The sequence below is a fragment of the Giraffa tippelskirchi genome, chromosome X (genome assembly GCF_054371585.1).
Source record: "Giraffa tippelskirchi isolate mGirTip1 chromosome X, T2T-mGirTip1v1.2.pri, whole genome shotgun sequence".
NCBI lineage: Eukaryota > Metazoa > Chordata > Mammalia > Artiodactyla > Giraffidae > Giraffa > Giraffa tippelskirchi.
This window is the reverse complement of record NC_137289.1, coordinates 43,207,705-43,279,793: the sequence shown is the minus strand read 5'-3', so window position 1 is coordinate 43,279,793 and position 72,089 is coordinate 43,207,705. Positions and strand designations below refer to the sequence as shown.

Here is a 72,089-nt window from a genome sequence, read left to right as displayed (position 1 = left end):
GCTGACCACACACCTCACCCCACAGTGGAGATGGATCTTACTCCATACCACACCCTACGGTGGCGTTTTGGCTGACCACACATCTCACCAGATGGTGGAGCAGGGGCTGACGGCACAGCTCACCCCATGGTGGAGCTGGTGCTCACCACACAACTCACCCCATGTGGAGTTGAGACTGACCCCACACCTCACCACACATACAGTTGGTGCTGACCCCACACCTCACCCCTCGTGGGGTTGTGTGAACCGACACCTCACCCCACGTGGAGCTGGAGCTGACCTCAATCTCACCCCATGGTGGAGTTAGGGGCTGACCCCAGACTTCACCCCACAGAACAGTTGGGCTGACGCCACACCTCACCCCATGGTGGAGCTGGGGCTGAACCCATACCTCACCCCACGTGGAGTTGGGGCTGATCCCACAGCTCACACCACAATGGAAATGGGCCTGACCCCACCCCTCATCCCACACGTGTTAGGGCTGACGACATACCTCACCCTACTGTGGAGCAAGCACTGACCCACAACTCACCCCAGGTGGAGTTGGATCTGACCCCACATCTCACCTCAAGGTGGACCTGGGGCTGATCCCACATCTCGCCCCACTGTGGAGCTGGGGCTGAACCCACTTCTCACCCCAAGTGGAGCTGGGGGTGAAGCCACTCCAAACCCCATGGTGCAGCTGGGGCTGACCTCAAACAACACCCCATGTGTAGTTGGGGGCTGACCCCTCACCTCACCCCATGGAGGAGTTGGGGGCTGACCCACACCTAAACCCTTGGTGGAGCTGGCAGTGACCCACACCTCACCTCCCTGGATTTCGGGGCTGAGGCCACACCTCACCCTCTGTGTTGAGCTGACCCCACACCTCCACTCAGTTCCACCTAGAGATGATCCTCTACATCCCTCAGGTAGAAAAATGGATGAACTTCACAATTACGTCTCAGAGAGCCTGAGTCTGAGCCTACATCTCACCTCAAGTGTAACAGTGCTTGTTCCCACACTTGAGCTCCTTGGCAGCTAGGAGTCATCCTACAACGCATCAGTGTTGGGTGGAGCTGAAGAAGATCCCAGGGTGGATCACACACATCACTTCGGTTTACACTGGAGTTTTTACCTGTCACCTCAGGTTAACATGCAGTTGATCTCCCACCTCACCTTGTGCAGAACTGCAATTGATCCCACCCCAGTCACCGCAGGACGTCTGTCTCAGCAGCTGACTGACAGGACATCCAAATGGGCTCATCCCTTATCATTGTTGTTCAGTCACTGAGTCATGTCTGACTCTCTGCGACCCCATGGACTGCAGCACACCAGCCTTCCCTGTCCCTTCACTATCTCTCGGAGTTTGCTAAAAACTCACGTCCATTCAGTCGGTGAGGCCATCCAACCATCTCTTCCTCTACCCCTTATCATTTGCTGGTTTAAGTGACAAATGAGGGGAGACTGACATTTTGTTACCGTGCCTGCCTCCCGAGACAGGCCTGGAGGTACCTGAGCAACACAGCTTTTATTTAAGGTGAGTCTGAAGGCAAAGCATGGGGGACGAGGGGCGAGGGCGGGGGTCCAGTGCTGGCGTGCAGGCTCCGCCTCTGCTCCCCATGCCTCCGTCTATGATTCTGTTCAGCCAGAAGGAGCCCCGCGAGCTATGTGAAGAGAAACAGCTGCTCCTCCTTGTCCTTGTCCATCAGCTCGTGCTTGGACTGCTCCTCGGTCTTCAGGGCAGGTGGCTGAGACTGGCACACTAGCCTCTTGCCCCGCTGAGGGGAGAGGACGCCGTGAGCCTGCACCCTGGCCTCAAGGTGGGTACTGAACCCTAACCCTAACCGCAAACCCTAACCCAACCCCTAACCCCTAACCCTAACCCTTTCTAGGACCTTGACACCACCTCTGACGGCTTCGTGGCGTCTTTCCTCTCTAGGACCGGACGCCACCTCTCACTGATCCCAGACGTCTTTCCTCTCTAGGACGGGACGCCACCTCTCACTGATCCCAGACGTCTTTCCTATCTAGGATGTGACAGCACCCGTCAAGACTCCAGTCTTTCCTCTCCAGGCCGGGTCGCCGCCTCTTATGGCTCCGTAGCGTATTTCCTCCCTAGGACCGGACACCGCCTCTCAGAGCTCCATGAAATCTTTCCTCTCTAGGACATGATGCCGCCTCTCAGTGGTCCCTCACGTCTTCCTCTCTAGGACCTGACGCCGCCTCTCACTGATCCCTGAGGTATTCCTCTCTAGGACCTGAGGCCACCTCTCACTGATCCCTGACAACGTTCCTCTCTAGAACGTGACACGGCCTCTCACATCTCCGTGCTATCTTTCCTCTCTAGGACATGACGCCGCCTCTCACTGATCCAGGAGGTCGTCCTCTCTAGGACCGGACGCCGCCTATCACTGATCCCAGACGTCTTTCCTCTCTAGGACCGAACGCTGCATCTCACTGATCCCTGACGTATTCCTCTCTAGGACATGACGCCCCCTCTCACTGATCCCTGAGGTCGTCCTCTCTAGGACGGGACGCCGCCTCTCACTGATCCCAGACGTCTTTCCTCTCTAGGAGTGGACGCCGCCTCTCACTGATCCCTGACGTCGTCCTCTCTAGGATGTGACACCGCCTCTCACTGCTCCAGTCTTTCCTCTCCAGGACGGGACGCCGCCTCTTATGGCTCCGTAGCGTGTTTCCTCCCTAGGACCGGATGCCGCCTCTCACTGATTCCTGACGTCTTTCCTCTCTAGGAAGTGATGCCGCCTCTCAGTGATCCCTGACGTCGTTCCTCTCTAAAACGTGACGCCGCTTCTCACATATCCGTGATAGCTTTTCTTTCTAGGACCGGGCGCCGCCTCTCAATGATCCTTGAGGTCGGTCCTCTCTAAAACGTAACGCCGCATCTCACAGCTCCGTGATATCTTTCCTTTCTAGGCCCTGACGCCGCCTCTCACTGATCCCTGAGGTCGTCCTCTCTAGGACCGGACGCCACCTCTCACTGATCCCAGACGTCTGTCCTCTCTAGGACTGGACGTCGTCCTCTCTAGGACGTGACGCCACCTCTCACTGATCCCAGACGTCTTTCCTATCTAGGATGTGACAGCACCTCTCACGACTCCAGTCTTTCCTCTCCAGGCCAGGTCGCCGCCTCTTATGGCTCCATAGCGTATTTCCTCCCTAGGACTGGACACCGCTTGTCACTGATCCCTGACGTCTTTCCTCTCCAGTATTGGACACCGCCTCTGACGGCTCTGTGACGTCTTTCCGTGACGTCTCTCCTGTCTAGGACCTGGGGCCGCCTCTCATTGGTCCTTGAGGTCTTCCTCTCTAGGACTTGAGGCCGCCTCTCACTCATCCCTGACGTCGTTCCTCTCTAGAACGTGACACCGCCTCTCACATCTCCGTGCTATTTTTCCTCTCTAGGACATGACGCCGCCTCTCACTGATCCCTGAGGTCGTCCTCTCTAGAACGTGACGCCGCCTCTCACTGATCCCTGATGTCATTCCTCTCTAAAACGTGATGCCGCATCTCACATATCCGTGACATCTTTCCTCTCTAGGACGTGACGCCACCTCTCACTGATCCCAGACGTCTTTCCTCTCTAGGACTGGACGCCGCCTCTCACTGATCCCAGACGTCTTTCCTCTCTAGGACTTGTCGCTGCCTCTTACTGATCTGAGGTCGTCCTCTCTAGGACCGGACACGGCCTCTCATGGCTCCTTGACGACTTTCCGTGATATCTTTTGTCTCTAGGACCTGTTGCAGCCTGTCAGTCATCCCTAACGTCTTCCTCTCTAGGCGGTGACGCTGCCTCTCACTTATCCCTCCGGTCTTCCTCTCTAGGAAGTGACGTTGCCTCTCTGATCCCAGACGTCTTTCCTCTCTAGGACTGGACGCCACCTCTCACTCATCCGTGACGTCATCCTCTCTAGGACTGGACGCCGCCTCTCACTGATCCCAGACGTCTTTCCTCTCTAGGACTGGATGCCGCCTCTCACTGATCCCAGACGTCTTTCCTCTCTAGGACTGGACGCCGCCTCTCACTGATCCCTGACGTCGTCCTCTCTAGGAACGGACGCCTCCGCTCACTGATCCCTGACGTCGTCCTCTCTAGGATGTGAAACCGCCTCTAACGGCTCCGTTGTGCTTTTCCTCTCTAGTACCCGTGCCCACCTTTCAGTGATCCCAGACCTCGATCCTCTCTAAGACGTGACACCGCCTCTCACATATCCGTGATATCTTTCCTCTCTAGGACCGGACACCGCCTCTCACAGCTCCGTGATATCTTTCCTCTCTAGGACATGACGCCGCTTCTCACTGATCCCTGAGGTCGTCCTCTCTAGGACGGGAACGCTGCCTCTCACTGATCCGTGACGTCATCCTCTCTAGGAGCGGACGCCGCCTCTCACTGATCCCAGACGTCTTTCCTCTCTAGGACCTGTCGCCGCCTCTCACTGATCCGTGACGTCATCCTCTCTAGGAGCGGACGCCGCCTCTCACTGATCCCAGACGTCTTTGCTCTCTAGGACCTGTCGCCGCCTCTCACTGATCCGTGACGTCCTTCCTCTCTAGGACCTGTCGCTCCCTCTTACTGATCTGAGGTCGTCCTCTCTAGGACCTGACACCGCCTCTCATGGCTCCTTGACGAATTTCCGTGATATCTTTTGTCTGTAGGACCTGTTGCAGCCTGTCAGTCATCCCTAACGTCTTCCTCTCTAGGCGGTGACCCTGCCTCTCACTTATCCCTCCGGTCTTCCTCTCTAGGAAGTGACGTTGCCTCTCACTGATCCCTGACGTCGTCCTCTCTAGGACTGGACGCCGCCTCTCACTGATCCCAGACGTCTTTCCTCTCTAGGACTGGACGCCGCCTCTCACTGATCCCAGACGTCTTTCCTCTCTAGGACTGGACGCCGCCTCTCACTGATCCCAGACGTCTTTCCTCTCTAGGACTGGACGCCGCCTCTCACTGATCCCAGACGTCTTTCCTCTCTAGGACTGGACGCCGCCTCTCACTGATCCCAGACGTCGTTCCTCTCTAGGACTGGACGCCGCCTCTCACTGATCCGTGACGTCATCCTCTCTAGGAGCCGACGCCGCCTCTTACTGATCCCAGACGTCTTTCCTCTCTAGGACCTGTCGCCGCCTCTCACTGATCCGTGACGTCTTTCCTCTCTAGGACCTGTCGCTGCCTCTTACTGATCTGAGGTCGTCCTCTCTAGGACCGGACACGGCCTCTCATGGCTCCTTGACGACTTTCCGTGATATCTTTTGTCTCTAGGACCTGTTGCAGCCTGTCAGTCATCCCTACCGTCTTCCTCTCTAGGCGGTGATGCTGCCTCTCACTTATCCCTCCGGTCTTCCTCTCTAGGAAGTGACGTTGCCTCTCACTGATCCCTGACGTCGTCCTCTCTAGGACTGGACGCCGCCTCTCACTGATCCCAGACGTCTTTCCTCTCTAGGACTGGACGCCGCCTCTCACTGATCCGTGACGTCATCCTCTCTAGGAGCCGACGCCGCCTCTTACTGATCCCAGACGTCTTTCCTCTCTAGGACCTGTCGCCGCCTCTCACTGATCCGTGACGTCTTTCCTCTCTAGGACCTGTCGCTGCCTCTTACTGATCTGAGGTCGTCCTCTCTAGGACCGGACACGGCCTCTCATGGCTCCTTGACGACTTTCCGTGATATCTTTTGTCTCTAGGACCTGTTGCAGCCTGTCAGTCATCCCTACCGTCTTCCTCTCTAGGCGGTGACGCTGCCTCTCACTTATCCCTCCGGTCTTCCTCTCTAGGAAGTGACGTTGCCTCTCACTGATCCCTGACGTTGTCCTCTCTAGGACAGGACGCCGCCTCTCACTGATCCCTGACGTTGTCCTCTCTAGGACAGGACGCCGCCTCTAACTGATCACAGACGTCTTTCCTCTCTAGGACTGGACGCCGCCTCTCACTGATCCCTGAGGTCGTCCTCTCTAGGAACGGACTCCTCCTCTCACTGATCCCTGACGTCGTCCTCTCTAGGATGTGACACCGCCTCTCACGGCTCCGTGATGCTTTTCCTCTCTAGTACCCGTGCCCACCTTTCAATGATCCCTGACGTCGATCCTCTCTAAAACGTGACACCGCCTCTCACATATCCGTGATATCTTTCCTCTCTAGGACCGGACGCCGCCTCTCACAGCTCCGTGATATCTTTCCTCTCTAGGACCTGACGCCGCCTCTCACTGATACCTGAGGTTGTCCTCTCTAGGACCTGACGCCGCCTCTCACTGGTCTCTGACGTCTTCCTCTCTAGGACGTGGGGCCGCCTCTCACTGATCGCTGTCGTATTGCTCTCTAGGACCTGAGGCCGCCTCTTACTCATCCCTGACGTATTCCTCTCTAGGACATGACGCCGCTTCTCACTAATCCCTGAGGTCGTCCTCTCTAGGAAGGGACGCTGCCTCTCACTGATCCCAGACGTCTTTCCTCTCTAGGACTGGACACCACCTGTCACTGCTCTAGTTTTTCCTCTCCAGGACGGGACGCCGCCTCTTATGGCTCCGTAGCGTATTTCCTCCCTAGGACCGGACACCGCCTCTCACTGATTCCTGACGTCTTTCCTCTCTAGGAAGTCATGCCGCTTCTCACTGATCCCTGACGTCTTTCCTCTCCAGTATTGGACACCGCCGCTGACGGCTCTGTGACGTCTTTCCGTGACGTCTCTCCTGTCTAGGACCTGTCGCCGCCTCTCACTGGTCCTTGAGGTCTTCCTCTCTAGGACTTGAGGCCGCCTCTCACTGATCCCTGACATCGTTCCTCTCTAGAACGTGACACCGCCTCTCACATCTCCGTGCTATCTTTCCTCTCTAGGACTTGACGCCGCCTCTCACTGATCCAGGAGGTCGTCCTCTCTAGGACTGGACGCCGCCTATCACTGATCCCAGACGTCTTTCCTCTCTAGGAGCGAACGCCGCCTCTCACTGATCCCTGACGTATTCCTCTCTAAGACATGACGCCCCCTCTCACTGATCCCTGAGGTCGTCCTCTCTAGGCGGGACGCCGCCTCTCACTGATCCCAGACGTCTTTCCTCTTTAGGACTGGACGCCGCCTCTCACTGATCCCAGACGTCTTTCCTCTCTAGGACTGGACGCCGCCTCTCACTGATCCCTGACGTCGTCCTCTCTAGGACGTGACGCCACCTCTCACTGATCCCAGATGTCTTTCCTCTCTAGGATGTGACACCGCCTGTCACTGCTCTAGTCTTTCCTCTTCAGGACGGGACGCCGCCTGTTATGGCTCCGTAGCGTGTTTCCTCTCTAGGACCGGACGCCGCCTTTCACTGATCCCTGATGTCCAAAGAGTGGGACACGACTGAATGACTGAACTGAACTGAAAATCTAACAGCACTCGTATATTCGTATGTGAAATAATAGAGTATTGCATATGTAGACCAAGGAAACCTGCATCCAAATGTCTTTGCGTGAAGTATAAAATATACCAAATTTCAGGTAAGATAATCTGTACCTCGATTTTCATTTTTGAAATGTACAAAGTTTCTATTTCATGAGTGAAAATTTGCATCGTGCTTTCATATTTGAGCTATGGACAACATACTTCATGTCAGAAGATGTTAATAGAGATTTTCATATAGAAAATATATAAAATTCCGTATTTCAAGCAGGAAAATGTATGCTCAAATTTTCCTATGTAAGATATACACAATTCCATATTCATGTAGGAAAAAGTGTGCACAGACATCCAGATGCGTAACATTCCATAAGCCATGTATCACGACCAAAAATATACAACTAGATTTTCAAAAGGGAAATGCAGATTTCGTATTTCATGTAGAAAACTCTGCACCCATATTTTCATCTGTGAAACATAGAAAAGTACATATTTCATGCAGGAAAATCATCCTTCAGGTGTACATATGTATGAAGCGGGGCATCCAAAGCCAGTGATCTGGAAGAACCCAGAGGAATAATGTGGGGAGGGATGTGGGGTGGGCTTAAGGATGTGTTGGACACATGTGTACCTATGGCTCACTAAGGTTGATGTATGGCAAAAACCGTCACAATGTTGTATAGTAATCATCCTCCAGTTAAAATAAAGAAATCAACTTAACTTACTAACAAAATCAGAAAGAAAAGCACAAGGAACTCTAGTCAGTGCTCTGGAGACACAAATGGGAAGACAATCCAACACGAAGGGATCTATGTTAGCATATAATTGATTCACACTGATGTGCAGGAGAAACTAATACACCAATGTAAAGTAACTATACTCAAATAAAAATTGATTTAAAAATATTACAATGCAACTAGACCTCCAGCGGTGAATAAATAAATGGTTCCCCCATTTGCAATGTATATGTCTTTAGGGGCATTCCGCTAAGTAAAATATTTCAGTTAGAGGAAGACAAAAACTTGATCATCACATGATATTGTTAGTTAAAATACCTGAGTTATAGAAACAGAGAGTTGAATGTGGTTATCAAGGGCTAGTGGAAATGGACCATGATGGCCCAAGATACCAACTTTAGTCATACGTTGAATAATCTCACCAAAGAAGATGCTGTAAGAGGGCAGGAGGAATATGGAGCTGCACACTTAGCTCATGTCCATTAGTGAAGTTCGAAATCCAGCTCCACCAGAGTCAGCCTCTCAGAAGAGTTTATATTGCAGGCTTTGCCCAGGGCCCTCCAGGTCCTCTGGCCTCGTGCTGGGTAGCAAGCCAGGGCACCTGGGGACAGGCTAAAGGCTGTGTCTTGCAGTGGCCCAGAGCCGCTTGCTAGAGCCACTCACTGGCCTGGCTCCAGGTTCAGAGCAATAGCCAAGCGCTCCCATCCCCACCTCCATGACTGAACGGTTGTGGCTTCTGCATGAGTCAGTCTACCGAACCCAGCCCCTGCCCGCTGAGGAGACTGAGGGTCAGCTGCATGCTGGACACCTGGCTCCCTCATTGAAGATGGCTGGGCAAAGTATGGGGACCTTGGTAAGAGGAGGGCACAGAGAACTGAGAGCTGCCTCTTCAGCTGGGACTGGCTTCCTGTGGGAGGATCAAGACTGGGTGCTGGATGAATGCTCCCAGTCAGGATAACCAGCATGCCCAGGGCCCCCCCCCCACTCCTAAACAGGACCTTGGAGTGTGAAAGTCACGCTTGGAAGCTTTTCTTTCAGCATAGGGAATCATATTTGTTTCGATAGAGGCTTACATGAACACTGTTACCTCACCGTGACCTTATTTCACTAGCAGAGGATCTGACAGGGATACGTTTGCAACGGTTAATCACACCCCTCCCTCACCTCTCCCAGAAGTGTATTTGGCTGAAAACCCTTGGGGAGTTCAGGATTTTTAAAGCCATATGCCATCCTTTCATGGCCCTGCAATAAAACTCTCTCTGCTTTAAGCTCCAATGTTCTGATATTGCTTGGCCTAACTATACTGGGTACGTTGGTATTCATTAACAGTAGCACCTAAAGTCCTATTTCTGAAGAGGGTAACTATCTGAGAGAATACCTCACTCCCAAACCACATTCAGTCATTAAATTATGTGCAATTGATCATTCTTCCAAACACTGATGGCTACAACAAATTACCAGGTGAATTTAGGACAAAAGAACGGTGACAAATGTTGTCATCAGGTCTTCTTTGAGGAATACATGTTACTTTGTAACCTTTGTAATGACTGTGCTTTAATAGGATCATTTCAGTCACTCAGTCGTGTCTAATTTTTTGCGACCCATGCACGCCAGGCTTTCCTGTCCTTCTCCATCTCCTGGAGCCTGTTGAAAGATATGCCCATTGAGTCAGTAATGCCAATCCAACTTTAAATCAGTATTGAAAGTAAGCAAAACGTACATTTGACTCATGATAACATATTAAATAGAAAAATATTCATCAGGCACAGTACCAGACATATGAAAACATGTGTCTTTAGATTTCTCTTCTCTTGAAAATCAAAAGCATATGAAAAGGTTGATTAAAATATCTTCCCCCCAAAGAGAACTAGCACATTCTATTTGCTGACACGAAACCAAGGCTGTGGATAACTGAACTATAACAAAGCTCTAAGTTGAGCTAGTTAAAACTGAACATTAGATTTTCTGTAAATCTATGTTCTATTGAGGTGCTTTCTAATTTATCTTCTCTGTATAGACTACATGCAAGAACATTTGGACTTTCATAAATACAAAATACACTGAGAGAAAATTAATTCGGCTATTCAATAGCAAACAGTTTAGTTACTGTTCTTTTTGAAGTCTATTTTCTTCAATAACTATACCAACATATTTTATGGCTGTTCTCTCTTTCAAAGATTATATCAATGGGTTCGTTTGAATCTCGATGGAGAAGAGGCACAGACTGTTAAAAACTGGAATAATGAGCAATAGTTTTTCAAACACTATGAAGAACACACATAATACAGTGAAGACTCATATAAAATACACATATGCTTGTAGTGAAACTTCATGATAAATGTAAAACTGCAACTGCAACTGGTACGCATACCGATTTGGTTAACATCTCGAAAGGATAGAAGAGAATCAAAACAAACCAAAGAAAAAGGGGAGAAGTTCATCCTGAACCTCAAGTTTTGTGTGGAAACGCTGAAGAATAGTGGACAAAGCAATACTCAGGAAAAGAAAATGTGCTCAGTGTTGTTCGATTAAAAATATTTTTTTCTAATATGCATGATTTCAACTTACGGGTCCTTCATGAAAAAGTTATTAGAGGACTAATGAAGGAAAGTAATCACTGATGGCATAAACAGAAGCAGAAGTTTTGCTGAGCAGAAGATCTATTTAAACCTCAGAAAACCAGTGAAGTTGGTCAGTCGTGTCTGACTCTTTGTGATCCCATGGACTGTAACCTACCAGGCTCCTCCATCCATGGAATTTTCCAGGCAAGACTACTGGAGTGGGCTGCCATTCCCTTCTCCAGGGGATCTTCCCAACCCAGGGATCGAACCCAGATCTCTCGCATTACAGGCAGATGCTTTACCGTCTGAGCTACCAGGGAGGCCCCAAATGTAGGCGATGTCAGGAGTGAGATTAAACCTCAGGTTAAAGAAAAAACACCCGAAGAATTTATGGTAATAAAACACAATGGAAATATGGAAATAAGATAACTTTTTAGAGTAGACTGGTGAAACTAGAACACTGAGATACAACTACAGACTTATTGGAATGGTCAAATACAAAAATCTGACAAACCATTTGCCGGCAAAGATGAGGGACAACAGGAACTCTCATTCGTTGTTAGTGGGAATGCCATTTGGAAGCAATTTCTTACAGAGCTAAACATTGTCAGACCGCATGATCTAACCATTGTGCTCCTAGATAGTTCAGCAAACGATTTGATAGCCACTGCCCACACAAAAACATGCACATGAATTTTATAACAGCTTAATTCATGCTATCTCTCTCCCTGTCTCTCTCTCTCACACACACACACACAAACACAAATTGGAAGCAACCAAAGTGTGCTTTAATAGACGACTTGATAAACTACTGTAGTACATCAACATAAGAAAATATTATTGAAGAATAAAACAAAGTGAGCTATCAAATCACAAAAAGAAATGGATGAAACCTGAATGAATGTTATAAAGTAAAATAAGCTAGCCTGGAAAAGATCACACACTGCATGCTGCCTATTATATGACATTCTGGAAAAGGTAAAACTATAGAGTGAATGAAAAATATCAGAGACTTTTTTGTTTTGCTTCAGAATAGTTTTATTAGTTTGGATAATGTATGTCAACGTTTAACAATGCCTCTCCTACTTTGACTCACAAATCCAGTCAGTTGGATTCTTCGTTGCCCCAGAGCTCATAGGTCTGCAGGAACCTCGACATTGTGGGGGCGGTGGTTACCACCAGTTGACGTGGCGAATTTCAGATTCCACACACTGGACACAAATTTCACGAGGTCCATCTCGAGCAGGGTTAAGGTATGGAAAAGGTAGTCTTCTTCAGAGGAAGACTTTTCCTTTTTCCTTCTGAGAGAGCCAAATGAACGGTCCTAATGGGCTGCAGGAGGAGGCTGCACTTTACTCTCGCCACTCTCTCCTGCCAACTTCACTGTCACGTACATCAGCACAATGAAGAAAAGCCAAAGCAACGTGATCTCAAGCAAGTCTCGGACATGCTCTTGTAGATTCTGCCGAATTAAAAAGTGCCCTCCACAGAGCAGCTTCCCCTGGGGTTCTTCAGCTTTCTCTCTCAGAGAAGTAAACTTTAAGGCGTAGACACAGGTAACACCCATGGAAAAGCACAGGAACGATTTGAGAGACCACATGGTGAGCCGAGAGGAAATGGCTCCTGGTGCGCTGGTCTGCCCTGGCACCTGGAGACTGAGGTCCAGCCAGGGCTGGGCCCTTGGTGACGTTTTAGAGGCCCTGCCCCATCCAGAACCCATGAGGCCATTGTGATGACTTCAGGGCAGAGGATAAGGAGGCTTGCAGAGGTCAACTGGTAGTAGGGCTTAAAGGAAGATGGTGAAATTTCCAGCGGGTAGTTGCAAAAGGGTTGGGGGGTGACAGAATGCCATCCCCTTGCCAGTGTATTCTTTCTGAACCTGGTGCTCTACTGGGAGGGTGGGTCTATCTTTCATTTTTATTTTTCCATTTGTTAAATCCAGACACTGGGTGAGCAGAGCAGACCCATGGGCACGTGGCCCTGTGGAACAGAGGGCCAAGTGGGAAAGAAAAGATAGTAAAGGAGAGACCGCAAACTAGGAGCCGCTGAGGTGTTTTGTGTGGCCTTCACTGTTCTAAGTCGTGAGTGACTCCTTGGGACCCCATGGACTGTAGCCCAGCGGGCTCCTCTGTCCCTGGGATTTCCCAGGCAAGAATACTGGAGTGGGATGCCATTTTCTTCTCCTGGCAGAGAGGATGTTTTAGGGCAGTGAAACTATTCTGTATGATGTTATGGTGAATAGATGACACTGCATATTTCCCAAAACCCTCAGAATCTTACAGCACATAGAGTGAATCAATGTATGCATATTAAACAAATTTTGACCTCAAGAATGGAATACAGAATCTGTCTAAACTATCGAATTATATTGCAAATATTTAAAACAACCTCAATCAGATTCCCTGACTTAAGTAACTTTGGAAATGAACAGAGTTTGAAAGACTGAAAGCAAAAGATAAAAGCACTGTAGTCTAGTTGATCGTGTTCTTTCTAGTAGTGATACAGGTTAACAATCTTGATATGGTTGCACATGCGTACATGAATTAAACTGTTAAATAGATGGCACATGAGTATACATACATACATTTCTTTGTTCTGTGAGCTGAAAGAGTCTAAGAGAAATGATACTCCCCATACCTGAAAGAAACAACGATGTAGAAATAAGCACACATTTTGGTTCCCAATACTTTCCCCAAGGAACGGAACCAGGCTTCTAGGAGAAATTGCTGATTATAGGGCTCAGAGAAGAAATATAGAAGAGGAGTCTGGGGGATCTTATGGTATCAAAACGGAAGTGAAAAAAAAAAAAAAGCCCCACAGTAATGGGGTTATGTCAAAGTAGACAGGAATGAGCTTCCAATGGCCAAAACTAGAACAGGATGAGCAACGGAATAAATTAAGTAAGTCATCCTTTGGGATTATACCCCAAAGTATAAAGCAACTATTCATAAAGCAATTTGGTGAGGTCTATCAAGACAGGCATCCATGATAGGGGACGTGGTACTATAGTGGGCCAGATGAGATGGTAGGGATGAAGAGGATATCCATGAAGACAAAGTAGCCTAGTATGGGGAGTCAGAACCCAAATAGGGTGAAACGCTAAGATCCACAAGAACAGGGAAAAGAGGTGTGTAGTATGAGATGTGATCACACCATTGGACTTATCTGTGTCATTAAGATCTTTTCTGTATAGATCTGTGTATTCTCGCCACCTCTTCTTAATATCTTCTGCTTCTCTTAGGTCCACTCCATTTATGTACTTTATTGTGCCTATCTTTGCATGGAATATTCCCTTGGTATCTCTAATTTTCTTCAAGAGATCTCTAGTCTTTCCCATTCTACTCTTTTCCTTCATCACTGAGGAGGCTTAAACTCTTTGCTCTTCTTTGGAAGTCTGCATTCAGATGGCTATATCTTTCCTTTTCTCCTTTGCCTTTCATTTCTATTATTTGCCCAGTTATTGGTAAGGCCTCCTCAGACAACCATTTTGCCTTTTTGCATTTCTTTCTCTTGGGGATGGTTTTGATCACGGCTTCCTGTGCACTATGACGAACCTCCGTCCATAGTCCTTCAGACACTCTCTCTATCAGATTTAATGCCTTGAATTTATCTGTCACTTCCACTATAAAATCCTAAGGGATTTGATGTAGGGCATACCTGAACCATCTCATGGTTTTCCCTACTTTCTTCAGCTTACGTCTGAATTTGGCAATCAGGAGTTGATGATCTGAGCCAGAGTCAGCTCTCAGTCTTCTTTTTGCTGACTGTATCCAGCTTCTCCATCTTCATCTGCAAGGAACATAATCGATCTGATTTTGGTATTGGCCATCTGGTGAGGTCCATGTGTAGTGTTGTTTCTGGTGTTGTTGGAAGAGGTTGTTTGCTATGACCAGTGCGTTCTCTTGGCAAAACTCTGTTAGCCTTTGCCCTGCTTTTCATTTTTTACTCCAAGGCCAAACTTGCCTGTTATGACAGGTATCTCTTGACTTCGTGCTTTTGCATTCCAGTCCCCTATGATGAACAGGACATCTTTTTTGGTTTTAGATCTAGAAGGTCTTGTAGCCCACCAAAGAACCATTCAACGTCAGCTTCTTCGGCATTATCGTTGGGGCATAGACTTGGAGTATTGTGATATTGAATGGTTTCCTTTGGAAACGAACAGAGATCTTTTTCTCATTTTTGAGATTGCACCCATCGCATCGGAGGCAAGTAGCCTAACCTATCCGTGCTTCCGTATCTCAGCCGTGTGATCTTAGGCAGGTTGCCTGACCGTTCTCTGCTTTCACTTCTGAGCTCTATGATCCTAGGCAAGATGCCTGTATGTGCTGTTCTTTCATATTTCAGCTGTGTGAGCTTAGATAAGTTGCCAAAACTCTCTGTGCTTCTGCATGTGAGCTGTGTGATGTTAGGCAAGATTGCTAACCTCTCTCCTTCCACTTCTGAACTGTGTGAACTTAGGTAAGTTGTCTGATCTCTCTGTGTTTCCACTTCTGAGCTGTGTTCTTTGTCAAGTTGTCAGACCTCTCTGTGCTTATGTGCTTATGTCCTTATGAGCTATGTGACCCTAGGTAAGTTGCCCGACTTCACTGTTGTTCCGCATTGAAGCTCTGTGATTTTAGGCACGTTGCCTGACCTCTCTGTGCTTCTTCATATGAGCTGTGTGATCTTAGGCAAGTTGGCTGACCTCCCTGTGCTTCCACTTCTGACCCATGTGATCTCAGCACCCGGCCTGACTTCTCTGGTCTTAACATTAAGAGCTGTGTGATCTTGAACAAGTTGTCTGACCTCTCTGTGCTTCCACGTCTGAGGTCTTTGATCTTAGGGAAGTTGCCTAAACTCTCTGTTGGCTTCCCTGTCTATCAACAACTCCCGGAGCTGGCTCAAACTCCTGTACATCGACTCGTTGGTGCCATCAACCTACTCATCCTCTGTCATCACCTTGGCCTCCTGCAAACAAACGTTCCCAGCATTCACGTCTTTTCCAATGAGTCAGTTCTTCACATCAGGTGGCCAACGTATTGGAGCTTCAGCTCCAGCATCAGTCCTTCAAATGAATATTCAGGACTGATTTCTTTTATGATGGACTGATTTCATCTCCTTGAACTCAAGAGACTGTCAAGAGTCTTCTCCAATATTCCAGTTCAAAAGCATCATTTCTTCAGTGCTCAGCTCTCTTTACTGTCCAACTCTCACATCCATACATGAGCACTGGAAAAACCACAGCTTTGACTAGAGGAAAGTTTGTCAGCAAAGTAATGTCTCTGCTTTTTTCATATGCTGTCTAGATTGGTCAGCGCTTTTCTTCCTGCACGAAGCATCTTTTAATTTCCTGGATGCAGTCTTGTTTCCTTTTATTTTATTTTATTTTTTTGTTAGGTTTTACGTGTGTGTGTAGGGGGCTTCACAGGTGGGGCTAGTGGTAAAAAAAAACCCACCTGCCAGTGCAGGAGACAAGAGATGTGGGTTCGATCCCTGGGTTGCAAAGATCCCCTAGAGGAGGGCATGACAACCCACTCCAGTATTCCTGCCTGGTGAATCCCTGGACAAAGGAGTCTGACAGGCTATGGTCCACAGAGTCTCAAAGAGCTGGTTGTGACTGAAACGACATAGTACGCACAAATGTGTGTATGTATAGCGAGAACACAATTAGATATACTCTTAACAAATTTCGGGGCTTCTCAGGTGGCTCAGTGGTAAAGAATCCACCTGCCGTTGCAGTATATGCGGGTTTGATCCCTGCACCAGGAAGATCTCCTGGAGGAGGAAATGGCCACCCATGTAAACTCTAGAGCCTGGAAATTTTCCAGCTAGCATTCTTGCCTGGAAAAATCTCATGGACAGAGGAGCCTGGCAAGCCACAATCCATAGGGTCACAAAGAGTCCAATACGACTAAACAAGCAACAGATTTTGAATAATACTTTAAAAATCTTCCTTCATTGTGCATTTAATATCTGAAAGCTCTGTATTGATGTCCCCTATGGCATTACTGAAATTGGTAATTAGTGTCACTACTTGCTTTTTCTCTCTCTTTTTTTAATCAACCTGGTTGAAAGTTTATTATTTTGTTAATCTATTCAAGGTATCAACAGTTGGTTTCATGGAGTTTTCTGGTACTACTGATTTTCGGGTTTCTATTTAATTGATTTCTGTTCAGATGTTTGTTAATCTTTTTTTTTTTTTTTTTTGCTGGTTGTGGATTAAATTTTATTGTACTTTTCTAGCTTCTTCAGTAAGAAGGTTATTGGTCTTTGAACGATCATTGGCCTTTTTCCTTTTCTAATACAACGATTTAATGCTATAAATTTCCCTCTTTGAAGATTTGGTGTCACCTCATAAATTTTGATCTGTTGTATTTCCTATTTCTCCTTTGATCTTGGCATTAATTTGAAGTGGTTTTAATTTACAAATAGTTTGTGATTTTCTAGCTATCTTTCCACAGCTAATTTCTACTTTAATTCTCCTGTGGTCAGGGAATATACTTTGTATGATTTCAGTCCTTTTGAACTCATGACGTTTTTAAAATCGCATATCTCATGAACTTCCATATTCACTTTAGAAGAATATGTATTTGGTTGCTGTTGTTCTGTTGGTCTTTCCAGGTGGTGCAGTGGTAAAGAATCTGCATGCCAACGCAGGAGAGGCAAGAGACGCAGGTTCAGTCTCTGGGTCCGGAAGATCCCCTGGAGTAAGAAACGGCAACCCACACCAGTATTTTTCCCTGGAAAATTCCACGGACAGAGAAGCCTGACAAGCCACGATCCATAGGGTCACAAAGAGTCCAATACGACTAACCATGCAACAGGCTACAGTCCGTGGGGTCTTAATGAGTTGGACACAAACGAGTGACTGAGCACATTCTATAAATATCAATTAGGTCAAGCTGGTTCATAGTATTATTCAAGTCTTCTATATATTTTCTCATTTTTTTGCTCTCTTATTGTATTAACGACTGGGAGTGAAAAGTTAAAGTTTCCAGCTGCAACTGTGGATTTGTCTGTTTCTCCTTTCCATTCTATCAGCTTTTGGCTCCTATATTTTTAAAATAGCCTACACATTCATGATTGTTACGTCTTCTCAATGAACTGAATTCTCTATCATTATGCACTGTCCTTCTTTATCTTCAGTAAAAGTCCTCATTCTGAAGTATAGCTTAATGGGATTAATTCAGCCTCTCCAGCTTTGATTTGATTTGGAATTTGAAGGTGTAAGTATTTCCACCCATTTAATTTTAAATTATTAACTTTTTTAGGGTGAGATCATTTTTGACCATACATAATGTGATCTGACCAACTAGGTCTTTAAGTATTTATCTGGCTTCATGGGCCTTCGCTGCTGCGTGCAGGCTTCTCTCTAGTTGCAGTGTATGGGCTTCTCTTGTTGCAGCACAAGGGCTTCGTTGCCTCGAGACATGTGGGATCTTTGCTCCTAGACCAGGGATCACACCTGTGTCACCTGCATTGGAAAGCAGATCCTTAACCACTGGACCACCAGAGGAGTCCCCCAAAGTAGGTCTTTTAGTTGACATGTGTAGGCAAGTTACAATTAGTGTGTACACAGTTCAGTTTTAAATCTCCCATCTGGATATGCTTTTCTTTATATCACATATGTTCTTTCAGTGACCAGTTGTCCATTTCTTCTCTTCGTTTAGATGGTTGTTTTCTTTAATTAGTCCATTCTATTGCCTCTATTGGCTTTCTAGCTATACATCTTATGAAAAATCTTTCTAGGGAATTCCCTGGCACTCCAAGGATTAGCTCTTGGTGCTTTCACTGCCATGGCTCCAGGTCCAGTCCTTGGTTAGGGAACTAAGATCCCACGAGCTGAGTGCACAGCCAAAATAATCTTTCTAGCGGTGGCTCTAGAGTTTACAATATGCATTTTATACTTCTTCCAATAAGCCCTCAATTAATACTATACCCAGTTCCTATCGAAGAACCTTAAAACTGTGTGTTTCCCTTTCCTTCCTGCTATTCTTTTCTTACATTTTATTTTTGCATATGTAACAAACACCACGGTACGCTTAATATTTTTGCTTTCAATGATTATCATATGAGATTAACTACTTTTAAAATGTATATTTATAAAACGTATTACTATTTCCAGTATGAGTCAATTCTTTGTACAGACCCACATGTTTTTCTATCCTTTTCCTTCTTCCTTAAGAACTTCATTAAAAGACTTTGTATGGCAGATCTGTTAGCAATGAATATTCTTAGATTTTTAGTTTGATAGTCATTGGTTTAAATATTTCCACTTCATCTTCACGTTTCAAACAGCATTTGCACTGATTAGACAATTCTGGGTGGTATAAATTCTGATGAGAATTCTGCTTTCTCAAATTTGTTCCTGTGTATGAAACGTGTCTTTTTGTTTCTCTTTCTGCCACTGCTGATGTCACATCAGAGTCGCTGCTGATGTTTGAGTCAATCTTTTCAGTAGTTGAGCTGGCCTTCAGTTGTTTTCTGTCTATAGACATTTTCGATGCAATACAGTTTTTTACTATACTCTAGACATGGAGAATTGTACCTTGTTGAGTTCTGGATTTTATGATAATAGTAATAGCAATAATAATAATTCCTTTCAGTAGTTTTGAGACCGAGCCTGTGATGCATTTCAGATGCTTAGAAGGAGATTTATCCTTTTCAGGCTTGCTTTCAATCATTGTTAGATTGGACCAGAGCAGTCACTAATCTAGGGCTAATTTGCCCCGCTACTGAGGTAATATCTTGCTGAGTAATGTGCAAGATACCTGCATATTATGAGTGTTTTCTTCCCTCTGGCAGGTAAGAAGAAGAACTATCTCCATCCCTCTGTGAACTCTGAGATCGCTCCACCCACTCCTTTTCGGTGGTTCTTTTCGTGGCCTTAGGTGCATTCTTCACACATATGAGCTGATCGGAATGGAGCAGGGGGCTCCCAGGGAACCCTGTACAAATATCGGTAGCGCTCGCTCCTGTTCTCTCTCTCTCTCTGCAGTCCTCCCTGCTAGGTGCAGCTCCCCTTTCTCTTGTCCTGTGTTCCAGGATTTCTAGCTGTGTTGGCCTCCCTGAATGCTGTACTCTGTTTCGTCAGATCTGGCAGAGTGCTGGCCTCTGGGTGGGTTCCCTCTTCCTGCACTAACGCTTGGAAACTTCTTCAGGAAGTAAGCCAGGGAAAATTGTAGTTCTCACCTCGTTTTCCCCCTTCTCTCAGGCATCAGCATCTTGCAGGTTCTACTATGTATGAGAACCATCACAAAATTTCAGTTACTTAAAGTGGGAGGATAAATACAAGCCTGTTAATTCCTCATGGGCTGAACCAATTCCTAAGTCAGTCTTGTTGTTTTCTAAAATGTATTTATTTATTTTAATTGGATAATTGTTTTTTAAAAAAGTTTATCTTTAATTGATGTCTTTACAATTTACATTTCTGTATCTATTTTGTAAAAGACATAATTTATTAGCACAATAGTAAACCTGTACCATAAATAGAGTGTCTGTGCACCGCAAGGAAAGATCCGCAACTCAATTTGGGGTGCACGGACTCGCTAGCTGTGCCACAGGCTCAGTGGTTGGAGCGAATTCGCATGCCCTGCACTGCAACGTGAATTCTTAACCATAGGATTACCAGGGAAGTCCCCTCAAGTCCATCTTAGTTAGTTATTGAATTCTGGGTTCAGAGGGTCAGTTATCTTTCCTTATGACGTGTCTGTGTTTGTGTGTTCTGCGATGAAATGGTTGAGGGAAACTCCCAAGGAGTTGACATGAGTGCAAAGACGTAACAACTTTGATGCAGTCCTGAAAATTACCTCTATTTATGATGCGGCGGAGGCTGTCACGAGGCTCTGGAGTCTGCACCAACCCCATCTTCTCTATTGTACCTACACCAGAAGCGGATCAGCAGGGAACATTTACCGTGGCCATGTGCTGCTCTTCCCTACCCTCACATGAGCTGGGTTCCCTTATGCACACTAACTGCCTGGCCCTGGGCCATGTAAGTTTGAGAACCCTGTTCCTGGACATCTTCCAGAGGCCCTCACATACAAATGCTCTGTGCTACAGGTATTGTTTTCATCATATGACCTTGCTTTATATATTAATAGTTACTCAAATATTATCTGAGTACGGGGCTGGTGAGATTCCATTAGTATATCAGTACATGGACTACACAGGTCATCTCACTCCACGTTCTCTGCTCCCAGGACCTACCACTGGGGTTAGTTATCACTGCCTCCTTGTTCCTTTCAAACAGGTTTCTCTGTATTTAAACCACACACACACACACACACACACACACACACACACACACACGGCTTTCACAAACACACACACACACACACACACACACACACACACACACACACACACACACACACAGGGCTTCCCTGGTAGCTCGGCTGGTAAAGAACCAGCCTGCAATGTAGGAGACCCCGGTTCGGACCTGGGTCAGGAAGAACCCTGAGAAGCAATAGGCTACCGACTCTGGTATTCTTGGGTTTCCCTGGTGGCTCAGATGCTAAAGAATTCACCTGCAATGCAGGAGACCTGAGCTTGGTCCCAGTGTTGGGAAGATCCCCTGGAGGGGGGCATGGCAACCCACTCCAGTATTCTTGCCTGAAGAATCCCCATGGACAGAGGAGCCTGGAGGGTTACAGTCCATGGGGTCGCAAAGAGGCAGACATGACTGAGCGACTAAGCACAGCAGAGCACACACACAGACAAATACACACACAGAGCAGGCCCCACTATGAGCATCTCCCATTTGCTTCCCCTCCCCACAACTATTAACAGCATCTCCTGAAGCAGTTCCATAGGATCAGTACACACTGGTCCCCTCATTGTGTTCCACGGCCAGTGCGTGCTGCATGCTCTACCATGAACCCCTCACCATTAGTTTACCATCCAAAGATCATTGACAATTAATGGACATAAAGAGGTTTTGCACAATTATTTGCTACCACCTTCCTTCTACACACAGGTCTACGAATGTGGGTGTGTTGATTATACATTTTTAAAGTGGAGCTGCTGGATCAAGACTCAGTCGGTCACCAATCACCCAATGAGCACCTACTATGTGCTGGGCACTGGGGTGACTGACAAAACTGGACAGAAAATATCCTTCCTTCAGGGACAGGACAAGGATTTTGAAAGGAGTGTTCACTTTGATAGATGCTGCCACAGCGCTGTCCAATCTACAGTGCAGGAGAAGTCAAGCTTGCTTCCTACCTCCTCACATCATTCTCAGGGCGGACAGAGGGGAATCCCCTTTCTCAGATGTCCAGGAGGCCACTCCAACCCCCATTTTGCCCACGCCCGTCCCCTGCACATTAGAATACACAGGCAGCAGTTTTTGGTTGTGGGGCTTGGAAGGCAAGGAATACTAGACCACTCTGCACAGCCCACGTGGAAAACGCAGGTTCAGGCTCTCGCGGGGTACAGCGACAGAGACCCCAGATCAGACCAGGGCTCACACAGGCACTGAGGCTGATGAGCAAGAGCTTGCAGTGGGGGCCTGGGGCCTGAGCACCGAAGGGCCAGTGGAACCCAGTTTCCAGGAGTGTTTGCTGCCCAGTCAACAGGCTGGAGAGGCTTCCCCAGTCAGTGGCTGCTTTAGCGAGGTCACTCTAGGAGTCAGCAGGCATCCTTGGGCGGGGCTCTGAGTTTCAGGTAATCATCCTTCTGAGTTGCAGTGTCCTAAGCACTTCTAAGGTGCCATCTCACTTCTTCTTCACTAGGTCCCTTGAAGAAAACCCTGTCACACCTGTGGGACCTTGAGTCTGGCTCTTTCTCTCACAGACCCTCACCCTTTCCCAGCAGCCCTGAGGGAAGTGCCCTGGACTCCTGGTCTGGGTCTGGATATTCGCTGGATCTTGGAGAGATTTTCCGTTCCTCCCTCAGCAGGAATTTGTGACAGACCCCTGTGTGTGGGCAGGAGAGAGGTGTCCTGAAGAATGCAGGGAGTAGACAGGGTCCTCACGGGATCCTCTGAGGAAGGGGGGTGCCAGCTGAGAGGCCACAAATGGAGTGAGGGTGTCAATGAGGCCCTGGGAGTCGGGCTGGGGGAGGGGCTAAAGAGGCCCCTGAGGTGGGAGGGGAGGCCTCTTGGAAGATGAGGGGAGGGGTGGGAATTTGCGGAGAGAGAGGAGTTGTGGCAGCTGTCACCAGGAGAGGGACTCTGGAAGATGACAGATGATTAGAGGGATGTAAGGGAGTTGTCATAGGCACAGTGAGGGGAAACCCTCTCCGATCTCCAGAATTCAGTAGCCCACAGTGGGTGCTGAGAGAGACGACCAAGTCCCCGGGGCTTCTTCTCTGGATCTGGGATTCACTCTGAACCTCCCATGGGGCAGGATACAAAGTTACCATGACCAGAGGTGACCGGTGATGGGGGGAGGGTTAGGGCCTAAGTCAGGGACCCAGACATGGGAAATCAGTTTCAGAACCCCTCAGCTCTAAGGCACACCACACCCCTGGAGTGAAACTGCCTTCCTCAGAATGACATGCTGGTGAATGCAGACTGCAGGGGTTGCAAGACTTGCGGCCTCTCTCCCTTGGTGTTGACTTAACAGAGTCTCAGTGCCACTGCCCACACGGAAGTCCAGAGGGAAAGAATTGGGGCTCTGTGTCCCAGGGTGCAGCCTGTCGGCCCTGTGCGGAGGGGTGTGACGCCTCCGAGCTAAAGGGGAGCTGTTAGCTTGAGTAGTGTCTACTTAGAGAAAAACATACGGTGGAAGTGTTGGGAGTCTAAGTTGGATTCAGGGTCTTCTGGGGACTAGAACCCAGGACACAGCTACTCTGTTAGCTCTGAGGAACCTGCTCTGAGGAGGTAGCAGAGAAGTCAGTATGATTTTGGCTAGGAAATACATTCAGTCAAGTATGGATATTGGTGAAAGATTACTGTGAAACACAGAGATCAGATATCACAAGTTACCGCTTTTCATGCTTTTCTGTGTTTGGGAAGATGCAAGAATCTGGCGTCACTGAACCTTTTCCTGAGGTATCCGTGCAACGAAATAAAGGCCAGCTGGTCCAAAGCATAGTGTGCCTCATCCTGTTTTTCACTCTGAATTCCTTCAGGATGCAGTGTCATTCAGCAACCACAGAGGTTACAACCTCACCCGATAGAACTGGCTGTGAGCAACGCTGTTTGTCTTAGGGATCCTAACTCATCTGAGGCCACAGTGGGAATTTCTGAGCTGGTTAGGGTCTGTGTCCTCAGGTGTGACATATTTGAGCTGCTTGGTATTGGTGTCCAGGATGAGCAGGCTCGGAACTATTTGTGGATCTCTGTCCCAGGTATGGAGTCTCTGAACTATGGGGAGGAGGGGTGGTCTTTGTCCAGAGGGATGGGCCTCTGAGCTGTTCATGTATCTGCAAATGAGAGTGTTCTTGAGATGAAGGCTGGATAGACCCCACTCTCACGGGTCTAGAAGTAGACCTGTGATTTCACATTTGCTATGATTTCTACCATGCCTGCCTACAGAGATGAAAGCTTGGGGCCCCATCCTCAGGGAGAGTAAGTGATGTGCAGTTCACAGGAGCCCATGGAAATAACTCTGATAAGAACAAAACTTTCTGACATGATGACCACCCTTGATAGGGGCCCTGTGACCAAATCTGTGTTCACACACTCACTCATTCAATCTGCCCAACCCACAACAAGGAGGGCACTGTTTGTAGATGGGAGCCCAATCCAAAGCCCAGTGCAGATGGAAAGTCTCAGCACCGGAGGAGGGGAGAAACTGGATGTAAGCCTGGGTTCCTTGGAGGAGGCAGGGAAGACTCAGCACAACCCTGGCCAGGTAGTGAGGGAGGGGGGCATTTGCACAGGGCCGCAAGGACCCTGTGACTGACGCACTGTCAGGATATTTCTCTGTGTCTCCCCATCACACACTCAGCTGGTTACCGGATATATGGAATGCAACCTTCTCATCCCCTGGGAGGTGGTGCTGAAAATTACAGAGGTGAGGCTCCAAGCAGGTGGGGAGAAACTTCACACTCAGCAATTTTCATGAGGCTCCACCACAAATGCAGAGACCCCTGCCTCTCTTTCCCCCATTAAAGCATTCATTGGCACTGAGGTCAGCAGGAGTGTAGTCTGGACAGAAGAGGTTGTGAGGGACCCTGTGTACAGCATGAGCCTCCCCATGACTGGAACATGTCCTTGTCTTGATGGGCAGAGGCCCCTGATGTGTGTCAAGGGAGCATGACCGATGCCCTGGCCATGGGTAACTCAATCACTCCCTAGAGGCAGTCCCCGAGGAGGGGCCTCTTTTCTCCTGTAGAGACAGGTACATCATCCAGTAGCAGGGCTGGGCACCCATAGGTGGCTGCTAACTAAGTGGGGACACTTTGCTTCCAGAAAGAGTCTCTCTGCTCCTATCTAATGCTCTAGCTTTGTCTTTCTCCCTGACAACTCCGTGCCTGTTACATCGTCCCTCTTTGCCTCTGTAAGACTGAATGTGACCTCACTCACACCACGAGGGTCCTTGTTCTGGCTCTCCTGAGGGTATCATCCATTGACATGGATGTTCACTGGGAGCAGTAGGGGGCATTCCCCTTGAGAGTGGGGATTCGAGGAAAGGCACGTTCAGCTTCAGAGGGCCTGTGGTTTTCTTGGGGGTAAACCAGGCGTTCCTCAACAATCATTGTCTGACCTGGGCCTCTGAAGGAAGCATGGGGGCTTCTCTTGTAGGAACCCTCCTGGGGCTCAAGTCAAAGTCCTCCCCATGGCCAGTACGCCCTATGGGACCTGCCCCTCGTTACCTCTCTCATCCAATCTCCTGGCTCTGCCTCCATCACGCTGTGACAGTCACATCAGCCTCCTCACTGTTTTCACACACACGACACTGAGTTCCACTCCCCACTTTTTCCACTGGCCATTATCTCTGTCTGGGGTACTCTTCTCCCAGAGAGGCATCTCTTCTAGGCTTTTGCTCAAAAGTCACAATCTTAGAAAGAACTTCCGTGACCACTCTTTCTAGACATGATCCCCTCTCTCTATTTCACTATCCCGATTTAATTTTAATCACGGCAGTTACAAACGCCTGAAAAATTACTTAGAGTTTGGGGGTGTATGATCCCAACAGAATGTACATTCCATGAGGGCAAGGTTGATTTTCTCCTTCCTAACACTCATAGTTGTGCTTCACACATACATGTGCTTCACACATGACTGAATGACAGAATGAATAAATTTAAACTCGTTGAGAGAGGCACAGCTAGACAGGCTGAGGATTCTGCTAGGGAACATATTCAGGGATGACAAGATGATGACAAAGCTGTGGTCTTTATCTCACCTACATGGTGTCCTTGGGTCCCCTTGGAGATGACCCCTTTTCTAACAGAATGGAAAGTCCTGTTGTCCTTTCACATATCACTCGCAGTCAGCGACAGAGGCCGTCCCCACGCCAGGCCTTCGGATTCCATTCTCAGTAGCTTTATCTCTTCTGCCAGTTGGGGGACTGTGGCCGCCTTTCCCCATGAGACCTATTCTGTGTTAAGCAGGAAAGCACAAACAAGCACCAATGCCAATGCTCAGCACAGAGAAAATTCTTTGAATGCTTCCTGTTACAATAGTGGCCACCACAGAGGAGTAATCTTCAGTTTATGAAGACTTTTTTCCGAGTCCAAGAGTGTGGCAATCTGTGGGGTTTTCCTCCTGACTTTGTCTTTCCACCCTTTGCATTATCATCCTGGGAAGGTTGGGGAATCTACGTCTGTTGTTCCCCAATCTCACCACCAAGAGGCGCTCGAGATGAAACAGTTTTGTCCTGGGATGTACCGCTGAGGGGTAGCGGTAGGACCACCCACTCTGGAAGGTACCATTGGGAGAGTGCGTGTGACAACACAGAGGGTCCCCTGACACGGCGTCGGGCATCGACCACAGTTCCCAGCGGAGGCACTCATGGCGCCACTGGGTCCAACCGCATTCGCTCCACTCCGCCTTCCCGCCGCATTTGAATTTGAGTGGACACTGATATTAAGCCGCAACTTTCTTTGTCTCTTTTCCAACTCCACCCCTTCGTTTTGACATGGTCACATCCAAGGTGGGGATGGCTCCAGAGCGAGAGATTGGCTGCCGCTTTGGGGGTAAGGCGACCGGGAGATGGCCGGAATTAGTTCTTCCGGAGCGCGAGTATACGCGGAAGTCCGGCTACTCCCGCCCTCCTTTTTCTCCTGCTCAGTTCCCATTGGCTGCCTGTCTTAGACAGGCACTGAGGTCGCGGAGCTGGACCTCTGGGCGCGAGGCGTGTGTATACCAGTGCGCCTGCGTTCGTTTGCCCGGCTTTTCAGAGTGTGCCATGTTTTCTCCGAGTTTTACCGCTTTTCCCGAAGGGGTTGAATGGCTGCCTTGGTTACTGGCGAGGTTCGGCACAGTCAGTGGCTGTGCAGGGCGACCGTGTTTCAGTCTTACTGAGCTCTCCCTCAGTCTGGATCAGATGGCAACGCGCGGTAAGTCGCACAGATGCATGCAATTCATGACCAGGGAGAGGTCTCAGGGCTTGTTTCGTGTCTCTCCCTGGAGAGTAACCTGGGTCAGGGAGCTTGGGGTTGTGTATGGCTACGTGTGACATCACAGATGCTGTTTTGGGTACGCTTGATCTCTCTGAGCCATTGGCCAGGATTGTGGGTGATGGGGTATTTGATCGGAGTGGATTTTGAGAGCCATAGTCCAAAGCCTCTAGGATGTGTGTGCCTGTGTGCCGGGATGTGCATTTTTGGAGCTTTGGGGCACTTGAGTCCCTGGGTGTGAGATCTCTGTGTAGGCGTCTGCGCCCCAGAATGTGAGATCTCTGAGCTTTTGATTCTGGGTCCCAAGTTGTGCTGTCTCTGAGCTGCTTTGAGGAGGGGTTTGTCTTAAGGTGGAAACTCTCAGCTGCTTGGGGTCTGCGCACAGGGTGCAGGTTTTCCATTTGTCTGGGAACTTTATCTGCAGGTTGTATGATGTTCTTGAGTTACTCAAAGTTATGTCTTTCTGCTTAGCGGTTTCTGTATTAACTTAGTAAGTGTCCGGAGTGGTTCGGAAGTCAGTCTCCGTGATGTGAAGTATCTGTGCGATTCTCATTTGTTTCTGTCTTGACGACCTTGGTCTGTTTGGAGGCTCTTTGTCGCAGTGTGTTTGGTCTCTGTCGTATTTGAGGGTCTGAGGCTCGAGTTGTGAGCTCTCTGTGCAGATACTCAGTGACCTTTTTTTGTGTGTCTGGGTATCTACCTGAGCTGTTTGGAGTCGTTGTGTTAGAAATAAAACCTCTTGAGTTCTTGGCTGTGAGGTCTCTGTCCAGGAGCTGAGGATTTGGAAGCTGGCAGATATGATTCCGAAGCCTGGAACCTGACATGCTGACTGTGTGTCATTGAGCGTGTATGATAATTAATTCAGTGGGGCCAGTGTCGGTCTTGGAGGGTACCTGTGCATGTTAGCGATGTGTGTAAAGGGCCTGGCTCCCGACTGTCCTTCAGCAAATGTTTTCTGAGCACCTGCCATATACCAGAGCGCTATTCGAGGAGTTTGTAACAGGACAAAACGGACCAAGTCTCTCGTTTCAGAGACCTGGTAGTCAGTAAGTAAATCAAGGGTGGGTGGCAGGCACTATGAAGAAAGATAATACTAGATCAGGGGAAAGGGGGTGTGTGGGGTATGATGTTATTATTTTATTCAAGATAATGAGGGAAAATCTCCCTGAAAGATGGCAATTAAGCAGAGATGTGGAGGAAGTGAGGGAGCAGGCCATGGGCTTACCTAAGGGAAGAGCATTCCAGGCTGAAGGAGCAATAAACGCAACAGTCCTGGCAGGGAAATCTACTTGAGGTGCTTCTGAATGTCAAGGAGTCCCGTGATGCTCTGAGTTTGTCATGTTTCATTGGGTTTAGCACTCATTGCAAAGGGTCTGGTGCCGAAATCTCTGTTTCTCCCACAATTTGTGGTCATCCGCATTTCACAGATGAAGGACTCAAGGCTCCAACGTGTGCCCTGCACCTTCTCTCCTAGCTATACCTGAAATTAGGAGTGAAACCTTCTGGTCCATGATGAGACAGAAAGCTTGAGTATACCAGCTGCAGGGATGATAGCATCCAGCTGAATGTCAGTCAGCCAGCGGATATCAGTTACAATATGGGAATCGCGCCTCATAACACTGCTACTCTTGATGCAGGGCAGGACTTAAGAAGGAGGAAGCAACTGGGGCAAAGGAGGGAGGCAGGAAGGAGAAGCTGGAGGACAATGAGAAAATAAAACCAATGGCTTCATCACATTGCTTGGATTTGGCCCATTTTACCTTGAGTAACTGGTTGTGTTAGAATATAGTCACCTTTTCTCTGTCCCTACCCATTTTTTCCCTCCCTTTGTCTGTTGTGCCAGGGATACCACCTGGGCCTGGAGATTTCTGTAAATTTTTCAACTACAAGCTCGATTTTTAAATAGATTATCTATTTCTTTTTGGCTCAACTTTGTTAGTTAGTTCCTTTCACCGAAATTGCCAGATGTAGTTATTATAATCATTCACAGAATCCTTTTAATTTCTGTGAGATCTGAAATCTATTTTACTTCCGATATTCGTAAGTGTTGTCTTTAGATATCTTGCTTTTTTTGGTCTACATGAGTAGACGTTTATGAATTTGTATTGATCTTTTGAAAGAGCCAGCTTTGGGTTTTGTTGATCATCTCTACTTTTTTTTTTTTCTGATATGTGTTCTGATCGCTATTTCCCTTATTTTGCTGACAGTCTCGCTACTAATGAGGTTTACTAAAGTCCCTGAGAGTTTCCCAAGCATAGTGAAAACGGACAGATTCTAGGGCACTATTGTAGCTGCACTAAGTGAGATGCACCGAGTGCGGATCATGAAATCTCCATTTTTCTTTTTTTAGAATTCCTCAGTTCTGATTGACATGGACAACTTGTCTAGGCACTACTAGAGCAGAGGAATGGTCTTATTTTGCCTCCTGCCAGGCTCTGTCTCCACTGGGAGCATGTGTAGGTGACAGGGGTTTGCTGCCTTCTCTGATGCACAAACCCAAGACCTCCAGTCTAGGAGACTCACTGACCTGCTGTCTGCTGTTCTGAGGAGGCTCTCAGACTATCCTTTCTACAAAACATCCTGATGCAGTCTTGCCAAGCCTCTATCTGAAAGATTTCTGAAGAAATCCGATTTCTATTTCGTGTGCATTTCTATGAGGTAAGATCAATTTGTGTTATGTGGTAGCTGTTATTCTACATATTTTGCCATAGCCGTTGGATCTTAGCCTTGACTGAATAAATACAGAACACACTGAGGTTTCCACAATGCCTCGAGACCGGTGGTTCCCTGACTGCTGGGCGACTCTGAGCAAGTAACATAGTGTCTCTGTGCCTCATTCTTCCATTAGCCACATAGAAGCACTAGCTTGGGTAAATTTAACTACTTCATGGGGCAGTGTAGAACACTGACCATGTTAAGACAGGGGAAAGTGTCAGAACAGTATGTGCCATATGGTACGTTCCCGGTCAATTCTAGCTGTTGTCATTACTGTAGTTAATATTATTGCTGTTCCACATTTCCCTGGATAGTGCTCCAGGGACACAGTGTCAAGACCACCTTTGACTCACCGCATGGACCTTGCAGCATCACTTCAGCCCTTCAGGGCCTCAAGAATGGATTGTATGAGGCATGGGGGAAGGATTTTTTTTTTTTTTTTAGCATAATGAGTATTCGGCTCTTCCTGTGGGGACATTGTGAAGCCTAAATACAACACTGAGGCTTCATCATGTGCTCGTATGGAAAAATTTAGTGCATATTCTCTATGCAGTTACAAGTCTAATGACCCCTTCCTATGATATGTATAATGACAGGAAGTAAGTGGTCACTGGCCAGTTATAGAACTAGAGTATATAAAGTTTTAAAAACCTTACAGAGGGTCATTTAAAGGCCAAGAAACTTCTTCACATAGGTTTTTTTTTATTTTGGCTTTCTTTTTATCAAGTGTAATTCCCCTGTATCAAATTCTGAAAATCTCAATCTAATGAAGATATGAAAATGTTAATAGTCAAACTTTCATCATTAATGCTTTATTTCTTGTTTAGTTTTCACATTGCCAGTTTTAGTGTGTTTCTTATTTCTTCTGCTAATATTCATGATTTTTAATCCAAGGGTAATGGTATGGATATTTTCTGAGGTAAATCATGAGGAGATCGTCAGCCATGATTTTGGATGGAGAGTCTGAGGATGGAACACGGGTGCTAGAGAGCGGAGTTGGGGTGGGAGGGGAAAAGGGTGGGGGCGGGGACGGGGGTGTGAGTACAAGCAGAAACGGAAGTGAAGAGAGGCAGGAAGATAAGCTCACCCTTCTGAACCGTGGTTAGCTCTCCATGTGTGCACGTATAATGAAGTCTTTGAGTACTCATCACAACACTATGAGGTAGCATTTTTAATGCTGTCATCCCTTTCGGCAGCTGAGGAAGCAGAAACACGTAGCGGTTAACGGGTGAATGAATTTACCCAAAGTCACCTCCCTGGCAAGAGCTGAGTCAGATTGGTGCCAGGTGGAGAGGAACAGAGACGTGTTGTATCTGACCCCCAATCTGGAACACATTGCGGTGTCTAGTGTACTCTGGATCAAAAGGCAGATCCACATGTCCATCCGCAGGAAACTTTACCGTGTACGGATTGAACACAGTGTCTCCTAAGTGCATGAAAGACCATGGGATGTCAGGTCAGCATGCACATATCACAGAGAACAGTTCCTGGTCCAAATAATAGATACAGTATCATGAAGACATTAACTCCCCTATCTCATACTTTTTAAAAATGAAGAGAACGGAACCTGGAAGGCAATAGATCACATATTAAGGGGTTTTTTCCCTCTCAATTGTGACATTCTAGGTAATTTCCAAATTAACCTATTTCTAGCTTTTAACAAATATTTATTTTTCATTGATTGATTATTATTTACAGTATTGGTTTGATTTCTGTCACACCTCAACCTGAATTAACCATAGTTTTCGGTGTACATATGTCCCCTCCCTCTTGAATCCCTCCCACTTCCCGCTCATTCCCACCCCTCTAGGTTATTACAGAGCCCCCGTTTGTGTTCCCTGAGTCATACAGCAAATTCCCATTGGCTATCTATTTACATATGTTAATGTATATTCATCCATGCTACTCTCTCCATTTATCTCACCCACTCCCTCTCCTCCCCTACCCTTGTGCACAAGTCTGTTCTCTATGTCTGCGTCTCTATTGCTGCTCTGGGATCAGGTTTATCAGTACCATCCTTCTAGATTCCACATGTATGCGTTAATATACGGTATTTGTTTTTCTCGTTCTAACTTACTTCCCTCTGTATAATAGGCTCTGGGTTCATCCACCTCCTTAGAACTGACCCAGATGCATTCCTTTTTTTCTATGGCTGAGTAGCATTCCATTGTATATACGCACCTCAGCTTCTTTATCCATTCCTCTGTCGATGGACATCTAGCTTGCTTCCATGTCTTGGCTACCGTAAATAGTGCTGGAGTGAACACTGGGGTACGTGTGTCTTTTTCAGCTTTGGTTTTTGGAAGGTCATATGCCTAATAGTGGGATTGCTGGGTCACATGGTGGTTTTATTCCTAGTTTTTTAAGGCATTTCCACACTGTCTTCCATAGTGACTGTATCAATTTACATTCCCACCATCTCTAGCACTTGTTGCTTGTGGACTTTTTGATGATGCCCATTCTGTCTGGTGTGAGGTGATATCACGTTGTAGTTTTGATTTGCATTTCTCTAATAATGAGCTTCTCTGGTGCCTCAGATGGTAGAGAGTCTTCCTGCAGTGCAGGAGCCCCAGGTTCAATCCCTGGGTCAGGAAGATCCCCTGGAGGAAGAAATGGCAACCCACTCCAGTATGCTTGCCTGGAAAATTCCATGGACAGAGGAGCCTGGTGGGCTACAGTCCGTGAGCTTGCAAAGAGTTGGACACGACTGAGCGACTAACACTCTAATCATGAGTGATGGAGAGCATCTCTTCATGTGTTTCTTAGCCATCTCTATGTCTTCTTTGGAGAAATATCTGTTTAGGACTTTTGCCCACTTTTTGACTGGGTTGTTTGTTTCTCTGGTATTGACTTGTATGAGCTGTGTGTATGTTTTGGAAATTAATAGTTTGTCAGTTGTTTCAGTTGCTATTATTTTCTCCCATTCTGAGGGTGGTCTTTTCACTGTGTGTATAGTTTCCTTTGCTATGCAAAAACTTTTAAATTAAATTAGCACCTAGTTATTTATTTTTGTTTTTATTTCCTTTATTCTAGGAGGTTTGTCATAGAGGATTTTACTATGATTTGTGTCATACAGTATTCTGCCTATGTTTTCTTCCTAGAGTTATATAGGTTCTGGTCTTACATTTAGGTCTTTAGTCCATTTTCAGTTTATCTTTGTGTGCGGTGTTAGGAAAGTTATGACCAACCTAGACAGCATGTTAAAAAGCAGAGACATTACTTTGCCAACAAAGGGCCGTCTCGTCAAGGCTATGGTTTTTCCAGTGGTCATGTATGGATGTGAGAATTGGACTATAAAGAAAGCTGAGCGCAGAAGAATTGATGCTTTTGAACTGTGGTGTTGGAGAAGACTCTTGAGAGTCCCTCGGTTTGCAAGGAGATCCAACCAGTCCATCCTAAAGGAGATCAGTCCGGGGTTTTCATTAGAAGGACTGATGTTGAAGCTGAAACTCCAATACTTCGGCCACCTGATGGGAAGAGCTGACTCATTGGAAAAGACCCTGATGCTGGGAAAGTTTGAGGTCAGGAGAAGGGGATGACAGAGGATGAGATGGTTGGATGGCATCACCGACTCAATGGACGTGGGTTTGGGTGGACTCCGGGAGTTAGTGATGGACAGGGAGGCCTGGCGTGCTGCGGTTCATGGGGTCGCAAAGAGTCGCACACAACTGAGCGACTGAACTGAACTGAACTGATGGTGTTAGGAAGTGTTCTAATTTCATTCTTTGCACTGAGTTGTCCAGTTCTTCCAGCACCACTTACTGAAACTGCTGTCTTGTTCCCATTGTATATTCTTGCCTCCTAAGTCAAAGATAAGGTGCCCACATGTGTGTGGGTTTTTCTCTGGGCTTTCTATCTTGTTCCCTTGGCCTTTATTTCTGTTTTTGTGTACTGTCTTGATGACTGTGACTTTGTAGTATAATTTGAAAGCAGGTAAGTTGATTCCTCCCGCTCCATTCTTCTTTCTCAAGATGACTTTGGCTATTCAGGGTCTTTTGTGTTTCCGTACGAACTGTGGCTTTTTTTTTTCTAGTTCTGTGAAAAATGCCATTAGTACTTTGATAGGGATCACATTGAATCTGTAGATTGCATTTGGTAGTATAGTCATTTTCACAATATTGATTCTTTCTACCCAGGAACCTGGATTATCTCTCCATCTGTTTATATCATCTTTGATTTCTTTCATCAAATTATAATTTTCTGTATATAGTTCTTTTGTCTCCTTAGGTAAGTTTATTCCTAGATGTTTTATTCTTTTTGTTGCAGTGGTGAATGGAATTGATTCCTTAATTTCTCTTTCTGATTTTTCATTGTTAGTATGTAGGAATGCAAATGATTTCTGTGTATTGATTTTGTATCCTCCGACTTTGCTAAATTCACTGGTTAGCTCTAGTAATTTTCTGATAGTATCATGGTATTCTATGTACAGCATCACGTCATCTGCAAACAGTGAGTGTTATACTTTCTTCTCTTCCGATCTGGATTCCTTTTATTTCTTTTTCATCTCTGATTGTTGTAGCTAGGACTTCCAAAACTATGCTGAATAATAGTGGTGAAAGTGGACACCCTTGTCTTGTTCCTGATCTTAGGGGGAATGCTTTCAGTTTTTCACCATTGAGAATAATATTTGCTGTGGGCTTATCATATGTGGCCTTTACTATGTTGAGGTAGGTTCCTTCTATGCCCATTTCTTGAAGAGTTTTAATCAGAGCCAATGCCCCCACAGACTGAGGGGTCCACAGGTCATGATTTTAGAGCCCCCACCACTTGATTTACACTGGGTGACTCTGCAAACCCTCCAACCCCTCTTGCGGATACAAACACACACAACAGCACAGCAGAAATTGTGAGCCTGTCTTTGTCTCCTGAGGTAATTGCAGATTTGTGGACTCACTACCCAGAGTTGTCACTGGCCATCCTTTGCTCATTCTTGTCCTGAACAGGGTCACCGCAGAGATGCGTGGACCAGTCTCCCCTAGACTGTAGACGTCTCCTGCCTCCTCTTCTCGTTGTTAGACATCTCATGTTCTTTCGCCTTCATCTCCCATGTCAGCAGGGGGCTGGGCCCATGCACATACACGCAAACACAGGTGACACAAGCACACACCTGTACACACGCATGTGCAAGGCACAGGGACACAAACAGGGAACAAATGTGTCAGTACCTGAAGAACCAGTGGTTCACACGAAATGCAGTGATTTCATATTTCTCATAGGAAAATCCATTCTGATCTTCAAATGTGAAATATACAGAAGTCCAACTTCCATGAAAGAGTGTTCAAGCCTAGATTTTGATAGAAGAAATACAAAGAATTCCATATTTTGCGAAGAAGCAGTGGTGCACATATTTTCATTTGTGAAACAGAGAGAACTCCAATACCATATAGGTTCTCCATATCTTAAGAAAACCAACGCCATGATTTTCGTCTGTGAAATATAGAGATTTCCATATTTAATGTAAGGAAGTCACCACCCAGATTGTCATATATGAGGTATAGAAAATACCATATTTCATGTAAGAAACTCAGCATCCAGATTTTCCTAAAGTGAAATACAAAAAGTTCAATATTTCATGATGTAAATTCAGCACTGACATTTTCATATGTAAAATATAGAGAATTCCATTTTTAACTGAGTAAAATTTCACCCTGATTTTCATATGTGAAATATACCGAATTCCATAGTTTAGGTAGTAATATTGGTGCACAGATTTTGATATCCAGAATATACACAATTCCGGATTGTACATGGGTAAATTAGCACCCAGTTTTTCATGTGTGACATACATAATGTTAAGTACTGCCTAGATGAAAATTTGAGCAGAGATTTTCCTATATGATATATAGAAGATTTCATATTTTGTGGTAAATGGGTGTCCAGGTTTCACATGTGATTCTATAGAGAGAACTCCACATTTCATGTGGGAAAATTGGCAACTGTATTTTCATATATGAAATATAGACTTCAGGGTTTTTTTGTATGAATGTCTGGGATGGGATTTCCTTATATGAAAGATGAAAAATTTCTTATGTCATGTGTGAAAATCTGTTCACTGATTAATATATGTGAAAAGTAGAGATTTCATATTTCATGTAGGTAAAGTTTTTCCCAGTGTTGTATAATGTGAAATATAGACAGTTACATATTTATGTAATAAAATCATAAGATTTTCATATATGAAAAATACAGAATCCCATGTATCAATATAGCAGAAAAACCCTTCCTCCAATTATCACCTGTAAAATATACAGAAGTCCATATTTCATTTAGGAAAACTTCTAATGTGATGTCCACATGCAAAACACAAAATTCCACATTCACATTTGAGAAACTATGCCTACAAAACCCATGCTAATATTTTAATATGTGAAGTTTAGGGAATTTAATATTTAGTGTAGGAAAATGAAAGTCTATATTTTCAAATGCTAAACACAGAGAATTCCATATACCATGTAGGAAAATGTGAAGCCAATATTTATAAATGTGATACGAAGAATTGAACATTTCATTTGTGAAATGTAGAGAAATACATATATTGTAGAACACACAACGCCAATATTTTCATATGTGAAATATAGATTAGTCTATATTTCAATCAAGGAAATCTGTGCTCAGATCTTTTATATGGAATGTAAAGAGTACCACACCTCATGTAAGACAAGCTCTATCTAGATTTTCATTTGTGAAATGTACACATTTCGTATTTCTGGAATGAATATTTGCTACTGGAATTTCATATTTGAATGATAGAGAATTGTACATCTCTTGTCAGAAAATTTAATTGAGAAATTCATTTATGAAAGTAGAATTCCATGATTCAGCAGGAAAATGGATACTCAAATTTTCCTATGTGAATAATACAGAATTCCCTATGCTTGCAGGAAAATACGTGCACATATATCCATATGTGAAGCAAGCAATATTTCATATATCATGACCAAACATATACAGCTAGATTTTCAGACATGAAATACAGATTTCATACTTCCTGGAGAAAATTCTGTACCCATATTTTCGTGTATGAAATATAGAAAGTTACATATTTCCTGTAGGAAAGTCATCTTTCAGGCTTTCCTATATGAAATATAGAGAATTCCATATTTGAAGTGGGAAAATCTGCACTAATACTTTAATACAAGAAATGTACAGAATTTCATATTTCATGTAGAAAATCTGCACCTAGATTTTCAAATGTGAAATATAAAGAATTCCATTGTTCGTCAAGTTAACCTGCCCTCATGTTTTGCAAGGGACATACAGAGAATTCCATATTTCATGTGGGAGAATCTAAACCAAGATATTCATATATGACATGTAGCGAATTGCACATATTATGGAGCAAAATCAGGGTCCACATGTCATATAGGAAATATAGGGATTCTATATTTCATAGAAGCATATCTAAGGTAAGTTTTCCATATTTGAAACATAGAAAATTCCATAATTCATGTAAAAAATTTGAACTCAAATTTTCGTATCTAAAATATACACGTTTCATATGTCATGTAAGAAAATCTGTACCCTGGTTTTCATATGAGAAATGAACAAACGTCCATATTTCATCTCAAAACTTCCTCATCTTGTTTTTACTTGGGAAATATAGAGAGTTCCATATATTTTCTAAAATATCTGGCCTGAGAGTCCCACATACGAAACGTGGAAAATTTCATATGTGATGCGTGAATATCTGTACACTGATTTCTATATGTGAAATATAGAGATGTCATAGTTCAAGTAGGAAAATCTGTTCCCAGATATCTATATGTGAAATTAGAATTACATATTCTATGTCAAAAAATCATAATTAAGGTTTTCTTATATGAAATATGCAGAATCCCATATAGCAATATAGCAGAAAATCTACACTTAACTTATCATCTGTAAGATATACATGATTTCATACTTCATTTAGGAAAATCTGCACTCAGATTTCCACACGTGAATCATACAGAATTATATAATTTCACAGTTGAAAACCTAGGCCCACAACACCTGTGCCAATATTTTAATATGAGTTCTAAGGAGAATTTAATATTTAATGTAGGTTCCTGAATGTCTATATTTTCCAAAGAGAAACACAAGAGAATTCCATATGTCATGTGCAGAATGTGCACACAGATTTTAATAAGTGTAAAATAAAACATTCAGTATTTAAGCAGGAAAACCTTTTTCCAGATTTTCATATAGCATATTGCATGTTTCATGCAGGAAAACCTGTGTCTAGATTTTCAAATGGGAAATATAGAGAGTTACATATTTAGTGTAGAAACATCAGCACCCATGTTTTCATATGTGAAATACAGAGTATCCCCAAACAAGGAGATCTGTGTCCATATTTCTTTATGTGAAATATGAAATATACCAACTTTCATGTAGGAAAATCTTTACCTAGATGATCATTTATGAGATGTACAAATTTCCTAGTTCAGTAATGAAAATTTGCCTCGGTGTTTCATATTTGGACTATGGAGAATTATATACTTCATGTCCGAAAATCTTAAGTGAGATTTTCATTAGAAAACTGCAAAATATTCCATACTTTATTCAGGAAAACATGTGCTCAAATTTTCCTATGTGAAGAATACAGCATTCCATGTTTATGTAGGGAAAAGAGTGCAGAGATATCCAGATGTGAAACATACAATAGTCCATCTATCATGACCAAAAATATACAGCTAGATTTCCAAACATAAATACAGATATCAAATTTAATGTAGAAAAAACTACACCCATAACTCATATGTGATATAGAGAAAATTGCATATTTCATCATTCAGGAAAATCATCATTCAGGTTTATATATGCATAAAGCAGGGCATTCAAAACCAGTGCTCTGGAACAACCCATAGGAATAGGGTGGGGAGGGAGGTGAGTGGGGCTTAAGGATGTGTGGGACACATGTATACCTATGGCTCATTAATGTTGATATATGGCAAAAAGCATCACAATATTGTACAGTAATTATCCTCCAGTTAATACAAATAACTTAATTTGAATTCAAAAACGAAAAAAGTGGAAGGAACTCTACTCAGTGCTCTGTGGTGACCTAAATGGGAAGACAATCCAAAAATGAAGGGATCTATGTATGCCTATAATAGATTGACTTAGATGTACAACGGAAACTAATATAAGATGGTAAAGCAACTCCATTCCAATAAAAATTGTTTTCAAAATATAACAATTCAACTATAGCTCCAGCAGTGAATGAATAAATGGTTCCCCCATTTGCAATATATATGTCTGAGGGGACATTATGCTTTTTAAGTATAATATTTCAGTTAGAGGAAGATAAAAACTATATCATCACATGATATTGTTAGTTAATTTACCTGAGTTATAGAAACAGAGTAGAATGTGATTATCTTGGGCTAGTGGAAATAGACCATGATGGTCTAAGTTACCCACTTTCAGTCAAAGTTTGTATAATCTCACCAAGGAAGATACTGTAATAGGGGCAAGATGGGCATGGAGCTGCCGTCCTTAGCTAAAGACCATAGAGGTTAGAAGACCAGGTCCACCAATAGTCAGCCTCTCAGCAGAGTGTAGTAAAAGGTATATTTCAGCCTTCGTCCATGGCCCTCCAGGTCCTCTGGCCTTGGTCTGGGTAGCAAGGGGTGGAGCCTGGGGACAGGCCAAAGGCCGAGTCTTGCAGAGGTCCAGAGACCTTGCTAGAGACACTCACTGGCCTGGCCCAGGGTTCAGAGCACTAGGCAACCTACCTCTGCCATCCCCACCTCCATGACTCAACGCTTGCAATAATCTGATTGGGTCAGAGTCTACAAGACCCAGCTTCCCCCCCAAAGTTAGGGTAGACTGAGAAGACTGAGGGCAACTGTGGGCTGGGCACCTGGCTCCCTCCTTTAAGGTGGCTGGGCAGGGTATGGGGACCTTGGTAAGAGGAGGGCCCAGAGACTGAGAGCTGCATCTTCAGCTGTGACTGGCCACTGGTGGGAGGACCAAGACTGGGTGCTGGATGAATGCTCTCAGGCAGGATAATCAGCTTGCCCAGGAAGCCCCTCCTCCTAAACAGGACCTTGGAGTGTGAAAGTCAAGCTTGGAATCTTACCTTTCAGCATTGAGACTAATATTTGTTTTGCTAGAGGTTTACAGGAACACAGTTACCTCACTATGACTTTTCTTCAAGAATAGAATATCTGACAGCAAGAAGGTTGTCAGAGCTAATCACATTCCTCCCTCAAGTTTTGTATAAGTGGGCATTCTTGAAAGTGTTTGGAAAGTTCAGGATTGTTAAAGGCATAAGCCACCCATCTCCTTGCATGGCCCTGCAAGAAAATGCTCTCTTCCTTAAACTGCAATGTTCTGATGTTGTTTGTCTAACTAACCCATGGGTACATCAGTTCAGTTCAGTTTATTCAGTCAGTCAATGTCAGTCGTGTCCGACTCTTTGCGACCCCTTGGACGGCAGCACGCCAGGCCTCCCTGTCCATCACCAACTCCCGGAGTTTCCCCAAACTCATGTCCATTGAGTTGGTGATACCATCCAACCATCTCATCCTCTGCCGTCCCCTTCTCCTCCCACCTTCAATCTTTCCCAGCATCAGGGTCTTTTCAAATGAGTCAGATCTTCGCATCAGGTGGCCAAAGTACTGGAGTTCCAGCTTCAACATCACTCCTTCCAATGAACACCCAGGGCTGATCTCCTTTAGGATGGACTGGTTGGATCTTCTTGCTGTCCAAGGGTCTCTCAAGAGTCTTCCCCAACACCACAGTTCAAAAGCATCAATTCTTCCACGCTCAGCTTTCGTTATAGTCCAACTCTCACATCCATACATGACTCCTGGAGAAACCAAAGCCTTGACTAGATGGACCTTTGTTGGCAAAGTAATGTCTCTGCTTTTTAATATGCTGTCTAGGTTGGTCATAGCTTTTCTTCCAAGGAGTAAGCATCTTTTAATTTCCTGGCTGAAGTCACAATCTGCAGTGATTTTGGAGCCCAAAAATATAAAGTCTGCCACTGTTTCCACTCTTTCCCCATCTATTTGCCATGAAGTGATGGTACCAGACGGCATGAGTTCTCTGAATGTTTAAGCAAACTTTTTCACTCTCCTCTTTCACTTTCATTAAGAGGCTCTTTAGTTCTTCTTCACTTTGTGCCATAAGGGTGGTGTCATCTTTATATCTGAGGTTATTGATATTTCTCCCGGTAATCTTGATTCCAGCATGTGCTTCATCCAGCCCAGCGTTTCTCATGATGTACTCTGCATATAAGTTAAATAAGCAGGGTGACAATATACAGCCTTGATATACTCCTTTTCCTATTTGGAACCAGTCTGTTGTTCCATGTCCGGTTCTAACTGTTGCTCCCTGATCTGCATACCGATTTCTCAAGAGGCAGATCAGGTGGGCTGGGGTTCCCTTCTCTTTCAGAATTTTACACAGTTTCTTGAGATGCACACAGTCAAAGGCTTTGGCATACTCAATAAAGCAGAAATAGATGCTCTTCTGGAACTCTCTTGCTTTTTCGATGATCCGGCGGATGTTGGCAATTTGATCTCTGGTTCCTCTGCCTTTTCGAAAACCAGCTCAAATATCTGGAAGTTCACGGTTCACGTATTGCTGAAGCCTGGCTTGGAGAATTTTGAGCATTACTTTACTGGTGTGTGAGATGAGTGCAATTGTGCGGTAGTTGGAGCATTCTTTGGCATTGCCTTTCTTTGGGATTGAAATGAAAACTGACCTTTTCCATAGTAGGGAAGAAGTATTAAAAAAAAAAGGTACTTGACTGCTTTGCATTTCAGGATCCATCCATTATGATCCCCATATTATTGTGCTTGCTCAGAAATTTGTTGTGAGCATTGAGTAAGTACATATTGGAACACTTAGAACAGTACAGTGGGTATATTTCTGATGACAGTGTACAATATATAAAATTTGTTTTTTTCCAATACGGTCATTTTGGTTATTTAAAAAGATGATTTCTAAAAATGTGAGATACCCTTTTACTTGCCACTTATAGGCTGTAAAGAAATAATTTCCCATATATTTTAATAGAGAGACTCATATGATACTATTTGTTTAATATTTAAATTTTGCATGGAAATAAGCACGGTTTTCTCTATGCAAAATAACTTGTTTTAGGACAGTAGTATAAACATCTAAAATGTTAGAGTCTAACTCCAAATTTTACCAAATGAGGTTGTTCTAAGTCAGATCCTGCCCTAATTAATACAACTTTTCTTTCTATCGATATTATCACTGTATTTTCAGCACCAAATATGGTACCTGGTGCATCATCTGCTACTGCTACTGCTAAGTCGCGTCAGTCGTGTCCGACTCTGTGCGACCTCATAGACGGCAGCCCACCAGGCTCCCCTGTCCCTGGGATTCTCCAGGCAAGAGTACTGGAGTGGGTTGCCATTTCCTTCTCCAGGGCATGAAAGTGAAAAGTGAAAGTGGAGTCACTCAGTCGTGTCCGACTCAGTGACCCCATGGACTGCAGCCCGCCAGGCTCCTCCATCCATGGGATTTTCCAGGCAAGAGTACTGGAGTGGGGTGCCATTGCCTTCTCCAGGTGCATCATCTAGGTACTCAATAAATATTTGGTGAATGAAAGAATCTCATGCTCAACTAATTTTCAGTCTTTGTAGATGAAATCATTTTAATTATACATTATATGATCTAACAGAGAGATTCAGTTCCAATGTGGGATATTATCTGTTTTTAACACTTACTCAACAAAGTTTTTAATATCCAAGTAATTCATTCTTCTAAAAGAATGTGAGAAGTACAAAACATTAAATAAGAAAATATGCCCCAATCCCCAACTCAGAAATATTCAACTACTATAAGCACTTTGGTCTTTCCTTTATTTGCATTTTTATATGTATGGTTTTTTGATCAACCTGACTAAAGTCATACATTGCTTTTTTTTCAGATTACATGAGATAGATATTATAATAAGCCTTAAAATATTTGTGAATATTTATGGATTATTTAAAAAATAAGTCAACTTATTTTAAAATTTCTGTTTCAGTAAAATGATCAACCTTTCAGTTCCTGATACAATTGATGAGAGAGCAATCAACAAGAAGAAACTCACACCATTCATCATTCAGGTATGCACTCTTCTCCTCTCCTTCCATGAAACTATTATTTGAGGACCTGTTTTACAGACTGAAGGCTCTGCATTTTGCATTGTCTCATTTAATTCTTACAACAGCTCTGAGTTGAGGATTATTTTCCAGATTTCATAGAAGCTGAGATGCAGAAAGATTTCAGAGCTGTACCAAGGTTAATAGTGCTGGAACTAAAGTTCAAATCCAGGTGTAACTGCAAAGCCCTATATTCTTTTCATTACATTTTGCGTTCAAACATACAGAAATAAGCAAGCATGTTTAAGCTCTTAGTTAATTAGCATGCTTGAAGAATAGAAGGCTTTTATTTTCCATCTCGTATTAGGGCGTTATATAGCAGTATTTCCTCATGCAAGGCCATCTCTTGGGATGAGGAGATTCAGAACTTCTAGAACTCTCATGTGTATTCAGTAGACCTCTCATTTAGGCATTTTAAAAAATTCAACACATAACCCACATGGATATACTTACTCTAGTAACTCAGCCTTTTCCTTTAGGGTCGGTATCTTTCAATCGAGGCTAACTAAAAATGCTGTTAACTTGCCTTGGAAATCTGGAAAAGACTATAAAAATGAGGATAGATTTGTTTTAGCTATGCTTTTAACACCAAAGCTTGGATATTACTTTCTGTGGATCATGTATGGGTAAACTTAATACATAATGTCATTACTGAGTGTTATTTCAGTGAAGGGAGAAAAAGACTGTAAAAAAACAGAAAGGTCAAGAAGCAAGTGTTATAAATTGGCTGTCTTGCAGGAAAACTTGAACTTGGCACTGAATTCAGCTTCTGCCATTGGATGTCATGTTGTGAACATTGGTGCAGAGGATTTGAGGGCTGGGAAGCCTCACCTGGTTTTGGGACTGCTGTGGCAGATCATTAAGATCGGTTTGTTTGCTGACATTGAATTAAGCAGGAATGAAGGTAATGAAACACAGTCATGATCTTGAAAATTGTTTATTGGTTATTTTTTTCTAGTCATGCAGACTGTCACGCTTTCACCTAATTGAGGTGATTAGATGATAATTAGAATTAACAGAAGGTAATGTTATAGTGTTATTCAGGAAAACAGCCTAATTATAACTTTCTTCTTTAGTAGTAATTAACATTTGTCTGGCTCTTTAGAATTCATTTCACAATAAAGACACGAAAACCCAGAGAGTTTAAGGAATTTGTGCAAAGTTCTTTTCTGCTCTACTCACATAGTCCCCACCCCATTACCACCCTCAGGCACACCATCTCCTATTAATTTTAATACCTTTTCTATTCTATTATAGATTTAAGACTCTTCAAAAATATTCTAACCTGCCCTTGATGGTCTCATATTTCCTGAATTAGCAGAAGCACCGTTTTTATAGCATAGGGTTTGATATCACATCATAGACTTGTAGAATGTATAAGCATATGTGATACAATTGTCCTAAGGTCCTAGGAAGTGCTACACTGTCCTCTCCTTTTGAAGTTTAAAATATTAAGCATCACTCCAAATATTCACGTTTTTTTCCGGAAATCACCATATCAATCTTCAGTTACTTTGGGGGAAGAATATATATTGGGAGTTCTCAGTATTTCAGGGTCTCACAATACCTGTCAACAGTCCTATTCTGCACATTTATCCAAGACTTTATGATACTTAAAATTTTCAGTCCACTCAAAGTGGGCTGTATTTAAACAAATAAAATTTTTCTAGTTGCTAGCCTCTTCAGAGCAGTGTTTATCTTGTTAGAGTTAAAGTCCATTGAACAAGGAAAGGAAGACAACAAAATTAAACTACATTGGCTCGTGTAATAAGTCAAATGATTTATCTCTGACAAGGTCTCAGGTGCAGGGAGGTCAGGCTGTTTAATCCTTTCCAGCCTTTTGACTTGGAGATGGAGAGCATGAGGAGGTTTCTGTACAAGTGACAATGTTGCCTCTGCCTTTACTTAAATCCCTCAGTGCCAGAGTGACATGGTGTGAAGTGGAGTCTATGAAAGATGAAGTTTGCCCATTAGAGATATTACTTAGACCTCTTTGGAAGTCAGGCAGTTTTAGTCTTCTTGTTCAGTGTAAATCTCCTTTTATCCTATGGGAGGGAATTATTGCATAAGGACTATACAACTTCTCCATAAAAACAGTACCTAAATTTAGACAATTCTCTGTGCAGATGCCCAAGCTTCTACCTCTTATCTCTGGGGATATTTAACCAAAAACCCTTGGCTTCTTCTGCACATTTAATTCAATAACAAAAAAGTGTTGAGGAACCTTTACATATTAGGTGCTATAGACAATGTAAAGTTGAATTCTTTTTCTTTAAAAACAGGTATGGCAAAAGCCACTACAATATTGTAAAGTAATTAGCCTCCAATTAAATTAATTTAAAAAACCAGGTGTAACATTTCAAGAGTTAGTTATGCTTAAATATAAATACCATAGGGTTTGAATACTCTTTAAATCAAAAGGCTCCAAAGTTTTAAACATACTCCCCCAAGCCTCTGATTTTAATATTATTTAAGAATAGTTTATGTAAATATATGACATAATGTAACAATGTTCAACTTAAAGCTAGAACTTACTTGGTATTTGGAATGTGATGAATAATCAAGATGTTAAAATATGTAATGCTGTGTATTCTTGTAATTAAGTGTTTCTATCTGTATCATCTTATAACTCATTATATACTTTCATTTATCTTTATTATTAGACTGTGAGTACCTGAAAACCAGGAACTAGGTCACAGTACTTTTTGTACCTCTGTTACTTACTTAACAGAGTGTCAAAAGACTCAATAAACATGTAATGACTGTTACCATATAATGTATCGGTTGGGTTTTTCTTTTTTTCCTTTGTAGCCTTGGCTGCTTTACTTCGAGATGGTGAGACTTTGGAGGAGCTTATGAAATTATCTCCAGAAGAGCTTCTGCTTAGATGGGCAAATTTTCATTTGGAAAACTCAGGCTGGCAGAAAATCAACAATTTTAGTGCTGACATCAAGGTAACTGTTTAGTTAAATACTTCAGTTCAGTTCAGCTGCTCAGTTGTGTCTGACTCCTTGTGACCCCATGAGCCGCAGCACGCCAGGCCTCCCTGTCCATCACCAACTCCCAGAATCCACCCAAACCCATGTCCATTCAGTCGGTGAAGCCATCCAACCATCTCATCCTCTGTCGTCCCCTTCTCTTCCTGCCCTCAATCTTTCCCAGCATCAGGGTCTTTTCCAATGAGTTAACTCCTTGCATCAGGTGGCCAAAGTATTGGAGTTTCAGCTTCAACATCAGTCCTTCCAATGAACACCCAGGACTGATCTCCTTTAGGATGGACTGGTTGGATCTCCTTGCAGTCAAGGGACTCTCAAGAGTCTTCTCCAACACCACAGTTTAAAAGCATCAATTCTTCTGCACTCAGCTTTCTTTATAGTCCAACTCTCACATCCATACATGACCACTGGAAAAACCATAGCCTTGACTAGACGGACCTTTGTTGACAAAGCGATGTCTCTGCTTTATAATATGCTGTCTAGGTTGGTCATAACTTTCTTTCCAAGGAGTAAGCGTCTTTTAATTTCATGGCTGCAATCACCATCTGCCATGATTTTGGAGCCCAGAAAAATAAAGTCAGCCACTGTTTCCACTGTTTCCCCATCTATTTCCCATGAAGTGATGGAACCAGATGCCATGATCTTAGTTTTCTGAATGTTGGGCTTTAAGCCAACTTTTTCGCTCTCCTCTTTCACTTTCATCAAGAGGATCTTTAGTTTTTCGCTTTCTGCCATAAGGGTGGTATCATCTGCATATCTGAAGTTATTGATATTTCTCCCAGCAATCTTGATTCCAGCTTGTGCTTCCTCCAGCCCATCGTTTCTCATGATGTACTCTGCATATAAGTTAAATAAGCAGGGTGACAATATACAGCCTTAACCGTTTAGTTAAATACTTGACAGGGACATAATAACATGGAGACTTCAGGTCAGCTTAAAGGAGGGAAAATCCTATGAGTTTATCACCCAACCTTGTTGCCTCTAGGCCCTGATGGTAGATTTCAGTAGAGAGACTGAGCCAAGTAAGAGCACCAGCACTAAGTCTAGCTTTCATTTTGTGGAAAGGGGTTTAAATATTACAGTGCTAACATTTTCTATTCTGCCTACTGTTCAACATGCTGTACGAAAAGATCGGCAGTCATGACTTCTGTTCCTAACTGCCTTTCCCAGGCCTCAGTGGATCTGTGTTAGTAAAGGCCTAGAGAGAAAGGGCCTCAGGATTCCCCATTCCCTTTCTTATTTGGCTCCTCTTCTGTCATGTGCTCCCTCCTTCAGGCATTCAGTTCTTGGGGGTAGTTATATACTCTTATGTATGTTTGTATTTCTTACCTCAACCCTGCCCCTATTTTTTAAATTTAAATATATTTTTAAAAATGTTACAATGTTATATTTGTTTCTGCCATACCACAACGCAAATCAGCCATACATTCCCCTCCCTCTCTGGCCTCCTACCCCTCTCCCCATCTCATCCCTCCAGATCATCACAGAGCACCAGACTGGGCTCCCTGTGCTACACTGCAACTTCTCACCAGCTATCCATCTTACACTCCATAGTGTGTGTGTGTGTGTGTGTGTGTGTGTGTGTGTGTGTGTGTGTGTGTATATATATATAGATGCTACTCTCTCCATTCGTCCCACTCTTTCCCTCCCCCACTGTGTCCACAAGTCCATTCTCTGTATCTATGTCTCCATTCCTTCCCTGTAAATAGGTTCATCAGTGTCATTTTTCTAGATTCCATATATATGTATTAATCTACTATATTTGTTTCTCTCTTTCTGACTGACTTCACTCTCTTTAACAGGCTCTAGGTTCATCCATCTCACTAGAACTGACTCAAATTCGTTCTTTTTTATGGCTGAGTAATATTCCATGGTGTATATATACCACATCTTCTTTATCCATTCATCTGTTGATGAACATGTAGGTTGCTCCCATGTCATGGCTGTTGTAAATACTGCTGCTATGAATGTTCGGCTTCCCTCGTAGCTCAGTCGGTAGAGTCTGACTGCAATGCAGGAGACCTAGGTTCAGTCACTGGGTTGGGACGATCCCCTGGAGAAGGAAATGGCAACCCACTCCAGTATTCTTGTCTGGAGAATCCCATGGATAGAGGAGCCTGGCAGGATACCGTCTATGCAGTCGCAAGAGTCAGACACAACTGAGTGACTAAGCACACGTGAATATTGGGGTACATGGATCCTTTTCAGGGTATATGCCCAGTAGTGAGGTTGCTGGGTCATATGGTATTTATTCCTGGTTTTTTAAGGAATCTCCATACTGTTCTCCATAATGGCTGTATCAGTTTACATTCCACCAACAGTATAGGAGGGTTTGCTTTTCTTTACATCCTTTCCAGCATTTATTGTTTGTAGAATTTTTGATGATGGCTATTCTGAATGGTGTGAGGTGATAGCTCATTGTAGTTTTGATTTGAATTTCTCTAAGGATTAATGATGTTGAGCATCTTTTCATGTGTTTCTTGGCCATCTGTATGTCTTCTTTGGAGAAATGTCTGTTTAGGTCTTTTGCCCATTTTTTGAATGCGCTGTTTGTTTTCCTAATATTGAGCTATATGAGCTACTTATATATTCTGGAGATTAATCCTTTGTCAGTTGTTTCATTTGCAATTATTTTCTCCCTTTCTGAGGGTTATCTTTTAATCGTGTTTATTGTTTCCTTTGCTGTGCAAAAGCTTTTAAGTTTAATTAGGTCTATTAGGTTTTTTTTTGTTTTTATTTTCATTACTCTAGGAGGTGGGTCACAGAGGATCTTGCTGTGATTTATATCAAGGAGCATGCTGCCTATGTTTTCTTCTAAGCTTTATAGTTTCTGACCTGATATTTAAGTCTTTAATCCATTTTGAGTTTATTTTTGTGTATGGTGTTAGGAAGTGTTCTAGTTTCATTCTTTTGTAGCTGTCCTGTTTCCCCAGCACTACCTATTGAAGAGGCTGTCTTTTCTCCGTTGTATATTGTTGCCTCTTTTGTCAAAGATAAGGTACCCATAGGTGTGTGTAAGCTTATCTCTGGACTTTCTATCTTGTTCCATTGGTCTATGTTTCTGTTTTTGTGCCAGTACCATACTGTCTTGATGACTGTAGATCTGTAGTATAGTCTGAAGTCAGGAATGTTGATTCCTGCAGCTCTGATTTTCTTTGTCAAGATTGCTTTGGCTTTTCAGGGTCTTTTGTGTTTCCATTAAAGTTGTAACTTATTTTGAAAAAAAAAAGTTGCAACTTATTTTGGTTCTATTTCTGTGAAAAATATTATTGGTAGTTTGATAGGGATTACATTGAATCTGTAGATTGCTTTGAGTAGTATAGTCATTTTCACAATATTTCTCCCAATCCAAGAACATGGTATATTTCTCCATCTGTTTGTGTCATATTTGATTTGTTTCATCAGTGTCTCACAGTTTTCTGCATACAGGTCTTTTGTCCCTTTAGGTAGGTTTATTCCTAGGTATTTTATTCTTTTTGTTGCAATGGTGAATGGAATTGTTTCCTTAACATCCCTTTCTGATTTGTCATTGTTAGTGTATAGGAATGCAAGGGATTTCTCTGTATTAATTTTATATCCTACAACTATACCATATTCATTGATTAATTCTGGTAATTTTCTGGTGGAATCTTTATGGTTTTCTATGTTATCATGTCATCTGCAAATAGAGTTTTACTTCTTGTTTTCCAATCTGGATTCCTTTTGTTTCTTTTTCTTTCTTCTCTGATTGCCATGGCTAGGACTTCCAAATCTAGATTGAATAATAGTGGCAAGAGTGGGCACCATTGTCTTGTTCCTAATCTTAGAAGAAATGCTTTCAGTTTTTCGCTATTGAGAATAATGCTTGCTGTGGGTTTGTCGTATATGGCCTTTATTATGTTGAGGTAGGTTCCTTCTGTGCCTACTTTTTGGAGTGTTTTTATCATGAATGGGTATTATATTTTGTCAAAAGCTTTCTCTGCATCTATTTATATGATCGTATGACTTTTATCTTTCAGTTTATTGATATGGTCAATCACATTGATTGATTTGCATATGTTGAAGAATCCTTGCATCCCTGGGATAAATCACCCTTGCTTATGGTGTATGATCCATTAATGTGCTGTTGGATTCTGGTTGCTAAAATTTTGTTGAGGATTTTTGCATCTATATTCATCAATGATATTAGCCTGTAATTTTCTTTTTTGGTGGTATCTTTGTCTGGTTTTGCTCTCAAGGTGATGGTGGCCTCATAGAATGAGTTTGGGAGTTCTCCTTCCTCTGCAATTTTCTGGAAGAATTTGAGCATGATAGGTGTTAGCTCTTCTTTAAACTTTTGGTAGAATTCACCTGTGAAGCCATCTGGCCCTGGGCCTTTGTTTGCTGAAAGATTTTTAAATCACAGTTTCAATGTTGGTGCTTGTGATTGGTCCGTTTGTGATTTCTAATTCTTCCTGTTTCAGTTTTGGAAGGTTGTACTTTTCTAAGAACTTATCCATTTCCAGGTTGTTCATTTTATTGGCATATGGTTGCTCACAGTAGTCTTTTATGATCCTTTGTATTTCTGCGTTCTGTAGTAACTTCTTTTTTGTTTCTAGTTTTATTGATTTGAGTCTTCTCCCTTTTTTCCTTGACGAGTCTGGCTAGTGGGTTGTCAATTTTATATTCTCAAAGAACCAGCTTTTAGTTTTATTGATCTTTGCTATTGTTTCCTTCATGTATTTTTCATTTATATCTTTACGATTTCTGTCCTTCTACTAACTTCAGGGGTTTTTTTTTTTTTTGTTCTTCTTTTTCTATTTGCTTTGGCATAAAGTCTGGTTGTTTATGATGTTTTTCTCATTTCTTGAGGTAGGCTCGTATTGCTATAAACTTCCCTCTTTTGCTGCGTCCCATAGGTTTTGGGTTGTCATGTTTTCATTGTCATTTATTTCTAGGTATTTTTAATTTCCTTTTTGATGCCTTCAGTACCTGTTGGTTATTTAGAAGCAGGTTGTTTAGCTTCCATGTGTTTGTGTTTTTTTTTTTTTTTCCTGTAATTCATATCTAGTCTCATAGCATTGTGGTTCAGAGAAAATGCTTGATACAATTTCAGTTTTCTTAAATTTCCTGATGATTGTGATTGAAGATGTGATCTGTCCTGGAGAGTGTTCCGTGTACACTTGAGAAAAAAGTGTATTCTGCTGTTTTGGAAAGGGAATCTTATTTTTAAATGAATATTGTAAAAAATTCTCCTTTGATATTTTTTTAAAAAAATATTCTGCTTTTAATAGTTTTAAAAAGCAGAGGATTTCTGGGTAATGTGAAAAGGAAGTTCCAATTTATGTTCACATTCAAATTTTCACCTAAAGCCCCTTTTTGGGGTAGTAAGTTACAGACTCTTTGGGGTTTACTCTTCACCTGTCTTTCTCAAGTGCATAGGGAGAAGGCACATACAAATTATTTCTGCACCCTTAGTAGATAGTTGTAAGTGAAAGCACTTTCACAACTGTAATGCCCTACTCCTTAGGAGATAACCTCTGTGCCACTAATGTAAGATCTGGGTTTGCGTTCCATGAATTTCTCTGCAGTGGCTTTCACTCTCACCTGATTCTCCCCATTCTTAGAATAATTTCTGACAAGTGTATCAAACGTACATAGTTGGCTCATTGAAGATACAGCTTTCTAGGCCTCTCCCAGAGCTCTGTACTTAGCAGGTCAGAGCTTACATCTGGCCATCTCCATATTCAGCAACTTCCCTGGGGGATTAGGGTGTACACAATCCATAGGAGTTACCATGAGAAACATTCCTTTATAATCTGTTTGGACTGTCAAGGCCCAGTAATAGAAAACTACCAAAGCTGGGAAGGTGATCTTCAGATGTAACATTGATCTCAGGTGGCCTCGGCCTATAGCAGCTTGAGGCAGGGATTCTGTTCCCAGCCAGAGATTGAGGTCAGGCTACAGCCGTGAGAGAACTGAATCTTAGCCACTAGACCACGAGGGACCAGTGGGACCAAGGCCCTGGCCCATCAGCTGTGTAGAAATGAATTTCCACATAGAGACTGAGACAAGTAAAACAAGTGTTTATTAGGAGGAAAACGTATATGTGAATAGACTCACATGGGTGGGCTCAGAGAGACAGTTGCACCCTCGTGGTGGTTGAAGTCACTTTCATGGAGCATTTCTTCTGGGTTTCCCTTTGCCAGTCATCTTGCTTTGTCTGGTTCTGAGTCCGTGTTTGGTTTATCTCAGGATCCTCCCATGTGTGCATGTGTATCTCTTAGCCAAGATGGATTCTAGTGAAGAGGCCTATGGGTAGGTTGACATCACTTACTATGAGCTTGAGACAGGAGATACATGGGTCCAGACTGAAGAGTTTCTCCCCTGTGGACAGAAATTCTATAATAGAAGAAACTCCATAAAAACTGGATGATGGAGGAGGCTGGGCCTTGCCCAGATAAGAAATAAAAGACCATATATTCCTCATTCTTGAAGTCAAGGATACCTTTCTGACTACACAGGCACAGGAAGGCTCAATGGAGGTCAAAAGGAAGGGGGCAACACCTCAATTTCTGGCTGGGAACCAAAGCCCTGCTTCAAGGCACTGTGGACTGAGGCTACCCAAAATCACCGTGATGCTACCTCTTCTATCTCTTATCTGGACAGGGCCCAGCCTGCTCCATCATCCAGCTTTTATGGAGTTTCTGCTATTACTATTATGGAGTTTCTGTCCACAGGGAGAAACTTCAGCCTGGGGCCCATGTATGTCCTGCCTCAACATGATAAAGAAACTTCACTCCAGTTCCTGTCCTCTGGTATTCCAGAGAGGCAGAATTGTACTTGACATGTGTGTTGGAGACCCTCATTAAATGTTTACACTAATATAGTGGTTTTCAGGTTTTGTTCTGTGTAGCATCCACACAGCCTGAATTCACCCAGCCCACATCCCATATGAGCAATACCATTTTGTTTTAGGTATTGGTATTCCAAGTAAAAGTGTTCCAGTGTTGAAAGAGGTCAAGGGCTTAAAACAAAGAGAAGCTCATTTGGTTAAATATATTCAGATGATTAAGGGTTTACTGTTATTTCACCACCTCAAGTAGAAATCATTTAAAAATTTTTGTCATTTCAATTTATAATTTAATGCATTGTTAACACAACTAATCTCTTCTCCATAGGTTATGGTATATACATATTATGCTTTGTAATGATATAACCTGTTTATTTTCTCTTTCCCTATGCTTCCTGGATTTCTCCTATCCTACTTGTTTCTCGTGCTTGTTTTATCTGTCAAGCTTATTGACTTCAGTAACTCAGTGAAGGTACAGAACTAGTTATATGTTTTCTAGCATTATTATATTGATGATTTCAATAAATTGTAAAGTCATGACAAAATCCAGTTCATCCATATTCAAGGCAGACATAAGGCCAGATAGGTGGACTTTTCTGGGAAAAGGAACTGTTAAATAAGAAGATAGAGATTTGTGTCACATTCTTACAAAATCCAATGCAAATATCCTTCCACACATGGGACAATAGGATACATTCATTCTTTGTAAATGTGATCTCACTGACATTTGCAATTCATTTTTAGGATTCCAAAGCCTATTTTCATCTTCTCAATCAAATCGCACCAAAAGGACAAAAGGAAGGTGAACCACGGATAGATATTAACATGTCGGGTTTCAATGTAAGTATAGATGTTCTTGTGAATTCTACAAGCTTACAAAATTGTCAATTTCTTATAGATAACAAGAATGCTTATAATTGCATGTTGTGATGTTGGCAGTTTTAAGTATTATCTTAAATTTTATTACTGTAGATGTAATTTATAGACAGAAAGACCAGCTTTGATTTATATTAATAGTTTATTGGTGAGTTCTGTAGTTATGGTGTTGTTGGTTTTTATGGATGGCATAAAATATTCAGAGTAAGTGTGGGGAAATAAGCACTAGAGGCTAACCTTTTCTGAGTGTTTGGATTATAATCACAATGATAGATTTAATGAAAACATATTCTTATGTTGAGAGTAATGTGAATGTGTTTACAAACTCCTGATCTCTCAAATCCAATTTGGTGAATTACTGTCACAGACCATGTTCCCTTGTTACATCACTTATTTGCTCAATGACCTTGGACAAGTTCCTTTGTTCATACATGAAGTAACAAGTTGGCCTAGACTATTGAGTCTCAACTTTCTAGGATCCTGTTGTTCTTTGTATTCATTAGATATGGAATGGATTCTACTGATTTTTAAAAAATGCACATTTCTAGCATATTTCATATCCACTTCAGGATTGAGTGGATTACACTTGCTAAACATTTTATGCAGCCCTTATCAGAACTGAATTTGTCACTGACTTGTAGTACTTACATTTCTGTCTGTTTTTAAATCTGAAATTCTTCAGTTCAGGTCCCTCTTGGCACAAATGAGGGGCCCTCCTGTGCATGAAGGAAGCTATCTGGGATGGCTAGCCAGGTGATCTTATGCCTGGGTAGATAACACCAGTGTACTGATTCTGATTATGATACAGCTCTTCTCTAGTCACTTCTCCCTGGTTGATCTTAAAGCACTCCCTTCGCTGTCTCTGTCCTCCTCAGAATCCTTTAAGGATTCCCCGTTGACTTAAGAGTTCAATCTGAAATGTTCTGCTGTGCACGTGAAGCCCTGCTACACCATCTTGCTCCATTTCTTCTAGCCAGGGCAATTTCCTACTGCTCTGTCCACACATTCATTTTACTGTTGAGCCTTTCATCATGCTTTTCCTTTGTTTTTCAGTGTCCTTTATCTTTGTCAGTCTTATACCTTCTTTAGGGATATGTATCTCCATCATAACATCCAGTTTCCTCATGATCCTTTGTGATTCCTCTCTGCCTCCATACTCCACCATCCCAGGCAACCACTGATTTGCTTTCTTTCAATGTAGTTTGAATTTTTGAGAATTTTATGGAATCATATAATAGGTGCCCTTTTTTTAATCAAGCTTCTTTCAGCGTTATTATTTTGAGATTCATCTGTGTTGTTACATAAATCAGAAATTCATTCCTTTTTATTGCTGAATAATATTTCAGTGAATGGATATGCTATAATTTGTTATCCATTCACCCCAATGAACATTTGGATTGTTTCAAGTTTGAGGCTATTACAAATACAGCTGCTCTGAACATTCATATACAAGTCTTTGTGTGAGTTTATGCATTCATTTATCTTTGGTAAATACCTAGGAGTAGAATGGCTGGGTAATGGTATATGTGCGTTTAACTTTTCTAAGCAGCCGCCAAGTTGTTTTCCAAAATGGTTGTACCATTGCACATTGCTACCAGTAGCACATGAAAGTTCCAGTTCATCCACATGCTCACTGACACTTTAATGTGGTTAGTTTAAACATTAAGAATTTTGGCAGTGGTAGAGGTGTCTCATTGTGATTTTAATTTGCATTTCCCTAATGGCTAATGATGTTGAACATCTTTTCATGTAGTTATTTGCTGTCTATACATCTTTGTTTAAACACTTTACCCATTTTAATTGCATTGTTTGTTTTCTTATCAAGTTTTGAGTGTTTTATATATTTTGGATATAAGTCCTTGATTGGATATGTGATTTGCAGATACTTAGTCCCAGTGGTTTTCCAAGAACAGGCATTGTTTAATTTGAACAAAGTCAGATTTAGTCATTTTTTTTCTTTGACAAATCATGCTTTTGATGTTGTATCTAAGAAATTTTAGCCTAACACAAGGTCACAAACATTTCTTATGTCTCCTCTTAGAGGGTTTATAGTTGGGGTTTTATATCTAGTTTTTTATTTATAGTTTTGGGTTTATACATTTACATGTGTGTGTGTATTGAAGGTTAATTTTGAATATGATGTGAGGTATGGGCTGAAGTTCTTTTTGGCATATATATATATATTTATTTGATTGTCTTTTGTTTCATTATTCTGTATCTTAATTTTTTAAAATTGTTGCTATTTCAACGTTTCCTTCTACTCCAATATCATCAATGCTTTTTGTTTAAGAATGCCGAGATGATAAAAAATATGAGATTTAAAAATAAAGATAGTAAATAGCATGAACCAGAAGTATTAAAGTAACAGAAAATAGAATAGGCTCTATGAGATGAACTCACTAGGCTCATGGAGAATCCCAAAGGCTGAATCCCAGTCAACTGCTCATCTGCTGGTGGTTACTGATTGCTCTGCAATGGTAACAGTGAAGGGTAACACAGTAAATACCCATTCTTCTGGAGACCTAGATGATCGAGGCCCCTCACTGGAGATGAAAAAAGTAAAGATAGCATCACCCATTAAAGACAGAGTTAAGACTCAAATTATAGAATCTGAACTGTGTTGGTTTGTAAGTAACATTCCTCAAATTTCCTTTATCTCTTATTTCCCCCTTATTATAAAAATCCCTTCTTACCTGACACTCTTTTCCAGAAGACATACATTTACCCTGGGGCATACTGGGGTGGCCACATCTATAGTAACTGCCAAGAGAAGTCTAGAGGGGGCAGATCACTGGAAACGAATAATCCAAAAGCAATTGTTCCTCCTGCAGCTCCAGTTTTTTTTTACTTTTATTGTTGGGAGGTGGGGATGGTGAGCACTTGGGAAACTATCTTTAATTTGGTATGAAATTATCAGATCTGTAACTTATACTCCTCACCAAACTGTATGTTAGTCAAGAAATCAGCATGCATCTTTCCAAAAGGAAAGAAGTTGGGGTTGAGGGGGTGGGGGGGACAAAACAGAGAAGAAGTTAGGAGTCCTAGGAATTAGCTGAAAGTAAGTATTTTACACAGAAATAGACAACTTTGCTTCCTGGATGGAAAAGTAAAATCAAAAAATAGTTTAAGAGAAAGATGATAATTTGAAATATGTAATTTAAACCTCAAAATTATTGGAGCCTGGTATCCTTGATTATTATTGTAAAAAATTTCTTCATAATTCCTTCATCTTTTTCAGCCTTACACCCTCTTTAGGGCCTAAATTTAAAATCTGAACAAGTTTCACTTTTTTTCTTAATGAATTTTGGCATGAGAGAAGTAATTTCAGTTGAGTGAAATGTATCCTGTCCTTAGATTCGTGATCTGGTGCCATCTAGGGTATTTTCAAGGTACTGCATATCCAGCACAGGCAACTTTTTTTTTTTTTTTTTGCATTCAAAACAGTAATATAAGTACCATGTGTTGGCTAAGAAAAAATAGAATTGTATACCCAGCTTATCATTGTAGGGCAAAGTTTCTATATTTTTAGTATGGCCTTTTTTAAAAAAAAGTCTTATTTTACTTCAACAGGAAACAGATGATTTGAAGAGGGCTGAGAGTATGCTTCAACAAGCAGACAAATTAGGTTGCAGAAAGTTTGTTACCCCAGCTGATGTTGTCAGTGGGAACCCCAAACTGAACTTAGCCTTTGTGGCTAACCTGTTTAATAAATACCCAGCACTCACTAAGCCAGAGAACCAAGATATTGATTGGACTCTATTAGAAGGTAATAGAGTATACAGGTTTAGTATACAGGTTTCTTAAATTATATTTGGGGCTACACAGTAGAAATACATAGGCCACGATGATTTCATAATCTTGATTTAATAAGTTTCCTTATCTACTTTCCTTTAGCAACTGTCTACTATAAGTAGTCCCAAGGGCTGAGTAAAAAGTGGCAACTGATAGAAAGGGATGATACAAGGGAACTTTTATTTTAATTTACTTATTTTTGGCTGCTCTGGGTCTTTGTTGCTGCGTGTCGGCTTTCTCTAGTTGCTGCACCCGGGGGCTACTCTTTGTTTTGGTGCTCAGACTTCTCATTGGGGTGGCTTCTCTTGTTGAGGAGCGTAGGTTCAGTAGTTGGGCTTCGTTGCCCCATGGCATAGGGGATCTTCCTGAACCAGGGATCGAACCTGTGTCCCCTGCTTTGGCAGGAGGACTTTTATCCACTGTACCACCAAGGAAGTCTGGGAACTTTTAAAGTAAGCTAGCCTAGGATCACTTAGTATAAGGCCACTTAGTAAACCAATGTTTTATTTTAATATTTTGTATTTAGGTCACTTATTTTTAAACCTCCCTCCAAAAAAATGCACGTGTGCATAAAATTTGACCTATGTAAATCTGCAGTATTTGATTCATTCTTGCATAGTCAGACTAACTGAAACTGCTCTCATTTCCTTTCACCTTTAACCTACTCAAAAAATAATAATAATGCATGTAAATATTCATTTAATTTGGGAAAGGCAGAGTATACCTTTGCCAGATTATATATGCATGAAGTATAGTACTTAAAAATTAACAAATGTAATTAGTAGCTCATTGCATATCCACTAGCATTATTATGAAATCAGATGGTAAAGAATCTGCCTGCAGTGCAGGAGACCTGGGATCAATCCCTGGGTTGGGAAGATCCCCTGGAGAAGGGAATGGCTGCCCACTCCAGTGTTCTTGCCTAAGAAATCCGTGGACAGAGGATTCTGGAAGGCTACAGTCCATGGGATCACAAAGAGCTGGACACAACTTAGCGACTAATACTTCAAACTCTCAATTAGCAGCTCATTGCATATATACTAGGATTACTGTAAAATCTTTAAATTTTATGCTTTTGAAGTTTCAAATAATTTGTTGCTCTAATATAGGCACGTAAAAAAAAGTACATATATGTAACTTAGTATCAGTATTTTTAAATGGGTAGAGAGAAGATGTAAATTAATGTGAGTATAGAGGTTTGTATGACCATGGTAAATTTTTCTAATAAAAACTAAACCAATAATATCAGTTACTTTAGAAGTATGGGGATTTGGGGAGATACTGGAGAAGGATGAGATAGGGAAGAGAGTATAAAAAGTTCATATACCTCTTAGCTGGTTATAATAAGGTTATATTTTTACTTTTAAAAGAAAGTCATCCAATTTAAAAAACAAGAGAGTATGTATTTAGAGAGACTGCTTAGAGATTCATATTGGAGAAAACCTTTAGATCTGAAAAAAAAATAATCATCTAATTGTGGGTTGATGTTATATGCACATATGCAAGGTGTTTAATGATTATATAAACACTGTGAATATTTTTAATAGGAGAAACTCGCGAAGAAAGAACCTTTCGTAACTGGATGAACTCTCTTGGTGTTAATCCCCATGTAAACCATCTCTATGCGTAAGCCTTCCAATGCTCTTGTAAAGTTTTGAACATCATGAATGGATGCTGCATAAATAATTATAGCTCTAAACCTTTTCTAAATGTTAGTTTGTAGCCATTACTTTATTGGAAAATGTGGTGACTTCCGTTATCATTTCCCAAATACACAAAAGCCCAGATTATTTCTTTACATGGTCATTAAGTGAAAAAATGTATAAATATCTTTCTAACACCCTAGGGAACAGAGACTTTATATTTTGAAACGGAGACCAGAGAGCACATTAAGTAGACCATCCATGATGCCTTGAGGTCTTTGTGTTCACTGTTCTCTCAGCCTGGAATGTTCTTTTCCACATCAAATGCTTTATTCCCTTGCTATATTCAAGCCGCTGATTCAGATCCTAACCACCACCTACCACTCCCTAACTCCTAACCTCTTTCTTTTTGTTTTTCATAGCAATTAAATACATTCCCCTAACCCATTTATCCATATACTTGTTTATTCTCTTTCTTTCTCTGACTCTAAAGGCCTGGAATTTTTCTCCTATGAGCCCAGCTTCTAGAACAGTTCTTTGCAAACAATAAGCTCTCAATAACTATTTTTAAGTGAATTGGATGGTGTTAGCTCCATTTTTAGCACAGATTAATAAAATACATGAGTCTTTTGACAGTGTAGTGTCCTTGTTTTTAAGGAAACAGGCTCTGCTCTCTGAAAACACTGATCAAACTCTTTTTAAATCATCAGTGACCTGCAAGATGCCCTGGTAATCTTACAGCTATATGAACGAATTAAAGTTCCTGTTGACTGGAGTAAGGTGAATAAACCTCCATACCCGAAACTTGGAGCCAACATGAAAAAGGTAGCTAATTAAGTTGCTGCACATATTTGTTACGGACTGTTTTTATTCTCAATTTGTTTCTTTTGTTTGGGAAACTCTTTGACTCTGAGCTTCTTGAGGACAGAAACTGTGTCTTACTTTGTGCGCACCTGCATATAAAGATTAAACAAGTGAAAATCTTTAATCATTTGCTTTTGTTTGTTTGCAGCTAGAAAACTGCAACTATGCTGTTGAATTAGGGAAGCATCCTGCCAAATTCTCCCTGGTTGGCATTGGAGGGCAAGACCTGAATGATGGAAATCAAACCCTGACTTTAGCTTTGGTCTGGCAGCTGATGAGAAGGTATAGTATACAATTTTAACTGCTCAAGTTCACTATCATACAGGTCTGTGATCTAGTCTTTACTATTTCTAAGGAAACGTATCAATGACTACACCTTTGAAATTTTTATGTTTAGACTCCGAAGTGAGTTTAAGTAATGAGTATATGTTGGATGGTCAATGGGAAATGCCTTCTCGATAGTGAGGCAACAGAATTGTGAATATTTCCCTTTTTTATAATCTGCCTGACACAGACCTGAGCCTCATTTAGAGTTGGTGAATAAAAACAGCAAAAATTATGAACATGTATACATTTGAGAAAGAAGATCTCTTAACTGTAATGCTAAAAAGCAATTCATTATAACTGGGTACCAGCCAAAGCACAGCTTACTTTAAGTCGTTACCAGGGGTTGGCCTAGTACACAGTGAGCCTGCAGTAAGTAGACTGGTGGACTTACTCAGTAGAGCGCTGAAAATCTTCCCACCAGCAGTGCAAAAGGCAGCTCAATGGCAAGCCACTACTGCCTGAAATTTTTTTTTTCATATAGTGTGAATGTCTTCTCGTGAAATCTTTCCTTTAATCTCTCAAACCTAAGGAAAAGAAATGAAAGATAAAGCATTCTAATAATTGTATTTTTTTTCTAATAAACTAGGACAGAAACTGTTCTGCTGCTTTTTTAAAATTAATTTCTATTGGTGTTTAGTTGCTTTACAATGTTGTGTTAGTTTCTGCTATACAGCAAAGTGAATCAGCTATATGTTTAAATATATCCCGTCTTTTTCAGCACAGAGCATTGAGTCGAGTTCCCTATCCTATGCAGTAGCTTCTCATTAGTTACCTATTTCTTCTGCTGCTTCATTTAGATATACCCTCAATGTCCTGGAAGATCTCGGTGATGGTCAGAAAGCTAATGACGACATCATTGTAAGCTGGGTGAACAGAACATTGAATGAAGCTGGAAAATCAACCTCCATTCAGAGTTTTAAGGTAAGAATTCCATGTTTGACTATTAAACGTTATGTTTGCTATAAAAAGTATCTATAGTTTGGAAAGCTAGCCTTTGGATTCTTTGTGAGTGAGATCATTGTGGGGCTAACGACATGATTCTTTTCTAATTCACTAGACTTTGTTTTTGACAGCGTTATATAAGTGATCATGCATTAATTTGTACACATGGAAATTCTCAAATGTATTGTCCTTTTACTCTAGGATAAGACGATCAGCTCTAGTTTGGCAGTTGTGGATTTAATTGACGCCATCCTGCCAGGCTGTATAAACTATGACCTTGTTAAGAGTGGCACTCTGACAGAAGATGACAAGCACAATAATGCCAAGTAAGGGATGCTGCCTAATATCCTCATAAGGGCATAGACATTGTAGGCAGGCAGATCTGCATTATCATTCAGGTTCTGCCACTCAAGAATGGTGTCAGCTGGGGGAAGCATCTTCTAGCCTCAGATTCCTCATCCATAAAATGGGAGCAATAATACTTACCTTGGAGATTTTGAAATGAGTAAAATACGTTAAGAGCCTAACATTGCTGCACCTGACCTAATAGGTAGGTGCTCAGTCAGCCATTGGTTTGTAGGTTATAGAAATAATGTATGTGTTAAAGCAACTTAGCTGCAAACTTAGAACAGAAGAAAAATGGGCTAAGGATAACCATGCCTTTGATAGGGTTTTCTTTTGTTGCACTCTTTTCAAACGTTTTTAAAACTTACTGTGCATAGCCCACCTTACTACATACACTGAGTTTATCTTGGTCCCTTAAGTGGGCAGGATGCTAAACCCTCAGCTGAAACCGTGCCTTGAAAGTTCCCTGCATTTTGACAACATGCAGAAGGTCCTTCCCACCTGCCTCTTCCCTTCTTCTCCAAAGATCTAGACTGTGATCTGGTTTCATGGGCAACCCATGAAAGCTCTCCTAGTATACACTGAAAATCAGCTCCCAACAGGGCTTCACAAGATAGCTAAGAAGCATTACTGTAAAACTTCATTTTGGCATCACATACTGCATCACATCATTTCTTCCCTCCTTGAAAAAAATATTTGCAGCATAATATGATAAAGATTTATAGAGAACTCCTCAAAGTTCTTTTTCCAGAAACTTGATCATATTTAAAGATTCCTGTTATAGAACACCTAGAAATGCCTTGTGTATTAATTGAGGGGTGCTCCTGCAAATTTCCTCGGCTGGACATGTCAGTTCTTAACTCCTTTCCTTTTTCTACCCTTTTCATTCCTTGCTTCAGCCACACTGGCATGTACCATACAGACTGTCTCTCCTCCCTTGGATATTTCGAAGTATTCACTGCATCTATGAAATTGTATTTTGCATCTGGCACAGTTTTCCATTCTGTGTCTCTAAGATCTCGTGATAGCCACTGTTATCTTATTACATGCTCAATGAGAATATCAATATCTGAGAAATTATATATACATATTTTCAACATCTGGGTATATATACATATATGTATATACACACACACACACATATTCTAGAAAAGTGTTTTTTCGTATCAGTGCTCCTAAATTGTTCTCATTTTACATTGTAGAAAAGGAGTGAATAAATATCATCAGCCCCAAATAGTAGAGCTTAAAAATCTGGTATCACTTATGAGTGACCTCAAAAAATAAAAGAGAAGACAATGAAAAATAAAGTCATTCTGATCTGAACTCTCACTGTAGAAGTTTTGCATCCTAGACAGTTGAGTATATAAGAGGAAATAGATGCCTCATGTCAGTGCCCATGACTGACCAGAATTGCACTTCAATTTTTGTTTCCTCCAAAAAATAGGTACGCAGTGTCGATGGCTAGAAGACTTGGAACCAGGGTGTACGCTCTCCCAGAAGACCTTGTGGAAGTAAAGCCCAAGATGGTCATGACTGTGTTTGCATGCTTGATGGGCAGGGGTATGAAGAGAGTGTAAAATAACCAATTTGAATAAAAAACAACCTTGCTCCCAGGTGCATGATTAGCAGTACAGCAATTTCTGGCCGAAGTGCTCATGGCTTAAGAAACTATTGGTTATTGAAAGGACTTTTTAGTTTTCACAAGACTAAGCTCATCATGGGAGCCCTCAGGTGAAAGAGTTTTAGTAGCAACAACTCCTCTTTCCCATAGTCAAGGTGGATTTGTCAGGCCCACCTGAAATGTGCCCGTAGTCAAATCATTTACTCGCTCCTCATAGATCGCTGCCCTTGACATTTTCCATTGCTGTACGTATTTCTATGTATCTGTTTTCCTCTTAGAATGTCCACCTCGTGGGACTTGCTTAGATGATTGAATATGAATATTATTGATATTAGGCAATAATTTGCTTTCCATCCAGTATGCTAGTTCTTATTCAAGAACTGTGGTCAGAGGGTATTTGTATATGAGTATCCTTTGCTTATCTTTCTAGTACTGAAAATTGACAGAAGTAACTGGCTGTGCAGAATGTAATAGAAGCTTTTCATATTCTTTTATTCTTAAAATCAGTATCTTTTTACAGTATTCTGTCTACATGATCCTTTTTTGTACATTTAAGAATATTTTGATTACGTTAAATAAGACTGCTGATTTTGCTACTTTTTTAAGGGGTCTTCAAGTAAGTAAAAAACATAGAGGGAAATGTACCTTGAATTTCCATCTTCCCTCCCACACTAAAGCTGTAAACACTTGACATATTTTGTCCTGAAACATTGGTTCAATATATGCTTATTTGTTTTAAAACATGTACCATCAAACTCTCTCTTTAGATTTAAAATGCTGTTGAATATGACACTTTTGAGGAGAGAGTGGGCTCAGAATTTAGGAAGGATATGGTAGGCCAAGTATGCTAAGTGTATATTAAATTTTCTAATTTTACACCTAAGATAAGGAGATGTGGTCACTAAAAAATAAACATATATGTAGGACTTAATGTACTCTAATGTACTCTTGCTTTGTCAAGCTGTTTGCTATAGTTTTTAAGATCATAATGTTACTCTAACTCTAATGTAATCTGGTAGCGATTATTAGTTCAAATAAAGGCATTTACATAATTAGTCTCTTCGTGCCTCTGTCCCTTCTTAGTATGCCTATAATGTTTGCCAGTTTTTTTTCTCCAATATTCTAACTCATTTTCTGGTGTACTTTATAATATGATGTTTGTTAAATTTATGCTTTTGGAGCTGAATTACACAGATGGACAGATTAAGGTTATAATCCTCAATGAGGTAAGATGGTTTTCTCCAACTTACCAAAATTTCTTAGTCCATTTTCTCCCTTTTTCTTTCTTTTCATGTCATTCAATCTTTTCAGTGTTCAGTAATGACACGATATGTGTTTGCATGCGTGCTAAGTCACTTCAGTCTTGTTGGACTCTTTGTGACCCTATGGACTGTATCCCGCCAGGCTCCTCTGTCCATGGGATTCTCCAGGCAAGAATACTGGAGTGGGTTGTCATTCCCTTCTCCAGGGGATCTTTCCAACACAGGGCTAGAACCTGCATCTCCTGCAACTCCTGCATTGCAGGCGATTCTTTACTGCTGAGCCACCAGGGACGCCTGTTCTATGGTATACAGAAGGTCAAAACAATGGGGATCCAAACAACCAGGGAGGAGAGGTGGCTTATGACAGGTTTTCTTAGCCTCATCACTATTGACATTTTGGGCTGGATAATTCTTTGTTGGAGGTGGGAGGGAGCTGTCCTGTGCATTATTGCAGAGCATTTAGCTGTGTCCCTGGCCTCTATCCACTAGATGTCAGTAGCATACCCCCAGTGTGTAGACCAAATATGTCTCCAGAACCAGTCAAATGTTCCAAGGTGGGGGCAAAATCATCTCTAGTTGACAAAATGTTGTTTATGGTACCGTTTTAACGTTTTGTGTGAATCAGTAATATGAAATGCAATCCTTTAAGGAACTACATGGTGATACTATAAAATAGTTTTTATTTACAGCCTAAGAATAAGAAAGACCTTTCTTAATATGATATAAACCCCAGAGCTATAAAAGAAAGATAAATGTGACAATTCTACTTTTGCAATAAATGAGTAAGCAAAGTCACAATATAGATGACTGAGAAAAAATGTTTGGTCCCATTGTCTTAGTCCATTCAGGCTGCTGTAACAAAGTATCATAGACTGCGTGATTTATAAATACCAAATTTATTTCTCACAGTTAGGCAGTCTGGAAGTCCCAGATCAAGGCACTGGAAGGTTTGCTGTGTGGTGAGAGCACACCTCCTAGTTCACAGATGGCTGTCTTTTAGCTGTAACCTCACATTGTGATAGGGACAAGGAGCTCTGGAGTCTCTTTAATAAGGGCACTAACCCCACTCATGACTTCACCTTTATAACTTAATGTCCCACCTCCTAATACCGTCACACTGGGAGATTGTGTTTCAACATGCAAATTTTGGAGGAGCCTGAAACATTTAGTCTATAGTACCCGTATGATGGATTTTCTTAATATAAGGATAAAAGACCAGTCTCTGCAAATATATACCAGGGTAACTGATAAGACAGGACAGTTATCCCTTATGACCTGTCTTCTACTTTGTATTTCCCATGCTTATCTACATATGTTTCCTTCCAGGTACAAAAGTTCTCTGTAAGTAATGCCTTGAAGTGGCTTTGAAGCAAGATATTAATAAAAAAGACTTATTCCATCTTGCCCTTTATTCAAAACAGGAGCTAGTTTCTTGGGTGGTTCACTGTACAGAGCCCACCATCTGTAGGAATGCACCTTTGGTTACTTAAGTGTTCACATGAGACAGTTGGCCTGAACACACCATTCTTCTTTCCTCCAAATAAAGGGCTAAAATCACTAATATATTAAGAAATCTAACAAATCTGTAAAAGAGAAAGTTCCATTAGAAAAATGGGCAAAGGAGATCAATATCCAATTCAAAGCCTATAATTAAACAAAGAACATTAAAAGGGAATGCTGATTCTCAAAAAGTAACGAGGGTTATGTAGTTTCAACCAACAAAGAGCTGCCTTTTTTAGTAGACTTTATTTTTAGAGCAATTTTAGGTTCACAGCAAAATTGAGTAAAATGTACAAAGATTTTCCACATACCTCCAGCCCACACACATGCATGAGCCTCCCTCACTAACAACATCCCCCACCAGAGTGGTACATTTGTTATAGTTGATGAACCTACATGGACACATCCATAATCACCTAAAGTCCATAGTTTACCTTGGATATTCTGTGGATTTTGACAAACGTGTAATGACATGAATCTACCTTTATAGTATAATATATAGGATTTTCACTGCCCTAGAATCTTCTGTTCTCTGCCTTGCCATCCCTCCCTATTCCCTAACCCCTGGAAACCACTGATCTTTTTACGATCTCCATAGTTTTGCCTTTTCCAGAATGTCAGAATCATACAGTATAGCCTTTTCAGATTGTTTTCTTTCACTGAGTAATAGGCATTTAATAGAACTGCCTTTTTTATGAACTGCCTGCCATTGATTTTTTTAAACAGTAATTGATAAATTATTTGATGCTAATGAAGGTATGAGCATACAGGCATTCTCTGACACCACAGATGGAAGAGTGATCAGTTTATAGCTTGTTGAAGGCAAGTTGGTAATTACAGAGAAACCAAAAACTAGCATATCCTTCAACTCTGTGCAGCCAGCAAGTACAGCAGTGTGCCATGATACATCTTGTAATATAATAAAGGGTTGGTGAGATAAATATGGTCCATCTACACAATGCAATAGTTATGTAGTTGTTAAAAAGATGGCTGTGACTCAGAGCACCGGCTTTGAGTGCCCTGCTTCCTGCATAGAACTTGCACTGGTCATCTATTTTACATATGGTAATATACATGTTTCAATGCTATTCTCTCAAATCATCCCACCCTCACCTTCTCCCACTTAGAACAAAAGTCTGTTCTTTATGTGGAATCTAAAAAAAAAGGCGAGGTACAAATATTTACAAACCAGAAGTAGAGTCACGAATGTAGAAAACAATTTTTGGTTACTACAAGGAAAGGAGGGGATAAATTGGGAGATTGGGATTGGCATATACACACTACTATATATAAAATTGACATTTACACACTGCTATATATATAAAATAGATAACTAATGACAACCTACTGTATAGCACAGGGAGCTCTACTCAATACTCTGCACTGACTTGTATGGGCAAAGAATCTAAAAAAGTGGATATATGTATAACATACACTTTGCTGCATAGCAGAAACTAACACAATATTGTAAGTCAACTATTCTCCAATAAAAAGTTTAGAAAAAAGATGGCTGTGACTCTGTAATGACGAGGAAAGATGTCCTGTGTTAATCCCACTTTAGAAAAATAAATGATAGTATATATATAGATAAAGGGACTTCCCTGGTGGCTCAGACGGTAAAGTGTCTGCCTACAATGTTGGAGACCTGGGTTCAGTCCCTGGGTCGGGAAGATCTCCTGGAGAAGGAAATGGCAACCCACTCCAGTATTCTTGCCTGAAAAATCCCATGGACAGTGGAACGTGGTAGGCTACAGTCCATGGGGTCGCAAAGAGTCGGACACGACTGAGCGACTTCACTTTCATATAGATAAAAGTGTTAGAAATTCCATAAATATATTTGTGTAGTTATACTTGGAGGGATGGAGTGTGATTAACAAGGGGTTTTTACTTTTTATATTACATATTTCTATAATATCAGAAGGCTAAGATTAAAATACACTATTACCATACTCAGGCAAATAACACAAATTTTTTTAACCTACAATGAAGTTAAGAGTGTTATAGTGAACATGTATATATTCTTTACCTACATTCCTCAGTTGTTAGCATTTTGACATAGTTGTTTTGTATCTGTGTGTTCCTCTGCTGAACCATTTGAAAGTAAATTGTAGATATTGTGACATTTTACTCTTAAATATTTCATCATAAATCTGAGAATAAGGACATTCTCCACAAGCTGGAATCAAGACTGCCGGGAGAAATATCAATAACCTCAGATATGCAGATGACAACACCCTTATGGCAGAAAGTTAAGAACTAAAGAGCCTTTTAATAAAAGTGAAAGAGGAGAGTGAAAAAGTTGGCTTAAAGCTCAACATTCAGAAAACTAAGATCATGGCATCTGGTCCCATCACTTCATGGCAAATAGATGGGGAAACATTGGCTGACTTTATTTTTCTGGGCTCCAAAATCACTGCAGATGGTGATTGCAGCCGTGAAATTAAAAGACACTTACTCCTTGGAAGGAAAGTTATGACCAACCTAGACAGCATATTAAAAAGCAGAGACATCACTTTGTCAACAAAGGTCCGTCTAGTCGAGGCTATGGTTTTTCCAATAGTCATGTATGGATGTGAGAGTTGGACTATAAAGAAAGCTAAGTGCCAAAGAATTGATGCTTTTGAACTTATGGTGTTGGAGAAGACTCTTGAGAGTCCTTTGGACCGCAAGGAGATCTAACCAGTCCATCCAAAGGGAAATCGGCTCTGGGTGTTGATTGAAAAAGGACTGACGTTGAAGCTGAAGCTCCAGTGCTTTGGCCACCTGATGCGAAGAGCTGACTCATTGGAGAAGACCCTGATGCTGGGAAAGATTGAGGGCAGGAGGAGAAGGGGACGACAGAAGATGAGATGGTTGGATGGCATCACTGACTCAATGGACATGGGTTTGGGTGTACCCAGGGAGTTGGTGATGGACAGGGAGGCCTGGTGTGCTGCGGTTCACGGGGTCGCAAAGAGTTGGGCGCGACTGAGCGACTGAACTGAACTGAACCCACATGCTACAACAACATTGTCATGATATCTCCAAAGTATAACATAGATATGTCTAATACAAAGTCTAAATTCAAAATTTCCAGATGATTCCAAAAATATCTTTAAAAAATTTTTCTTGGCGGATAGTTAATTTTCAATGTTGTATTAGTTTCAGGTGTCCAGCAAAGTGATTCAGTTATACATATATTCCTTCTTTTTATATTCTTTGCTCACACAGGTTATCACAGAATATTGAAGAATAGTATTCCCTGTGCTATCAAGTATGTCCTTCTTGGTTATCTATCTTATGTGTAGTAGTGTGTATGTGTTCATCCCAAGATTCTGATTTATCCATCCCTGCCAGGGTTCTGTTTTGGTAACCATAAGTTTGTTCTCAACATCTGTAAGTCTGTTTGTATTTTGTAAACAAGTTCATTTGTATCTTTTTTTTAAATTAGATTCCACATATGAGTGATATCATATGATATTTGTTTTTCTCTGTCTGGCTTGTGTGATAATCTCTAGGTCCATCCATGTTGCTGCAAATGGCATTAATCCATTGTTTTTTATGGCTGAGTAGTAGTCTATTATATATGTATACCGCATCTTCTTTATCCATTTCTCTGTCAATGGACATTTAGTATAGCATATCTCTCCATTTAGTTAGGTCTTCTTTGTTTATTTAATCAGCATTTAAAATTTTTTAGTATACAGATTCAGTACATTTTTTAAAGTTTATGCCTAAGTATTTCATTTTATTTGGAGTTTTTGGGTAAGTTTTTTGGGACTTTCTACACAGACAATCATGTCATCAGCAAAAATCTGTTAAGACGGTAGATCTCATGTTAAGTGTTCCTAAAGTTAAAAACAAATCATTGCTAATTTAATGGGAAGTGGTTCTCTGTCCTTCATATACTTTCCCAGAAGCACTGCATGGGAAGGTTTATTTCAAGGATCAGCAAGATGGAGATGACGACCACTTACTGGAAAGCAAATAGTATTGGTGAAAGGTTTTTAAGTAAAACCATTAAACCCCAGGTAAAGGAACTTGCAGCAACTCATGAGGTATTTATCAGATTTTGTCCACTTTGTGAAATGTCCCTCAGGGAAGAATTTAGGACTTCAGTCTTCCTCTTTGTCACCTTTTATTCAATATACTTCCTGTGCCTAGAGAAGTTCTCCAAGTTACATTTTACTTTGAGTCTTATGTTAAAATATTTTTCATTAATGGTCAGTTAAACAATACTGAGCAACTGCTTAATTTCAGGCTTTTGTCTAAGGCCTGAATAAAATGAATGAGACCCATTCTTTTCCTTGAGCTCAACAGTTTCAGATCTGGGATATGAACACTTACCACTAGGTTAAAGTGTGACTGTGGAAGTTTGTATCCAGAGTACAAAGTCAAAAAGGGAAAATTTGGACAGGGGTAGACAATGTGTGTGGCTTGGGGTCATGGTACTTGGCAAAATCCCCAATGCAAAGTGATGCTTTAGCTGCTGATTTATTTCTTGCAAATTTGATTGGCGATAAAGGGTCCCAGAAAGGTTTTTCGAAATCCTGCAGGCTTCTTCCGGAGAAGGCAATGGCACCCCACTCCAGTACTCTTGCCTGGAAAATCCCATGGATGGAGGAGCCTGGTAGGCCACAGTCCATGGGGTCGCAAAGAGTTGGACACAACTGAGCGACTTCACTTTCACTTTTCTCTTTCATGCACTGGAGAAGGAAATGGCAACCAACTCCAGTATTCTTGCCTGGAGAATCCCAGGGACGGCGGAGCCTGGTGGGCTGCCGTCTATGGGGTCACACAGAGTCAGACACGACTGAAGCGACTTAGCAGCAGCAGCAGCAGGCTTCTTCTTGAGATACAGATTTGACCCATATTTACTCCTGGGTTTCAAAATCTTAATTTCAAAACTGCTACAACTGGCTGAATTTCATGGAAGGGGCCCCTTGTAAGGCTTGACAGCCAAGACTTAAAATATAGATAAGACAGTCCTCTCAGAGTCTGTCACCGATGAGAAAGCGGAAAATAGCCCCTGGCCTATGGAAGCTGGCCTGGCATTCACGGCTCAGTCTGTTCTCTCGTGAGCATGAAGAAATTCACGCGCCAACATCCGACAAGGCCCCTCTGGGGTGGTGACAAAATGAGACCAAAACAAGGCCACTGTGTAATCTTGTCTGAACACAGACAAAACATGAATGTCCTCTAAGTCTCAGAAATGAGCAAACATCCTCTCCTCGCTGATAGGAGGTACTGCTGCTATCTTTTCCCTAATACAGCTTTAGCCTTGGTAAAATCTAGTGTGGTTTTATGGTGTTGATTATAAATATTTCTTGTCTTTAGATACTTAGGACTTACACCTTGTCTTCTCTGACAACTAGCCTTGATTTTGCCTTTCCCAAATCTAGGCTCCAAATTCAGAATCATACAATTACTAAGACATCGTCTATGCCTAAACTATCTTTGGGTGTCCTGAAGTGGCCACTAGAGAATATGAAGATTTGAGTCTCAATTCTATATAAGAATAAATTTTTCTACCACTTAATCAAGTCCAAACTAAAAATAATGGTGATGATCAACTTGACAAATTAAGAGTTTTTATTCCTATGTTAATTTTGCATAAATAAAGCATGGTAGTTATGTCTTTCAATGACTGAATACATTTCAAGTTAAAAGAAACATACATTTAAGCACAGAGACTGACGCACTGACTCTGCCAAGTATTTTTGCAGGATTCTGGATTCACGGATTGTTTTTCTTTTTTGTTCAAAATATTTGTGGGTAGGCACTGGGGGTACTGACTCAGTTACATAGGATTGGTGAAAAGTCTATTTTTTAGATTCAGTAACCAAGACATACCCTCTTTGCAAGCTGTAACAGCAACAACAAAACATGTGAAAACTTCAGTAACTTGGTTCTCAAGTCTTCACTAAATGTAATTGCTCTAGTGCTGTATACACTCTTCCATGAAAGAAAAGCGCTCACCACCTTTCAGCTAGTCACCTAAGAAATATTGCAATATTTCAGAGCTAGTCACGCGCCTTCCTTCACCTGAAACGGAAAACCGCTATGGTTGCTTATGGCTTTTAGGAGACTGTCTATGTGCCCTGGACAGACCTCCTAGAGACTCAAAGAACTGTGATGCATTT

The 72,089-nt window shown here is 42.1% G+C and overlaps 1 protein-coding gene and 1 long non-coding RNA gene across 3 annotated transcripts; one reads left to right on the top strand and one right to left on the bottom strand.

Annotated features, from left to right (window-relative positions):
* Positions 1–1,452: 1,452 nt before the first annotated feature.
* Positions 1,453–2,063, bottom strand: LOC145536853 (uncharacterized). Its single transcript, XR_014076059.1, has 2 exons — positions 1,981–2,063; positions 1,453–1,760 (listed from the first exon to the last, which is right to left on the bottom strand). It is a non-coding gene; the product is annotated as an uncharacterized LOC145536853 (long non-coding RNA).
* Positions 2,064–26,932: 24,869 nt separating this feature from the next.
* LOC145537116 (plastin-3-like) lies at positions 26,933–64,260 on the top strand. 2 transcript variants are annotated; one of them, XM_081567816.1, is made up of 13 exons: positions 26,933–27,101; positions 29,512–29,819; positions 42,871–42,952; positions 43,727–43,892; positions 45,800–45,942; positions 53,540–53,635; positions 57,242–57,437; positions 59,011–59,089; positions 59,817–59,931; positions 60,119–60,252; positions 61,095–61,218; positions 61,441–61,565; positions 63,029–64,260. In XM_081567816.1, exons 2-13 carry the CDS (start codon positions 29,815–29,817, stop codon positions 63,159–63,161), a joined length of 1,398 nt encoding a protein of 465 aa, XP_081423942.1. In that variant the 5' UTR covers positions 26,933–27,101; positions 29,512–29,814; the 3' UTR covers positions 63,162–64,260. The 2 variants fall into 2 exon arrangements, with proteins under 2 accessions (XP_081423942.1, XP_081423943.1); XM_081567817.1 differs by lacking the exon at positions 29,512–29,819.
* The last annotated feature ends 7,829 nt before the right edge of the window (positions 64,261–72,089 follow it).

Coding starts and splice junctions, on each gene's coding strand:
- LOC145537116 (XM_081567816.1), top strand. Junction 59,932..60,118: donor TTGGAGCCAACATGAAAAAG/GTAGCTAATTAA, acceptor GTTTGTTTGCAG/CTAGAAAACTGCAACTATGC. Junction 61,219..61,440: donor CCTCCATTCAGAGTTTTAAG/GTAAGAATTCCA, acceptor CTTTTACTCTAG/GATAAGACGATCAGCTCTAG.